The sequence below is a fragment of the Schistocerca americana genome, chromosome 2, assembly GCF_021461395.2.
Source record: "Schistocerca americana isolate TAMUIC-IGC-003095 chromosome 2, iqSchAmer2.1, whole genome shotgun sequence".
Lineage (NCBI taxonomy): Eukaryota > Metazoa > Arthropoda > Insecta > Orthoptera > Acrididae > Schistocerca > Schistocerca americana.
Window position 1 is genome coordinate 1074217467 of NC_060120.1, and position 72089 is coordinate 1074289555.

Below are 72089 nucleotides of genomic sequence, written 5' to 3' on the forward strand. Positions count from 1 at the left end.
TGTACTTAAGTCGGCATTGTGCCTTTTGAATTTAATTCCGATGCAATTTCTGTGCTTCATCGTCAATAAGAAGGTCCAAGGGATACACTAAACCTGAAGTGAAGCATCGGAATCTAATACTGGACTCACAGGAGAGTTCAAATCATAGAAAGTTAGAGTGTCAGTCCTCTTGTACTTACGTCGGCAATGTGCCTTTTGAATTTAATTCCGATGCAATTTCTGTGTTTCATCGTCAATAAGAAAGTCCAAGGCATACAGTAAACCTGAAGTGAAGCATCGGAATCTAAAACTGGACTCACTGGAGAGGTTCAAATCGTAGAAAGTTAGAGTGTCAGTCCTCTTGTACTTAAGTCGGCATTGTGCCTTTTGAATTTAATTCCGATGCAATTTCTGTGTTTCATCGTCACTAAGAAGTTCCAAGGGATACAGTAAACCTGAAGTGAAGCATCGGAATCTAAAACTGGACTCACAGGGGAGGTTCAAATCATAGAAAGTTAGAGTGTCAGTCCACTTGTACTTCAGTCGGCATTGTGCCTTTTGAATTTAATTCCGATCCAATTTCTGTGCTTCATCGTCAATAAGAAGGTCCATGGTAGACAGTAAACCTGAGGTGTAGCATCGGCATCTAAAACTGGACCCACAGGTGAGGTTCAAATCATAGAAAGTTAGAGTGCCAGTCCTCTTGTACTTAAGTCTGCATTGTGCCTTTTGAATATAAGTCCGATGCAATTTCTGTGTTTCATCGTCAATAAGAAGGACCAAGGTATACAGTAAACCTGAAGTGAATCATCGGAATCAAAACCTGGACTCACAGGAGAGGTTCAAATTATAGAAAGTTAGAGTGTCAGTCCTCTTGTACTTAAGACTGCATTGTGCCTTTTGAATATAAGTCCGATGCAATATCTGTGTTTCATTGTCAATAAGAAGGACCAAGGTATACAGTAAACCTGAAGTGAAGCATCGGAATCTAAAACTGGACTCACTGGAGAGGTTCAAATCATAGAAAGTTAGAGTGTCAGTCCTCTTGTACTTAAGTCGGCATTGTGGCATTTGAATTTAATTCCGATGCAATTACTGTGTTTTATCGTCAATAAGAAGGTACAAGGGATACAGTAAACCTGAAGTGAAGCATCGGAATCTAAAACTGGACCCACAGGAGGGTTTCAAATAATAGAAAGTTAGAGTGTCAGTCCTCTTGTACTTATGTGGGCATTGTGCCTTTTCTATTTAATTCCGATGCAATTTCTGTCTTTCATCGTCAATAAGAAGGTCCAAGGTATACAGTACACTTGAAATGAAGCATCGGAATCTAAAACTGGACTTACAGGAGAGATTCAAATCATAGAAAGTTGAAGTGTCAGTATTCTTGTACTTAAGTCGGCATTGTGCCTTTGGAATTTAATTCCGATGCAATTTGTGTGCTTCATCGTCAATAAAAAGGTAAAAGGGATACAGTAAACCTGAAGTGAAGAATCGGAATCTAAAAATGGACTCTCAGGAGAGGTTCATATCATATAAAGTTAGAGTGTCAGTTCTCTTGTACTTAAGTCGGCATTGTGCCTTTTGAATTTAATTCCGATGCAATTTCTGTGCTTCATCGTCAATAAGAAGGTCCAAGGGATACACTAAACCTGAAGTGAAGCATCGGAATCTAATACTGGACTCACAGGAGAGGTTCAAATCATAGAAAATTAGAGTGTCAGTCCTTTTGTACTTAAGTCGTCATTGTGCCTATTGTATTAAGTTCGGATGCAATTTCTGTGTTTCATCGTCACTAAGAAGGTTCGAGGGATACAGTAAACCTGAAGTGACGCATCGGAATCTAAAACTGGACTCACAGGAGAGGTTCAAATCAGAGAAAGTTAGAGTGTCAGTCCTCTTGTACTTAAGTCGGCATTGTGCCTTTTGAATTTAATTCCGATGCAAGTTCTGTGTTTCATCGTCAATAAGAAGGTCCAAGGTATACCGTGAACCTGAAGTGAAGCATCGGAATCTAAAACTGGAGTCACAGGAGAGGTCCAAATCGTAGAAAGTTAGAGTGTCAGTCCTCTTGTACTTAAGTCAGCATTGTGAATTTTGTATTAAATTCGGATGCAATTTCTGTGTGTCATCGTCAATAAGAAGGTCCAAGGCATACAGTAAACCTGAATTGAAGCATCGGAATCTAAAACTGGACTCACTGGAGAGGTTCAAATCATAGAAAGTTAGAGTGTCAGTCCTCTTTTACTTAAGCCGGCATTGTGCCTTTTGAATTTCATTCCGATGCAATTTCTGTGTTTCATCGCCAATAAGAAGGTCCAAGGGATACAGTAATCCTGAAGTGAAGCATCGGAATCTAAAACTGGACTCACAGGGGAGGTTCAACTCATAGAAAGTTAGAGTGTCAGTCCTCTTGTACTTAAGTCGGCATTGTGCCTTTTGAATTTAATTCCGATCCAATTTCTGTGCTTCATCGTCAATAAGAAGGTCAATGGTACACAGTAAACCTGAAGTGTAGCATCGGCATCTAAAACTGGACCCACAGGTGAGGTACAAATCATAGAAAATTAGAGTGTCAGTCCTCTTGTACTTAAGTCGGCATTGTGCCTTTCGAATTTAATTCCGATGCAATTTCTGTGCTTCATCGACAAAAAGAAGGTCCAAGGGTTACAGGAAACATGAAGTGAAGCATCGGAATCTAAAACTGGCCTCACAGGAGAGGTTCGACACATAGAAATTTAGAGTGTCAGTCCTCTTGTACTTAAGTCGGCATTGTGCCTTTTGAATATAAGTCCGATGCAATTTCTGTGTTTCATCGTCAATAAGTAGGTCCAAGGTATACAGTAAACCTGAAGTGAAGCATCGGAATCAAAACCTGGACTCACAGGAGAGGTTCAAGTTATAGAAAGTTAGAGTATCAGTCCTCTTGTACTTAAGTCGGCATTGTGCTTTTTGTATTAAATTCGGATGCAATTTTTGTGATTCATCCTCTATAAGAAGGTCCAAGGGATACAGTAAACCTGAAGTGATGCATCGGAATCTAAAACTGGACTCGCAGGAGAGGTTCAAATCATAGAAAGTTAGAGTGTCAGTCCACTGGCACTTAAATCGGCATTGTGTTTTTTGAATTTCATTCCGATGCAATTTCTGAGCTTCATTGTCAATACGAAGGTCCAAGGGATACAGTAAACCTGAAGTGAAGCATCGGAATCTAATATTCTACTCACAGGAGACGTTAACATCTTAGAAAGTTAGAGTATCAGTCCTCTTGTACTTACGTCGGCAATGTGCCTTTTGAATGTAATTCCGATGCAATTTCTGTGTTTCATCGTCAATAAGAACCTCCAAGGTATACAGTAAACCTGAAGTGAAGCATCGGAATCTAAAACTGGACTCACTGGAGAGGTTCAAATCATAGAAAGTTAGAGTGTCAGTCCTCTTGTACTTAAGTCGGCATTGTGGCATTTGAATTTAATTCCGATGCAATTACTGTGTTTTATCGTCAATAAGAAGGTACAAGGGATACAGTAAACCTGAAGTGAAGCATCGGAATCTAAAACTGGACCCACAGGAGGGTTTCAAATAATAGAAAGTTAGAGTGTCAGTCCTCTTGTACTTAAGTTGGCATTGTGCATTTTCTATTTATTCCGATGCAATTTCTGTCTTTCATCGTCAATAAGAAGGTTGAAGGTATACAGTACACTTGTAATGAAGCATCGGAATCTAAAACTGGACTTACAGGAGAGATTCAAATCATAGAAAGTTGAAGTTTCAGTCCTCTTGTACTTAAGTCGGCATTGTGCCTTTTGAATTTAATTCCGATCCAATTTCTGTGCTTCATCGTCAATAAGAAGGTCAATGGTACACAGTAAACCTGAAGTGTAGCATCGGCATCTAAAACTGGACCCACAGGTGAGGTACAAATCATAGAAAATTAGAGTGTCAGTCCTCTTGTACTTAAGTCGGCATTGTGCCTTTCGAATTTAATTCCGATGCAATTTCTGTGCTTCATCGACAAAAAGAAGGTCCAAGGGTTACAGGAAACATGAAGTGAAGCATCGGAATCTAAAACTGGCCTCACAGGAGAGGTTCGACACATAGAAATTTAGAGTGTCAGTCCTCTTGTACTTAAGTCGGCATTGTGCCTTTTGAATATAAGTCCGATGCAATTTCTGTGTTTCATCGTCAATAAGTAGGTCCAAGGTATACAGTAAACCTGAAGTGAAGCATCGGAATCAAAACCTGGACTCACAGGAGATGTTCAAGTTATAGAAAGTTAGAGTATCAGTCCTCTTGTACTTAAGTCGGCATTGTGCTTTTTGTATTAAATTCGGATGCAATTTTTGTGATTCATCCTCTATAAGAAGGTCCAAGGGATAGAGTAAACCTGAAGTGATGCATCGGAATCTAAAACTGGACTCGCAGGAGAGGTTCAAATCATAGAAAGTTAGAGTGTCTGTCCACTGGTACTTAAATCGGCATTGTGCATTTTGAATTTCATTCCGATGCAATTTCTGAGCTTCATTGTCAGTACGAAGGTCCAAGGGATGCAGTAAACCTGAAGTGAAGCATCGGAATCCAAAATTCTACTCACAGGAGACGTTAACATCTTAGAAAGTTAGAGTATCAGTCCTCTTGTACTTACGTCGGCAATGTGCCTTTTGAATGTAATTCCGATGCAATTTCTGTGTTTCATCGTCAATAAGAAGGTCCAAGGTATACAGTAAACCAGAAGTGAAGCATCGGAATCTAAAACTGGACTCACTGGAGAGGTTCAAATCATAGAAAGTTAGAGTGTCAGTCCTCTTGTACTTAAGTCGGCATTGTGGCATTTGAATTTAATTCCGATGCAATTACTGTGTTTTATCGTCAATAAGAAGGTACAAGGGATACAGTAAACCTGAAGTGAAGCATCGGAATCTAAAACTGGACCCACAGGAGGGTTTCAAATAATAGAAAGTTAGAGTGTCAGTCCTCTTGTACTTAAGTTGGCATTGTGCATTTTCTATTTAATTCCGATGCAATTTCTGTCTTTCATCGTCAATAAGAAGGTCGAAGGTATACAGTACACTTGAAATGAAGCATCGGAATCTAAAACTGGACTTACAGGAGAGATTCAAATCATAGAAAGTTGAAGTTTCAGTCCGCTTGTACTTAAGTCGGCATTGTGCCTTTGGAATTTAATTCCGATGCAATTTGTGTGCTACATCGTCAATAAGAAGGTAAAAGGGATACAGTAAACCTGAAGTGAAGCATCGGAATCTAAAAATGGACTCTCAGGAGAGGTTCATATCATATAAAGGTAGAGTGTCAGTTCTCTTGTACTTAAGTCGGCATTGTGCCTTTTGAATTTAATTCCGATGCAGTTTCTGTGCTTCATCGTCAATAAGAAGGTCCAAGGGATACACTAAACCTGAAGTGAAGCATCGGAATCTAATACTGGACTCACAGGATAGGTTCAAATCATAGAAAATTAGAGTGTCAGTCCTTTTGTACTTAAGTCGTCATTGTGCCTATTAAATTAAGTTCGGATGCAATTTCTGTGTTTCATCGTCAATAAGAAGGTTCGAGGGATACAGTAAACCTGAAGTGACGCATCGGAATCTAAAACTGGACTCACAGGAGAGGTTCAAATCAGAGAAAGTTAGAGTGTCAGTCCTCTTGTACTTAAGTCGGCATTGTGCCTTTTGAATTTAATTCCGATGCAATTTCTGTGTTTCATCGTGAATAAGAAGGTCCAAGGTATACCGTGAACCTGAAGTGAAGCATCGGAATCTAAAACTGGAGTCACAGGAGAGGTCCAAATCATAGTAAGTTAGAGTGTCAGTCCTCTTGTACTTAAGTCAGCATAGTGCCTTTTGTATTAAATTCGGATGCAATTTCTGTGCTTCATCGACAATAAGAAGGTCCAAGGGATACAGTAAACCTGAAGTGAAGCATAGGAATCTAAAACTGGACTCACTGGAGAGGTTCAAATCATAGAAAGTTTGAGTGTCAGTCCTCTTGTACTTACGTCGGCAATGTGCCTTTTGAATTTAATTCCGATGCAATTTCTGTGTTTAATCGTCAATAAGAAGGTCCAAGGCATACAGTAAACCTGAAGTGAAGCATCGGAATCTAAAACTGGACTCACAGGGGAGTTTCAAATCATAGAAAGTTAGAGTGTCAGTCCACTTGTACTTCAGTCGGCATTGTGCCTTTTGAATTTAATTCCGATGCAATTTCTGTGTTTCATCGTCAATAAGAAGGTCCAAGGGATACAGTAAACCTGAAGTGAAGCATCGGAATCTAAAACTGGACGCACAGGGGAGGTTCAAATCATAGAAAGTTAGAGTGTCAGTCCTCTTGTACTTAAGTCGGCATTGTGCCTTTTGAATATAATTCCAATGCAATTTCTGTGTTTCATCGTCAATAAGAAGCATCGGAATCAAAAACTGGACTCACAGGAGAGGTTCAAATCATAGAAAGTTAGAGTGTCAGTCCTCTTGTACTTAAGTCGGCATTGTGCCTTTTGTATTTAATTCGGATGCAATTTCTGTGTTTCATCGTCAATAAGAAGGTCCAAGGGGTACAGTAAACCTGAAGTGAAGCATCGGAATCTAAAACTGGACTCACAGGAGAGGTTCAAATCATAGAAAATTAGAGTGGTAGTCCTCTTGTACTTAAGTCGGCATTGTGCCTTTTGAATTAAATTCCGATGCAATTTCTGCGCTTCATCGACAAAAAGAAGGTCCAAGGGATACAGTAAGCATGAAGTGAGGCATCGGAATCTAAAACTGGCCTCACAGGAGAGGTTCGACTCATAGAAATTTAGAGTGTCAGTCCTCTTGTACTGAAGTGGGCATTGTGCCTTTTGTATTAAATTCGGATGCAATTTTTGTGTTTCATCCTCAATAAGAAGGTCCAAGGGATACAGTAAACCTGAAGTGAAGCATCGGAATCTAAAACTGGACTCGCAGGAGAGGTTCCAATCATAGAAAGTTAGAGTGTCAGTCCACTTGTACTTAATTCGGCATTGTGCCTTTTGAATTTCATTTCGATGCAATTTCTGAACTTCGTCGTCAGTTAGAAGGTCCAAGGGATTCAGTAAACCAGAAGTGAAGCATCGGAATCTAAAATTCTACTCACAGGAGACGTTAAAATCATAGAACGTTAGAGTATCAGTCCTCTTGTACTTACGTCGGCAATGTGCCTTTTGAATTTAATTCCGTTGCAATTTCTGTGTTTCATCGTCAATAACAAGGTCCAAGGTATACAGTAAACCTGAAGTGAAGCATCCGAATCTAAAACTGGACTCACTGGAGAGGTTCAAATTATAGAAAATTAGAGTGTCAGTCCTCTTGTACTTAAGTCGGCATTGTGCCATTTGAATTTAATTCCGATGCAATTTCTGTGTTTCATCGTCAATAAGAAGGTCCAAGGTATACAGTGAACCTGAAGTGAAGCATCGGAATCTAAAACTGGACTCACAGGAGAGGTTCAAATCATAGAAAGTTAGAGTGTCAGTCCTCTTGTACTTAAGTCAGCATTGTGCCTTTTGTATCAAATTCGGATGCAATTTCTGTGCTTCATCGACAATAAGAAGGTCCAAGGGATACAGTAAACCTGAAGTGAAGCATCGGAATCTAAAACTGGACTCACGGGAGAGGTTCAAATCATAGAAAGTTAGAGTGTCAGTCCTCTTGTACTTATGTCGGCAATGTGCCTTTTGAATTTAATTCCGATGCAATTTCTGTGTTTCATCGTCAATAAGAAGGTCCAGGGCATACAGTAAACCTGAAGTGAAGCATCGGAATCTAAAACTGGACTCACTGGAGAGGTTCAAATCATAGAAAGTTAGAGTGTCAGTCCTCTTGTACTTAAGCCGGCATTGTGCCTTTTGAATTTAATTCCGATGCAATTTCTGTGTTTCATCGCCAATAAGAAGGTCCAAGGGATACAGTAATCCTGAAGTGAAGCATCGGAATCTAAAACTGGACTCACAGGGGAGGTTCAACTCATAGAAAGTTAGAGTGTCAGTCCTCTTGTACTTAAGTCAGCATTGTGCCTTTTGAATTTAATTCCGATCCAATTTCTGTGCTTCATCGTCAATAAGAAGGTCCATGGTACACAGTAAACCTGAAGTGAAGCATCGGCATCTAAAACTGGACCCACAGGTGAGGTTCAAATCATAGAAAGTTAGAGTATCAGTCCCCTTGTACTTAAGTCGGCATTGTGCCTTGTTAATTATATTCGGATGCATTTTCTGTGTTTCATCGTCAATATGAAGGTCCAAGGGATACAGTAAACCTGAAGTGAAGCATCGGAATCTAAAACTGGACTCACAGGAGAGGTTCAAATCATAGACAGTTAGAGTGTCAGCCCTCTTGTACTTAAGTCGGCATTGTGCCTTTTGAATTTGAATCCGATCCAATTTGTGTGCTTCATCGTCAATAAGAAGCATCGGAATCAAAAACTGGACTCACAGGAGAGGTTCAAATCATAGAAAGTTAGAGTGTCCGTCCTCTTGTACTTGAGTCGGCATTGTGCCTTTTGAAGTTAATTCCGATGCAATTTCTGTGCTTCATCGTCAATTAGAAGGTCCCAGGGATACAGTAAACCTGAAGTGAAGCATCGGAATCTGAAACTGGACTCACAGGAGAGGTTCAAATCAGAGAAAGTTAGAGTGTCAGTCCTCTTGTACTTAAGTCGGCATTGTGCCTTTTGTATTAAATTCGGATGCAAATTCTGTGTTTCATCGTCAATAGGTAGTTCCAAGGGATACAGTAAACCTGAAGTGAAACATCGTATTCTAAAACTGGTCTCACAGGAGAGGTTCAAATCATTGAAAGTTAGAGTGCCAGTCATCTTGTACTCAAGTCGGCATTGTGCCTGTTGAATTTCTTTCCGATGCAATTTCTTAGCTTCATCGTCAATAAGAAGGTTCATGGTATACAGTGAACCTGAAGTGTAGCATCGAAATCTGAAACTGGACTCACAGAAGAGGTTCAAATCATAGAAAGTTAGAGTGTCCGTCCTCTTGTACTTGAGTCGGCATTGTGCCTTTTGAATTTAATTCCGACGCAATTTCTGTGCTTCATCGTCAATAAGAAGGTCCCAGGGATACACTAAACCTGAAGTGAAGCATCGGAATCTGAAACTGGACTCACAGGAGAGGTTCAAATCAGAGAAAGTTAGAGTGTCAGTCCTCTTGTACTTCAGTCTGCATTGTGCCTTTTGAATTTAATTCCGATGCAATTTCTGTGTTTCATCGTCAATAAGAAGGTCCAAGGTATACAGTGAACCTGAAGTGAAGCATCGGAATCTAAAACTGGACTCACAGGAGAGGATCATATCATAGAAAGTTAGAGTGTCAGTCCTCTTGTACTTAAGTCAGCATTGTGCTTTTTGTATCAAATTCTGATGCAATTTCTGTGTTTCATCGACAATAAGAAGGTCCAAGGGATACAGTAAACCTGAAGTGAAGCATCGGATTCTAAAACTGGACTCACGGGAGAGGTTCAAATCATAGAAAGTTAGAGTGTCAGTCCTCTTGTACTTATGTCGGCAATGTGCCTTTTGAATTTAATTCCGATGAATTTCTGTGTTTCATCGTCAATAAGAGGGTCCAAGGCATACAGTAAACCTGAAGTGAAGCATCGGAATCTAAAACTGGACTCACTGGAGAGGTTCAAATCATAGAAAGTTAGAGTGTCAGTCCTCTTGTACCTAAGCCGGCATTGTGCCTTTTGAATTTAATTCCGATGCAATGTCTGTGTTTCATCGTCAATAAGATGGTCCAAGGGATACAGTAATCCTGAAGTGAAGCATCGGAATCTAAAACTGGACTCACAGGGGAGGTTCAACTCATAGAAAGTTAGAGTGTCAGTCCTCTTGTACTTAAGTCGGCATTGTGCCTTTTGAATTTAATTCCGATCCAATTTCTGTGCTTCATCGTCAATAAGAAGGTCCATGGTACACAGTAAACCTGAAGTGTAGCATCGGCATCTAAAACTGGACCCACAGGTGAGGTTCAAATCATAGAAAGTTAGAGTGTCAGTCCCCTTGTACTTAAGTCGGCATTGTGCCTCTTGTATTTAATTCGGATGCATTTTCTGTGTTTCATCGCCAATAAGAAGGTCCAAGGGATACAGTAAACCTGAAATGAAGCATCGGAATCTAAAACTGGACCCACAGGAGAGGTTCAAATCATAGACAGTTAGAGTGTCAGCCCTCTTGTACTTAAGTCGGCATTGTGCCTTTTGAATTTAATTCCGATCCAATTTGTGTGCTTCATCGTCAATAAGAAGGTCCATGGTAGACAGTAAACCTGAAGTGTAGCATCGGCATCTAAAACTGGCCCCACAGGTGAGGTTCAATTCATAGAATGTTAGAGTGCCAGTCCTCTTGTACTTAAGTCGGCATTGTGCCTTTTGAATATAATTCCGATGCAATTTCTGTGTTTCATCGTCAATAAGAAGCATCGGAATCAAAAACTGGATTCACAGGAGAGGTTCAAATCATAGAAAGTTAGAGTGTCAGTCCTCTTGTACTTAAGTCGGCATTGTGCCTTTTGAATTTAATTCGGATGCCATTTCTGTGTTTCATCGTCAATAAGAAGGTCCAAGGGATACAGTAAACCTGAAGTGAAGCATCGGAATCTAAAACTGGACACACAGGAGAGGTTCAAATCATAGAAAAGTAGAGTGGTAGTCCTTTCGTACTTAAGTCGGCATTGTGCCCTTTGAATTAAATTCCGATGCAATTTCTGTGCTTCATCGACAAAAAGAAGGTCCAAGGGATACAGTAGAGCATGAAGTGAAGCATCGGAATCTAAAACTGGTCTCACAGGAGAGGTTCGACTCATAGAAATTTAGAGTGTCAGTCCTCTTGTACTCAAGTCGGCATTGTGCCTTTTGAATTTAATTCCGATCCAATTTCTGTGCTTCATCGTCAATAAGAAGGTCCATGGTAGACAGTAAACCTGAGGTGTAGCATCGGCATCTAAAACTGGACCCACAGGTGAGGTTCAAATCATAGAAAGTTAGAGTGCCAGTCCTCTTGTACTTAGGTCTGCATTGTGCCTTTTTAATATAAGTCCGATGCAATTTCTGTGTTTCATCGTCAATAAGAAGGACCAAGGTATACAGTAAACCTGAAGTAAAGCATCGGAATCAAAACCTGGACTCACAGGAGAGGTTCAAATTATAGAAAGTTAGAGTGTCAGTCCTCTTGTACTTAAGTCGGCATTGTGCCTTTTGAATTTAATTCCGATGCAATTTCTGTCTTTTAACGTCAATAAGAAGGTCCAAGGGATACAGTAAACCTGAAGTGAAGCATCGGAATCTAAAACTGGACTCACAGGGGAGGTTCAAATCATTGAAAGTTAGAGTGCCAGTCCTCTTGTACTTAAGTCGGCATTGTGCCTTTTGAATATAATTCCAATGCAATTTCTGTGTTTCATCGTCAATAAGAAGCATCGGAATCTAAAACTGGCCTCACAGGAGAGGTTCGACTCATAGAAATTTAGAGTGTCAGTCCTCTTGTACTGAAGTCGTCATTGTGCCTTTTGTATTAAATTCGGATGCAATTTTTGTGTTTCATCCTCAATAAGAAGGTCCAAGGGATACAGTAAACCTGAAGTGAAGCATCGGAATCTAAAACTGGACTCGCAGGAGAGGTTCCAATCATAGAAAGTTAGAGTGTCAGTCCACTTGTACTTAATTCGGCATTGTGCCTTTTGAATTTCATTCCGATGCAATTTCTGAGCTTCGTCGTCAGTTAGAAGGTCCAAGGGATACAGTAAACCTGAAGTGAAGCATCGGAATCTAAAACTGGACTCACGGGAGAGGTTCAAATCATAGAAAGTTAGAGTGTCAGTCCTCTTGTACTTATGTCGGCAATGTGCCTTTTGAATTTAATTCCGATGCAATTTCTGTGTTTCATCGTCAATAAGAAGGTCCAAGGCATACAGTAAACCTGAAGTGAAGCATCGGAATCTAAAACTGGACTCACTGGAGAGGTTCAAATCATAGAAAGTTAGAGTGTCAGTCCTCTTGTACTTAAGCCGGCATTGTGCCTTTTGAATTTAATTCCGATGCAATTTCTGTGTTTCATCGCCAATAAGAAGGTCCAAGGGATACAGTAATCCTGAAGTGAAGCATCGGAATCTAAAACTGGACTCACAGGGGAGGTTCAACTCATAGAAAGTTAGAGTGTCAGTCCTCTTGTACTTAAGTCAGCATTGTGCCTTTTGAATTTAATTCCGATCCAATTTCTGTGCTTCATCGTCAATAAGAAGGTCCATGGTACACAGTAAACCTGAAGTGAAGCATCGGCATCTAAAACTGGACCCACAGGTGAGGTTCAAATCATAGAAAGTTAGAGTATCAGTCCCCTTGTACTTAAGTCGGCATTGTGCCTTTTGTATTTAATTCGGATGCATTTTCTGTGTTTCATCGTCAATAAGAAGGTCCAAGGGATACAGTAAACCTGAAGTGAAGCATCGGAATCTAAAACTGGACTCACAGGAGAGGTTCAAATCATAGACAGTTAGAGTGTCAGCCCTCTTGTACTTAAGTCGGCATTGTGCCTTTTGAATTTGATTCCGATCCAATTTGTGTGCTTCATCGTCAATAAGAAGCATCGGAATCAAAAACTGGACTCACAGGAGAGGTTCAAATCATAGAAAGTTAGAGTGTCCGTCCTCTTGTACTTAAGTCTGCATTGTGCCTTTTGAATATAAGTCCGATGCAATTTCTGTGTTTCATCGTCAATAAGAAGGACCAAGGTATACAGTAAACCTGAAGTGAAGCATCGGAATCAAAACCTGGACTCACAGGAGAGGTTCAAATTATAGAATGTTAGAGTGTCAGTCCTCTTGTACTTAAGTCGGCATTGTGCCTTTTGAATTTAATTCCGATGCAATTTCTGTGTTTCATCGTCAATAAGAAGGTCCAAGGGATACAGTAAACCTGAAGTGAAGCATCGGAATCTAAAACTGGACTCACAGGGGAGGTTCAAATCATAGAAAGTTAGAGTGTCAGTCCTCTTGTACTTAAGTCGGCATTGTGCTTTTTGAATATAATTCCAATGCAATTTCTGTGTTTCATCGTCAATAAGAAGCATCGGAATCAAAAACTGGTCTCACAGGAGAGGTTCAAATCATAGAAAGTTAGAGTGTCAGTCCTCTTGTACTGAAATCGGCATTGTGCCTTTTGAATTAAATTCCGATGCAATTTCTGTGCTTCATCGACAAAAAGAAGGTCCATGGGATACAGTAAGCATGAAGTGAGGCATCGGAATCTAAAACTGGCCTCACAGGAGAGGTTCGACTCATAGTAATTTAGAGTGTCAGTCCTCTTGTACTGAAGTCGGCATTGTGCCTTTCGTATTAAATTCGGATGCAATTTTTGTGTTTCATCCTCAATAAGAAGGTCCAAGGGATACAGTAAACCTGAAGTGAAGCATCGGAATCTAAAACTGGACTCGCAGGAGAGGTTCCAATCATAGAAAGTTAGAGTGTCAGTCCACTTGTACTTAATTCGGCATTGTGCCTTTTGAATTTCATTCCGATGCAATTTCTGAGCTTCGTCGTCAGTTAGAAGGTCCAAGGGATACAGTAAACCTGAAGTGAAGCATCGGAATCTAAAACTGGACTCACGGGAGAGGTTCAAATCATAGAAAGTTAGAGTGTCAGTCCTCTTGTACTTATGTCGGCAATGTGCATTTTGAATTTAATTCCGATGCAATTTCTGTGTTTCATCGTCAATAAGAAGGTCCAAGGCATACAGTAAACCTGAAGTGAAGCATCGGAATCTAAAACTGGACTCACTGGAGAGGTTCAAATCATAGAAAGTTAGAGTGTCAGTCCTCTTGTACTTAAGCCGGCATTGTGCCTTTTGAATTTAATTCCGATGCAATTTCTGTGTTTCATCGCCAATAAGAAGGTCCAAGAGATACAGTAATCCTGAAGTGAAGCATCGGAAACTAAAACTGGACTCACAGGGGAGGTTCAACTCATAGAAAGTTAGAGTGTCAGTCCTCTTGTACTTAAGTCAGCATTGTGCCTTTTGAATTTAATTCCGATCCAATTTCTGTGCTTCATCGTCAATAAGAAGGTCCATGGTACACAGTAAACCTGAAGTGAAGCATCGGCATCTAAAACTGGACCCACAGGTGAGGTTCAAATCATAGAAAGTTAGAGTATCAGTCCCCTTGTACTTAAGTCGGCATTGTGCCTTTTGTATTTAATTCGGATGCATTTTCTGTGTTTCATCGTCAATAAGAAGGTCCAAGGGATACAGTAAACCTGAAGTGAAGCATCGGAATCTAAAACTGGACTCACAGGAGAGGTTCAAATCATAGACAGTTAGAGTGTCAGCCCTCTTGTACTTAAGTCGGCATTGTGCCTTTTGAATTTGATTCCGATCCAATTTGTGTGCTTCATCGTCAATAAGAAGCATCGGAATCAAAAACTGGACTCACAGGAGAGGTTCAAATCATAGAAAGTTAGAGTGTCCGTCCTCTTGTACTTCAGTCTGCATTGTGCCTTTTGAATTTAATTCCGATGCAATTTCTGTGTTTCATCGTCAATAAGAAGGTCCAAGGTATACAGTGAACCTGAAGTGTAACATCGTATTCTAAAACTGGTCTCACAGGAGAGGTTCAAATCATTGAAAGTTAGAGTGCCAGTCATCTTGTGCTCAAGTCGGCATTGTGCCTGTTGAATTTCTTTCCGATGCAATTTCTTAGCTTCATCGTCAATAAGAAGGTTCATGGTATACAGTGAACCTGAAGTGTAGCATCGGAATCTGAAACTGGACTCACAGAAGAGGTTCAAATCATAGAAAGTTAGAGTGTCCGTCCTCCTGTACTTGAGTCGGCATTGTGCCTTTTGAATTTAATTCCGATGCAATTTCTGTGCTTCATAGTCAATAAGAAGGTCCCAGGGATACACTAAACCTGAAGTGAAGCATCGGAATCTGAAACTGGACTCACAGGAGAGGTTCAAATCAGAGAAAGTTAGAGTGTCAGTCCTCTTGTACTTCAGTCTGCATTGTGCCTTTTGAATTTAATTCCGATGCAATTTCTGTGTTTCATCGTCAATAAGAAGGTCCAAGGTATACAGTGAACCTGAAGTGAAGCATCGGAATCTAAAACTGGACTCACAGGAGAGGTTCATATCATAGAATGTTAGAGTGTCAGTCCTCTTGTACTTAAGTCAGCATTGTGCCTTTTGTATCAAATTCGGATGCAATTTCTGTGTTTCATCGACAATAAGAAGGTCCAAGGGATACAGTAAACCTGAAGTGAAGCATCGGATTCTAAAACTGGACTCACGGGAGAGGTTCAAATCATAGAAAGTTAGAGTGTCAGTCCTCTTGTACTTATGTCGGCAATGTGCCTTTTGAATTTAATTCCGATGCAATTTCTGTGTTTCATCGTCAATAAGAAGGTCCAAGGCATACAGTAATCCTGAAGTGAAGCATCGGAATCTAAAACTGGACTCACTGGAGAGGTTCAAATCATAGAAAGTTAGAGTGTCAGTCCTCTTGTACCTAAGCCGGCATTGTGCCTTTTGAATTTAATTCCGATGCAATGTCTGTGTTTCATCGTCAATAAGATGGTCCAAGGGATACAGTAATCCTGAAGTGTAGCATCGGAATCTAAAACTGGACTCACAGGGGAGGTTCAACTCATAGAAAGTTAGAGTGTCAGTCCTCTTGTACTTAAGTCGGCATTGTGCCTTTTGAATTTAATTCCGATCCAATTTCTGTGCTTCATCGTCAATAAGAAGGTCCATGGTACACAGTAAACTTGAAGTGTAGCATCGGCATCTAAAACTGGACCCACAGGTGAGGTTCAAATCATAGAAAGTTAGAGTGTCAATCCCCTTGTACTTAAGTCGGCATTGTGCCTTTTGTATTTAATTCGGATGCATTTTCTGTGTTTCATCGCCAATAAGAAGGTCCAAGGGATACAGTAAACCTGAAATGAAGCATCGGAATCTAAAACTGGACCCACAGGAGAGGTTCAAATCATAGACAGTTAGAGTGTCAGCCCTCTTGTACTTAAGTCGGCATTGTGCCTTTTGAATTTAATTCCGATCCAATTTGTGTGCTTCATCGTCAATAAGAAGGTCCATGGTAGACAGTAAACCTGAAGTGTAGCATCGGCATCTAAAACTGGCCCCACAGGTGAGGTTCAATTCATAGAATGTTAGAGTGCTAGTCCTCTTGTACTTAAGTCGGCATTGTGCCTTTTGAATATAATTCCGATGCAATTTCTGTGTTTCATCGTCAATAAGAAGCATCGGAATCAAAAACTGGATTCACAGGAGAGGTTCAAATCATAGAAAGTTAGAGTGTCAGTCCTCTTGTACTTAAGTCGGCATTGTGCCTTTTCAATTTAATTCGGATGCCATTTCTGTGTTTCATCGTCAATAAGAAGGTCCAAGGGATACAGTAAGCATGAAGTGAAGCATCGGAATCTAAAACTGGTCTCACAGGAGAGCTTCGGCTCATAGAAATTTAGAGTGTCAGTCCTCTTGTACTCAAGTCGGCATTGTGCCTGTTGAATTTCTTTCCGATGCAATTTCTTAGCTTCATCGTCAATAAGAAGGTTCATGATATACTGTGAACCTGAAGTGTAGCATCGGAATCTGAAACTGGACTCACAGAAGAGGTTCAAATTACAGAAAGTTAGAGTGTCCGTCCTCTTGTACTTAAGTCGGCATTGTGCCTTTTGAATTAAATTCCGTTGCAATTTCTGTGCTTCATCGTCAATAAGAAGGTCCCAGGGATACAGTAAACCTGAAGTGAAGCATCGGAATCTGAAACTGGACTCACAGGAGTGGATATAATCAGAGAAAGTTAGAGTGTCAGTCCTCTTGTACTTAAGTCTGCATTGTGCCTTTTGAATTTAATTCCGATGCAATGTCTGTGCTTCATCGTCAATAAGAAGGTCCAAGGGATACACAAAACCTGAAGTGAAGCATCGGAATCTAATACTGGACTCACAGGAGAGGTTCAAATCACAGAAAATTAGAGTGTCAGTCCTTTTGTACTTAAGTCGTCATTGTGCCTTTAGTATTAAATTCGGATGCAATTTCTGTGTTTCTTCGTCAATAAGAAGGTTCGAGGGATACAGTAAACCTGAAGTGTCGCATCGGAATCTAAAACTGGACTCACAGGAGAGGTTCAAATCAGAGAAAGTTAGAGTGTCAGTCCTCTTGTACTTAAGTCGGCATTGTGCCTTTTGAATTTAATTCCGATGCAATTTCTGTGTTTCATCGTCAATAAGAAGGTCCAAGGTATACAGTAGACCTGAAGTGAGGAATCGGAATCTAAAACTGGACTCATAGAAGAGGTTCAAATCATAGAAAGTTAGAGTGTCAGTCCTCTTGTACTTAAGTCAGCATTGTGCCTTTTGTATCAAATTCGGATGCAATTTCTGTGCTTCATCGACAATAAGAAGGTCCAAGGGATACAGTAAACCTGAAGTGAAGCATCGGAATCTAAAACTGGACTCACGAGAGAGGTTCAAATCGTAGAAAGTTAGAGTGTCAGTCCTCTTGTACTTATGTCGGCAATGTGCCTTTTGAATTTAATTCCGATGCAATTTCTGTGTTTCATCGTCAATAAGAAGGTCCAAGGCATCCAGTAAACCTGAGGTGAAGCGTCGGAATCTAAAACTGGACTCACTGGAGAGGTTCAAATCATAGAAAGTTAGAGTGTCAGTCCTCTTGTACTTAAGCCGGCATTGTGCCTTTTGAATTTAATTCCGATGCAATTTCTGTGTTTCATCGTCAATAAGAAGGTCCAAGGGATACAGTAATCCTGAAGTGAAGCATCGGAATCTAAAACTGGACTCACAGGGGAGGTTCAACTCATAGAAAGTTAGAGTGTCAGTCCTCTTGTACTTAAGTCGGCATTGTGCCTTTTGAATTTAATTCCGATCCAATTTCTGTGCTTCATCGTCAATAAGAAGGTCCATGGTACACAGTAAACCTGAAGTGTAGCATGGGCATCTAAAACTGGACCCACAGGTGAGGTTCAAATCATAGAAAGTTGGAGTGTCAGTCCCCTTGTACTTAAGTCGACATTGTGCCTTTTGTATTTAATTCGGATGCATTTTCTGTGTTTCATCGTAAATAAGAAGGTCCAAGGGATTCAGTAAACCTGAAGTGAAGCATCGGAATCTAAAACTGGACTCACAGGAGAGGTTCAAATCAGAGAAAGTTAGAGTGTCAGTCCTCTTGTACTTAAGTCGGCATTGTGCCTTTTGAATTTAATTCGGATGCCATTTCTGTGTTTCATCGTCAATAAGAAGGTCCAAGGGCTACAGTAAACCTGAAGTGAAGCATCGGAAACTAAAACTGGACTCACAGGAGAGGTTCAAATCATAGAAAATTAGAGTGGTAGTCCTCTCGTACTTAAGTCGGCATTGTGCCTTTTGAATTAAATTCCGATGCAATTTCTGTGCTTCATCGACAAAAAGAAGGTCCAAGGGATACAGTAAGCATGAAGTGAAGCATCGGAATCTAAAACTGGTCTCACAGGAGAGGTTCGACTCATAGAAATTTAGAGTGTCAGTCCTCTTGTACTCAAGTCGGCATTGTGCCTGTTGAATTTCTTTCCGATGCAATTTCTTAGCTTCATCGTCAATAAGAAGGTTCATGGTATACTGTGAACCTGAAGTGTAGCATCGGAATCTGAAACTGGACTCACAGAAGAGGTTCAAATCATAGAAAGTTAGAGTGTCCGTCCTCTTGTACTTAAGTCGGCATTGTGCCTTTTGAATTTAATTCCGTTGCAATTTCTGTGCTTCATCGTCAATAAGAAGGTCCCAGGGATACAGTAAACCTGAAGTGAAGCATCGGAATCTGAAACTGGACTCACAGGAGAGGATCAAATCAGAGAAAGTTAGAGTGTCAGTCCTCTTGTACTTAAGTCTGCATTGTGCCTTTTGAATTTAATTCCGATGCAATTTCTGTGCTTCATCGTCAATAAGAAGGTCCAAGGGATACACTAAACCTGAAGTGAAGCATCGGAATCTAATACTGGACTCACAGGAGAGGTTCAAATCACAGAAAATTAGAGTGTCAGTCCTTTTGTACTTAAGTCGGCATTGTGCCTCTTGAATTTAATTCCGATGCAATTTCTGTGTTTCATCGTCAATAAGAAGGTCCAAGGTATACAGTGGACCTGAAGTGAAGCATCGGAATCTAAAACTGGACTCACAGGAGAGGTTCAAATCATAGAAAGTTAGAGTGTCAGTCCTCTTGTACTTAAGTCAGCATTGTGCCTTTTGTATCAAATTCGGATGCAATTTCTGTGCTTCATCGACAATAAGAAGGTCCAAGGGATACAGTAAACCTGAAGTGAAGCATCGGAATCCAAAACTGGACTCACGGGAGAGGTTCAAATCATAGAAAGTTAGAGTGTCAGTCCTCTTGTACTTATGTCGGCAATGTGCCTTTTGAATTTAATTCCGATGCAATTTCTGTGTTTCATCGTCAATAAGAAGGTCCAAGGCATCCAGTAAACCTGAGGTGAAGCATCGGAATCTAAAACTGGACTCACTGGAGAGGTTCAAATCATAGAAAGTTAGAGTGTCAGTCCTCTTGTACTTAAGCCGGCATTGTGCCTTTTGAATTTAATTCCGATGCAATTTCTGTGTTTCATCGTCAATAAGAAGGTCCAAGGGATACAGTAAACCTGAAGTGTAGCATCGGCATCTAAAACTGGACCCACAGATGAGGTTCAAATCATAGAAAGTTAGAGTGTCAGTCCCCTTGTACTTAAGTCGGCATTGTGCCTTTTGTATTTAATTCGGATGCATTTTCTGTGTTTCATCGCCAATAAGAAGGTCCAAGGGATACAGTAAACCTGAAATGAAGCATCGGAATCTAAAACTGGACTCACAGGAGAGGTTCAAATCATAGACAGTTAGAGTGTCAGCCCTCTTGTACTTAAGTCGGCATTGTGCCTTTTGAATTTAATTCCGATCCAATTTGTGTGCTTCATCGTCAATAAGAAGGTCCATGGTAGACAGTAAACCTGAAGTGTAGCATCGGCATCTAAAACTGGCCCCACAGGTGAGGTTCAATTCATAGAATGTTAGAGTGCCAGTCCTCTTGTACTTAAGTCGGCATTGTGCCTTTTGAATATAATTCCGATGCAATTTCTGTGTTTCATCGTCAATAAGAAGCATCGGAATCAAAAACTGGATTCACAGGAGAGGTTCAAATCATAGAAAGTTAGAGTGTCAGTCCTCTTGTACTTAAGTCGGCATTGTGCCTTTTGAATTTAATTCGGATGCCATTTCTGTGTTTCATCGTCAATAAGAAGGTCCAAGGGATACAGTAAACCTGAAGTGAAGCATCGGAAACTAAAACTGGACTCACAGGAGAGGTTCAAATCATAGAGAATTAGAGTGGTAGTCCTCTCGTACTTAAGTCGGCATTGTGCCTTTTGAATTAAATTCCGATGCAATTTCTGTGCTTCATCGACAAAAAGAAGGTCCAAGGGATACAGTAAGCATGAAGTGAAGCATCGGAATCTAAAACTGGTCTCACAGGAGAGGTTCGACTCATAGAAATTTAGAGTGTCAGTCCTCTTGTACTCAAGTCGGCATTGTGCCTGTTGAATTTTTTTCCGATGCAATTTCTTAGCTTCATCGTCAATAAGAAGGTTCATGGTATACTGTGAACCAGAAGTGTAGCATCGGAATCTGAAACTGGACTCACAGAAGAGGTTCAAATCATAGAAAGTTAGAGTGTCCGTCCTCTTGTACTTAAGTCGGCATTGTGCCTTTTGAATTTAATTCCGTTGCAATTTCTGTGCTTCATCGTCAATAAGAAGGTCCCAGGGATACAGTAAACCTGAAGTGAAGCATCGGAATCTGAAACTGGACTCACAGGAGAGGATCAAATCAGAGAAAGTTAGAGTGTCAGTCCTCTTGTACTTAAGTCTGCATTGTGCCTTTTGAATTTAATTCCGATGCAATTTCTGTGCTTCATCGTCAATAAGAAGGTCCAAGGGATACACTAAACCTGAAGTGAAGCATCGGAATCTAATACTGGACTCACAGGAGAGGTTCAAATCACAGAAAATTAGAGTGTCAGTCCTTTTGTACTTAAGTCGGCATTGTGCCTCTTGAATTTAATTCCGATGCAATTTCTGTGTTTCATCGTCAATAAGAAGGTCCAAGGTATACAGTGGACCTGAAGTGAAGCATCGGAATCTAAAACTGGACTCACAGGAGAGGTTCAAATCATAGAAAGTTAGAGTGTCAGTCCTCTTGTACTTAAGTCAGCATTGTGCCTTTTGTATCAAATTCGGATGCAATTTCTGTGCTTCATCGACAATAAGAAGGTCCAAGGGATACAGTAAACCTGAAGTGAAGCATTGGAATCCAAAACTGGACTCACGGGAGAGGTTCAAATCATAGAAAGTTAGAGTGTCAGTCCTCTTGTACTTATGTCGGCAATGTGCCTTTTGAATTTAATTCCGATGCAATCTCTGTGTTTCATCGTCAATAAGAAGGTCCAAGGCATCCAGTAAACCTGAGGTGAAGCATCGGAATCTAAAAGTGGACTCACTGGAGAGGTTCAAATCATAGAAAGTTAGAGTGTCAGTCCTCTTGTACTTAAGCCGGCATTGTGCCTTTTGAATTTAATTCCGATGCAATTTCTGTGTTTCATCGTCAATAAGAAGGTCCAAGGGATACAGTAATCCTGAAGTGAAGCATCGGAATCTAAAACTGGACTCACAGGGGAGGTTCAACTCATAGAAAGTTAGAGTGTCAGTCCTCTTGTACTTAAGTCGGCATTGTGCCTTTTGAATTTAATTCCGATCCAATTTCTGTGCTTCATCGTCAATATGAAGGTCCATGGTACACAGTAAACCTGAAGTGTAGCATGGGCATCTAAAACTGGACCCACAGGTGAGGTTCAAATCATAGAAAGTTGGAGTGTCAGTCCCCTTGTACTTAAGTCGGCATTGTGACTTTTGTATTTAATTCGGATGCATTTTCTGTGTTTCATCGTAAATAAGATGGTCCAAGGGATTCAGTAAACCTGAAGTGAAGCATCGGAATCTAAAACTGGACTCACAGGAGAGGTTCAAATCATAGAAAGTTTGAGTGTCAGTCCTCTTGTACTTAAGACGGCATTGTGCCTTTTGAATTTAATTCCGATGCAATTTCTGTGCCTCATCGTCAATAAGAAGGTCCAAGGTATACACTAAAACAGAAGTGAAGCATCGGAATGTAATACTGGACTCACAGGAGTGGTTCAAATTATAGAAAATTAGAGTGTCAGTCCTTTTGTATTTAAGTCGTCATTGTGCCTTTTGTATTAAATTTGGATGCAATTTCTGTGTTTCATCGTCAATAAGAAGGTTCGAGGGATACAGTAAACCTGAAGTGACGAACCGGAATCTAAAACTGGACTCACAGGAGAGGTTCAAATCAAAGAAAGTTAGAGTGTCAGTCCTCTTGTACTTAAGTCGGCATTGTGCCTTTTGAATTTAATTCCGATGCAATTTCTGTGTTTCATCGTCAATAAGAAGGTGAAAGGTATACAGTGAACCTGAAGTGAAGCATCAGAATCTAAAACTGGACTCACAGGAGTGGTTCAAATCATAGAAAGTTAGAGTGTCAGTCCTCTTGTACTTATGACAGCATTGTGCCTTTTGTATTAAATTCGGATGCAATTTCTGTCCTTCATCGACAATAAGAAGGTCCAAGGGATACAGTAAACCTGAAGTGAAGCATCGGAATCTAAAACTGGACTCACAGGAGAGGTTCAAATCATAGAAAGTTAGAGTGGCTGTCCTCTTGTACTTACGTCGGCAATGTGCCTTTTGAATTTAATTCCGATGCAATTTCCGTGTTTCATCGTCAATAACAAGGTCCAAGGCATACATAAACCTGAAGTGAAGCATCGGAATCTAAAACTGGACTCACTGGAGAGGTTCGGATCATAGAAAGTTAGAGTGTCAGTCCCCTTGTACTTAAATCGGCATTGTGCTTTTTGAATTTCATTCCGATGCAATTACTGAGCTTCATTGTCAATAAGAAGGTCCATGGTATACAGTAAACCTGAAGTGTAGCATCTGAATCTAAAACTGGACTCACAGGAGAGGTTCAAATCATAGAAAGTTAGAGTGTCCGTCCTCTTGCACATAAGTCGGCATTGTGCCTTTTGGATTTACTTCCGATGCAATTTCTGTGTTTCATCGTCAATAAGAAGGTCCAAGGTATACAGTAAACCTGAAGTGAAAAATCGGAATCTGAAACTTTACTCACAGGACAGGTTCAAATCATAGAAAGTTAGAGTGTCAGTCCGATTGTAATTAAGTCGGCATTGTGCCACTTGTATTAAATTTGGATGCAATTTCTGTGTTTCATCGTCAATAAGAAGGTCCAAGAGCTACAGTATACCTGAAGTGTAGCATCGGAATCTAAAACTGGACTCAAGGGAGAGATGCAAATCATAGAAAGTTAGAGTGTCAGTTCTCTTGTACTTAAGTCGGCATTGTGCCTTTTGAATTTTTATTCCGATGCTATTACTGTGTTTCATCGCTAATAAGAAGTTCCAAGGTATGCTGTAAACCTGTAGTGAAACATCTGAATCTAGAACTGGACTCACAGGAGAAGTTAAAATCATAGAAAAGTTAGAGTGTCAGTCCTCTTGTACTTAGGTCGGCATTGTGCTTTTTGTATTAAATTCGGATGCAATTTCTGGGTTTCGTCGTCAATAAGAAGGTCCAAGGAATACAGTAAACCTGAAATGAATCATCGGAATCTAAAACTGGACTCACAGGAGAGGTTCAAATCATAAAAAGTGAGAGTGTCATTCCTCTTGTACTTAAGTCGGTATTGTGCCTTTTGTATTAAAATCGGATGCAATTTCAGTGTTTCATCGTCAATAAGATGATCCAAGGGATACAGTAAACCTGAAGTGAAGCATCCGAATCTAAAACTGGACTCACAGGAGAGGTTCAAATCATAGAAAGTTAGTGTGTCAGTCCTCTTGTACCTAAGTCGGCATTGTGCCTCTTGTATCAAATTCGGATCCAATTTCTGTGTTCCATCGTCAATAACAAGGTCCAAGGTATACAGTAAACCTGAAGTGAAGCATCGGAATCTAAAACTGGACTCACAGGAGTGGTTCAAATCATAGAGTGTCAGTCCTCTTGTACTTAAGTCGGTATTGTGCCTCTTGTATTAAATTCGGATGCAATTTCTGTGTTTCATCGTCAGTTAGAAGGTCCAAGGTATACAGTAAACCTGAAGTGAGGCATCGGAATCTAAAACTGGACTCACAGGAGAGGTTCAAATCACAGAAAGTTAGAGTGTCAGTCCTCTTGTACTTATGTCGGCATTGTGCCTTTTGTATTAAATTCGGATGCAATTTCTGTGTTTCATCGTCAATAAGAGGGTCCTAATTATACAGTAAACCTGAAGTAAAGCATCGGAATCTCAAACTGGACTCACAGGAGAGGTTCAAATTATAGAAAAGTAAAGTGTCAGTCCTCTTGTACTTAAGTCGGTATTGTGCCTTTTGAATTTAATTCGGATGCAATTTCTGTGTTTCATCGTCAATAAGAAGGTCCAGGGTATACAGAAAACCTGAAGTGAAGCGTCGGAATCTAAAACTGGACTCACAGGAGAGGTTCAAATCATAGAAAGTGAGAGTGTCAGTTTTCTTGCACTTAAGTCGGCACTGCGCCTTTTTTATTAAATTCGGATGCGATTTCTGTGTTTCATCGTCAAGAAGAAGGTCCAAGGTATACAGTAAACCTGAAGTGAAAAATCGGAATCTAAAATTGGACTCACAGGAGAGGTTCATATCATTGAAAGTAAGAGTGTCAGTCCTCTAGTACTTAAGTCGGCATTGTGCTTTTTGTATTAAATTCGGATGCAATTTCTGTGTTTCATCGTCAATAAGAAGGTCCAAGTTATACAGTAAACCTGAAGTGAAGCATCGGAATCTATAACTGGACTCACAGGAGTGGTTCAAATCATAGAAAGTTAGAGTGTCAGTCCTCTTGTACTTATGTCGGCATTGTGCCTTTTGAATTTAATTCCGATGCAATTTCTGTGTTTCATCGTCAATAAGAAGGTGCAAGTTATACAGTAAACCTGAAGTGAGGCATCGGAATCTAAAAATGGACTCACAGGAGAGGTTCAAATCATAGAAAGTGAGAGTGTCAGTCCTCTTGCACTTAAGTCGGCATTGCGCCTTTTTTATTAAATTCGGATGCGATTTCTGTGTTTCATCGTCAATAAGAAGGTCCAAGGTATACAGTAAACCTGAAGTGAAAAATCGGAATCTGAAACTTTACTCACAGGACAGGTTCAAATCATAGAAAGTTAGAGTGTCAGTCCGACTGTAATTAAGTCGGCATTGTGCCACTTGTATTAAATTTGGATGCAATTTCTGTGTTTCATCGTCAATAAGAAGGTCCAAGAGCTACAGTATACCTGAAGTTTAGCATCGGAATCTAAAACTGGACTCAAGGGAGAGATGCAAATCATAGAAAGTTAGAGTGTCAGTTCTCTTGTACTTAAGTCGGCATTGTGCCTTTTGAATTTTTATTCCGATGCTATTACTGTGTTTCATCGCTAATAAGAAGTTCCAAGGTATGCTGTAAACCTGTAGTGAAACATCTGAATCTAGAACTGGACTCACAGGAGAAGTTAAAATCATAGAAAGTTAGAGTGTCAGTCCTCTTGTACTTAGGTCGGCATTGTGCTTTTTGTATTAAATTCGGATGCAATTTCTGGGTTTCGTCGTCAATAAGAAGGTCCAAGGAATACAGTAAACCTGAAATGAATCATCGGAATCTAAAACTGGACTCACAGGAGAGGTTCAAATCATAAAAAGTGAGAGTGTCAGTCCTCTTGTACTTAAGTCGGTATTGTGCCTTTTGTATTAAAATCGGATGCAATTTCAGTGTTTCATCGTCAATAAGATGATCCAAGGGATACAGTAAACCTGAAGTGAAGCATCCGAATCTAAAACTGGACTCACAGGAGAGGTTCAAATCATAGAAAGTTAGTGTGTCAGTCCTCTTGTACCTAAGTCGGCATTGTGCCTCTTGTATTAAATTCGGATCCAATTTCTGTGTTCCATCGTCAATAACAAGGTCCAAGGTATACAGTAAACCTGAAGTGAAGCATTGGAATCTAAAACTGGACTCACAGGAGTGGTTTAAATCATAGAGTGTCAGTCCTCTTGTACTTAAGTCGGTATTGTGCCTCTTGTATTAAATTCGGATGCAATTTCTGTGTTTCATCGTCAGTTAGAAGGTCCAAGGTATACAGTAAACCTGAAGTGAGGCATCGGAATCTAAAACTGGACTCACAGGAGAGGTTCAAATCACAGAAAGTTAGAGTGTCAGTCCTCTTGTACTTATGTCGGCATTGTGCCTTTTGTATTAAATTCGGATGCAATTTCTGTGTTTCATCGTCAATAAGAAGGTCCAAGTTATACAGTAAACCTGAAGTGAAGCATCGGAATCTCAAACTGGACTCACAGGAGAGGTTCAAATTATAGAAAAGTAGAGTGTCAGTCCTCTTGTACTTAAGTCGGTATTGTGCCTTTTGAATTTAATTCGGATGCAATTTCTGTGTTTCATCGTCAATAAGAAGGTCCAGGGTATACAGAAAACCTGAAGTGAAGCGTCGGAATCTAAAACTGGACTCACAGGAGAGGTTCAAATCATAGAAAGTGAGAGTGTCAGTCCTCTTGCACTTAAGTCGGCATTGCGCCTTTTTTATTAAATTCGGATGCGATTTCTGTGTTTCATCGTCAAGAAGAAGGTCCAAGGTATACAGTAAACCTGAAGTGAAAAATCGGAATCTAAAATTGGACTCACAGGAGAGGTTCATTTCATTGAAAGTAAGAGTGTCAGTCCTCTAGTACTTAAGTCGGCATTGTGCTTTTTGTATTAAATTCGGATGCAATTTCTGTGTTTCATCGTCAATAAGAAGGTCCAAGTTATACAGTAAACCTGAAGTGAAGCATCGGAATCTAAAACTGGACTCACAGGAGAGGTTCAAATCATAGAAAGTTAGAGTGTCAGTCCTCTTGTACTTATGTCGGCATTGTGCCTTTTGAATTTAATTCCGATGCAATTTCTGTGTTTCATTGTCAATATGAAGGTGCAAGTTAACCAGTAAACCTGAAGTGAGGCATCGGAATCTAAAAATGGACTCACAGGAGAGGTTCAAATCATAGAAAGTTAGAGTGTCAGCAATCTTGTACTTAAGTCGGCATTGTGCCTTTTGTATTAAATTCAGATGCAGTTTCTGTTTTATCGTCAGTAAGAAGGTCCAAGGTATACAGTAAACCTGAAGGGAAGCATCGGAATATAAAACTGGTCTCACAGGAGAGGTTCAAATCATAGAAAGTGAGAGTGTCAGTCCTCTTGTACTTAAGTCTGCATTGTGCCTTTTTTATTAAATTCGGATGCAATTTCTGTGTTTCATCGTCAAGAAGAATGTCCAAGGTATACAGGAAACCTCAAGTGAAGCATCGGAAACTAAAACTGGACTCACAGGAGAGGCTCAAATCATAGAAAGTGAGAGTGTCAGTCCTCTTGTACTTAAGTCGGCATTGTGCCTTTTGTACTAAATTCGGATGCAATTTCTGTGTTTCGTCGTCAATAAGAGAGTCCAAGGTATACACGAAACCTGTAGTGAAGCATCGGAATCTAAAACTGGACTCACAGGCGAGGTTCAAATAATAGAAAGTTACAGTGTCAGTCCTGTTGTACTTAAGTCGGCATTGTGCCTTTTGTATTACATTCGGATGCAATATCTGTGTTTCATCGTCAATAAGAAGGTCCAAGGGATACAGCAAACCTGAAGTGAAGCATTGGATTCTAAAACTGGACTCACAGGAGTGGTTCAAATCATAGAAAGTTAGTGTGTCAGTCATCTTGTACTTTAGTCGGCATTGTGCCTTTTGAATTTCATTCCGATGCAATTGCTGTGCTTCATCGTCTATACGAAGGTCGATGGTATACAGTAAACCTGAAGTGAAGCATCAAAATCTAAAACTGGACTCACAGGAGAGGTTCAAATCACAGAAAGTTAGAGTGTCAGTCCTCTTGTACTTAAGTTGGCATTGTGCCTTTTGAATTTAATTCCGCTGCAATTTCCGTGCTTCATCGACAAAAAGAAAGTCCAAGGGGTACAGTAAACCTGAAGTGAAAAATCGGAATCTAAAATTGGACTCACAGGAGAGCTTCATATCATTGAAAGTTAGAGTGTCAGTCCTCTAGTACTTAAGTCGACATTGTGCTTTTTGTATTAAATTCGGATGCAATTTCTGTGTTTCATCGTCAATAAGAAGGTCCAAGGGATACAGTAAACCTGAAGTGAAGCATCGGAATCTAAAACTCGACTCACAGGAGGGGTTCAAATCATAGAAACTTAGAGTGTCAGTCCTCTTGTACTTATGTCGGCATTGTGCCTTTTGAATTTAATTCCGATGCAATTTCTGTGTTTTATCGTCAATAAGAAGGTCCAAGGTATACAGTAAACCTGAAGTGAAGCATCGGAATCTAAAACTGGACTCACAGGAGAGGTTCAAATCACAGAAAGTTAGAGTGTCAGTCCTCTTGTACTTATGTCGGCATTGTGCCTTTTGTATTAAATTCGGATGCAATTTCTGTGTTTCATCGTCAATAAGAGGGTCCAAAGGATACAGTAAACCTGAAATGAAGCATCGGAATCTAAAACTGGTCTCACATCAGAGGTTCAAATCACAGTAAGTTAGAGAGTCAGTTCTCTTGTACTTATGTCGGCATTGTGCCTTTTGTATTAAATTCGGATGCAATTTCTGTGTTTCACCGTCAATAAGTTGGTCCAAAGGATGCAGTAAACCTGAAGTGAAGCATCGGAATCTAAAACTGGACTCACAGGAGAGGTTCAAATTATAGAAAAGTAGAGTGTCAGTCCCCTTGTACTTAAGTCGGTATTATGTCTTTTGAATTTACTTCCGATGCAATTTCTGTGCTTCACCGTCAAAAAGAAGGTCCAAGGGATACAGTAAACCTGAAGTGAAAAATCGGAATCTAAAACTGGACTCAAAGGAGAAGTACAAATCGTAGAAAGTTGGAGTGTCAGTCCTCTTGTACTTAAGTCGGCATTGTGCCTTTTTTATAAAATTCGGATGCAATTTCTGTGTTTCATCGTCTAGAAGAATATCCAAGGTATACAGGAAACCTCAAGTGAAGCATCGGAATCTAAAACTGGACTCACAGGAGAGGCTCAAATCATAGAAAGTTAGAGTGTCAGTCCTCTTGTACTTAAGTCGGCATTGTGCCTTTTGTATTAAATTCGGATGCAATTTCTGTGTTTCGTCGTCAATAAGAGAGTCCATGGTATACAGTAAACCTGAAGTGAAGCAGCGGAATCTAAAACTGGACTCACAGGAGAGGTTCAAATTATAGAAAAGTAGAGTGTCAGTCCTCATGTACTTAATTCGGTATTGTGCCTTTAGAATTTAATTCCGATGCAATTTCTGTGCTTCACCGTCCAAAAGAAGGTCCAAGGGATACAGGAATCCTGAAGTGAAAAATCGAAATCTAAAACTGGACTCACAGGACAGGTTCAAATCATAGAAAGTTAGAGTGTCAGTCCTGTTGTACTTAAGTCGGCATTGTGCCACTTGTATTAAATTCGGATGCAATTTCTGTGTTTCATCGTCAATAAGATGGTCCTAGGGATACAGTAAACCTGAAGTGAAGCATCGGAATCTAACACTGGACTCACAGGAGCGGTTCAAATCATAGAAAGTGAGAGTGTCAGTCCTCTTGTACTTAAGTCGGCATTGTGCCTTTTGTATTAAATTCGGATCCAATTTCTGTGTTCCATCGTCAATGAGAAGGTCCAAGGTATACAGTAAACCTGAAGTGAAGCATCGGAATCTAGAACTGGACTCACAGGAGTGGTTCAAATCATAGAGTGTCAGTCCTCTTGTACTTAAGTCGGTATTGTGCCTCTTGTATTAAGTTCGGATGCAATTTCTGTGTTTCATCGTCAATAAGAAGGTCCAAGAGATACAGTAAACCTGAAGTGAGGCATCGGAATCTAAAAATGGACTCACAGGAGAGGTTCAAATCATAGAAAGTTAGAGTGTCAGCAATCTTGTACTGAAGTCGGCATTGTGCCTTTTGTATTAAATTCAGATGCAGTTTCTGTTTTATCGTCAGTAAGAAGGTCCAAGGTATACAGTAAACCTGAAGGGAAGCATCGGAATATAAAACTGAACTCACAGGAGAGGTTCAAATCATAGAAAGTGAGAGTTTCAGTCCTCTTGTACTTAAGTCTGCATTGTGCCTTTTGAATTTAATTCGGATGCAATTTCTGTGTTTCATCGTCAATAAGAAGGACGAGGGTATACAGAAAACCTGAAGTGAATCGCCGGAATCTAAAACTGGACTCACAGGAGAGGTTCAAATCATAGAAAGTGAGAGTGTCAGTCCTCTTGTACTTAAGTCGGCATTGTGCCTTTTTTATTAAATTCGGATGCAATTTCAGAGTTTCATCGTCAAGAAGAATGTCTAAGGTATACAGGTAACCTCAAGTGAAGCATCGGAATGTAAAACTGGACTCACAGGAGAGGCTCAAATCATAGAAAGTGAGAGTGTCAGTCCTCTTGTACTTAAGTCGGCATTGTGCCACTTGTATTAAATTCGGATGCAATTTCTGTGTTTCATCGTCAATAAGATGGTCCAAGGGATACAGTAAACCTGAAGTGGAGCATCGGAATCTAAAACTGAACTCACAGGAGAGGATCAAATCATAGAAAGTTAGGGTGCCAGTCCTCTTGTACTTAAGTCGGCATTGAGCCTTTTAATTTAATTTCGATGCAATTTCTGTGTTTCATCGTCGATAATAAGTTCCAAGGGATACAGTAAACCTTTAGTGAAGCATCGGAATCTAAAACTGGACTCACAGGAGAGGTTCAAATCACAGAAAGTTAGAGTGTCAGTCCTCTTGTACTTAAGTCGGCATTGTGCCTTTTGAATTTAATTCCGATGCAATTTCCGTGCTTCATCGACAAAAAGAAGGTCCAAGGGGTACAGTAAACGTGAAGTGAAGCATCGGAATCTAAAACTGGACTAACAGGAGAGGTTCAAATCATAGAAACTTAGAGTGCCAGTCCTCTTGTACTTAAGTCGGCATTGTGACTTTTGGATTTACTTCCGATGCAATTTCTGTGTTTCATCGTCAAGAAGAAGGTCCAAGGTATACAGTAAACCTGAAGTGAAATATCGCAATCTAAAATTGCACTCACAGGAGAGGTTCATATCATTGAAAGTTAGAGTGTCAGTCATCTTGTACTAAAGTCGGCATTGTGCCTTTTGAATCTCACTCCGCTGCAATTTCTGTGCTTCATCGTCAATAAGAAAGTCCATGGTAAACAGTAAACCTGAAGTGTAGCATGGGAATCTAAAACTGGACTCACAGGAGAGGTTCAAATCATAGAAAGTGAGAGTGTCAGTCCTCTTGTACTTAAGTCGGCATTGTGCCTATTGTATTAAATTCGGATGCAATTTCTGTGTTGCATCGTCCATAAGAAGGTCCGAGGGATACAGTAAACCTGAAGTGAAGCATCGGAAACTCAAACTGGACTCACAGGAGAGGTTCAAATCATAGAAAGTTAGAGTGTCTGTCCTCTTGTACTTAACTCGGCATTGTGCCTTATGTATAAAATTCGGATGTAATTTCTGTGTTGCATCGTCAATAGGAAGGTCCAAGGGATACAGTAAACGTGAAGTGAAGCATCGGAACTTAAAACTGGACTCACAGGAGTGGTTCAAATCATAGGAAGTTATACGGTCAGTCCTCTTGTACTTCAGTCGGCATTGTGCCTTTTGTGTTAAATTCGGATGCAATTTCTGTGTTTCATCGTCAATAAGAAGGTCCGTGGGATACAGTAAACCTGAAGTGAAGCATCGGAAACTCAAACTGGACTCACAGGAGAGGTTCAAATCATAGAAAGTTAGAGTGTCTGTCCTCTTGTACTTAACTCGGCATTGTGCCTTATGTATAAAATTCGGATGTAATTTCTATGTTGTATCGTCAATAGGAAGGTCCAAGGGATACAGTAAACGTGAAGTGAAGCATCGGAATCTACAACCGTACACACAGTAGAGATTCAAATCATAAAGAGTTGGAGTGTCATTAATCTTGCACTTTAGTCGACATTGTGCCTTTTGTATTTAATTCGGATGCAATTTCTGTGTTTCATCGTCAATAAGAAGGTCCAAGGGATATAGTAAACCTTAAGTGAAGCATCGAATCTAAAACTGGACTTACTGGGGAGGTTCAAATCATAGAAAGTTAGAGTGTCAGTCCTTTGTACTTAAGTCGTCATTGTGCTTTTTGTATTAAATTCGGATGCAATTTCTGTGTTTCATCGTCAATAAGAAGGTCCAAGGGATACAGCAAACCTGAAGTGAAGCATCGGAATCTATAACTGGACTCACAGGAGAGGTTCAAATCATAGAATGTTAGAGTGTCAGTCCTCTTGTACTTAAGTCGGCATTGTGACTTTTGTATTAAATTCAGATGGAATTTCTGTGTCTCATCGTCAATATGAAGGTCCAAGAAATACAGTAAACCTGAAGTGAAGCATCCGAATCTAAAACTGGACTCACAGAAGAGGTTCAAATCATAGAAAATTAGAGCGTCAGTCCTCTTGTACTTAAGTCGGCATTGTGCCTTTTGTATTGAATTCGAATGCAATTTCTGTGTTTCATCGTCAATAAGAAGGTCCAAGGGATACAGTAAACCTGAAGTGAAGCATCGGAATCTAAAACTTGACTCACAGGAGAGGTTCAAATCATAGAAAGTTAGAGTGTCAGTCCTCTAATACTTAAGTCGGCATTGTGCTTTTGTATTAAATTCGGATGCAATTTCTGTGTTTCATCGTCAATAAGAAGGTCCAAGGTATACAGTAATCCTGAAGTGAAGCATCGGATTCTAAAACTGGACTCACAGGAGAGGTTCAAATCATAGAAAGTTAGAGTGTCTGTCCTCTTGTACTTATGTCGGCATTGTGCCTTTTGTATTAAATTCGTATGAAATTTCTGTGTTTCATCGTCAATAAGATGGTCCAAGGTATACAGTAAACCTGAAGTGAAGCATCGGAATCTAAAACTGGTCTCACAGGAGAGGTTCAAATCATAGAGTGTTAGAGTGTCAGTCCTCTTGTTCTTAAGTCGGCATTGTGCCTTTTGTTTTAAATTCGGATGTAATTTCTGTGTTTCATCGTCAATATGAAGGTCCAAGGGATACAGTAAAACTGAAGTGAAGCATCGGAATCTGCAACTGTACACACAGGAGAGATTCAAATCATAGAGAGTTGTAGTGTCATTACTCTTGTACTTAAGTCGGCATTGTGCCTTTTTTATTAAATTCGGATTCAATTTCTGTGTTTCATCGTCAATAAGAAGGTCCAAGGGATACAGTAAACCTGAAGTGAAACATCGAATCTAAAACTGGACTCACAGGAGAGGTTCAAATCACGGAAAGTTAGAGTGTCAGTCCTTTTTACTTAAGTCGACATTGTGCCTTTTGTGTTAAATTCGGATGCAATTTCTGCGTTTCATCGTCAATAAAAAGGTCCAAGGGATACTGCAAACCTGAAGTGAAGCATCGGAATCTATAACTGGACTCACAGGAGAGGTTCAAATCATAGAAAGTTAGAGTGTCAGTCCTCTTGTACTTAAGTCGGCATTGTGCCTTTTGTATTAAATTCGGATGTAATATCTGTGTTTCATCGTCAATACGCAGGTCCAAGGAATACGGTAAACCTGACGTGAAGCATCGGAATCTAAAACTGGACTCACGGAAGAGGTTCAAATCATAGAAAATTAGAGCGGCAGTCCTATTGTACTTAAGTCAGCTTTGTGCCTTTTGTATTAAATTCAAATGCTATTTCAGTGTTTCATCGTCAATAAGAAGGTCCAAGGATTACAGTAAACCTAAAGTGAAGCATCGGAATCTAAAACTGGACTCACAGGAGAGGTTCAAATCATAGTAAGTTAGAGTTTCAGTCCTCTTGTACGTAAGTCGGCATTGTGTCTTTTGTATTAAATTCGGATGCAATTTCTGTGTTTCATCGTCAATAAAAAGGTCAAAGGGATACAGTAAACCTGAAGTGAAGCATCGGAATCTAAAACTGGACTCAGGGGAGGGGTTCAAATCATAGAAAGTTAGAGTGTCAGTCCTCTTGTATTTAAGTCGGCCATGTGCCTTTTGTATTAAATTCGGATGTAATTTCTGTGTTTCATCGTCAATACGCAGGTCCAAGGAATACGGTAAACCTGACGTGAAGCATCGGAATCTAAAACTGGACTCACAGAAGAGGTTCAAATCATAGAAAATTAGAGCGTCAGTCCTATTGTACTTAAGTCGGCTTTGTGCCTTTTGTATTAAATTCAAATGCTATTTCAGTGTTTCATCGTCAATAAGAAGGTCCAAGGATTACAGTAAACCTAAAGTGAAGCATCGGAATCTAAAACTGGACTCACAGGAGAGGTTCAAATCATAGAAAGTTAGAGTGTCAGTCCTCTTGTACTTAAGTCGGCATTGTGCCTTTTGTATTAAATTCGGAAGCAATTTCTGTGTTTCATCGTCAATAAGATGGTCCAAGGGATACAGTAAGCCTGAGGTGAAGCATCGGAATCAAAAACTGGACTCACAGGAGAGGTTCGAATCATAGAAAGTTAGAGTGTCAGTCCTCTTTTACTTAAGTCGGCATTGTGCCTTCTGTATTAAATTCGGATGCAATTTCTGTGTTTCATCGGCAAAAAGAAGGTCCAAGGTATACAGTAGACCTGAAGTGGAGCATCGGAATCCAAAACTGGACTCACAGGAGAGGTTCAAATCATAAAAATTTAGAGTTTCAGTCCTCTTGTACGTAAGTCGGCATTGTGACTTGTATTAAATTCGGATGCAATTTCAGTGTTTCATCGTCAATAAGAACGTCCAAGGTATAGAGTAATCCTGAAGGGAAGCAAAACTGGACTCACAGGAGAGGTTCAAATCATAGTAAGTTAGAGTTTCAGTCCTCTTGTACGTAAGTCGGCACTGTGCCTTTTGTATTAAATTCGGATGCAATTTCTGTGTTTCATCGTCAATAAAAAGGTCAAAGGGATACAGTAAACCTGAAGTGAAGCATCGGAATCTAAAACTGGCCTCACAGGAGGGGTTCAAATCATAGAAAGTTAGAGTGTCAGTCCTCTTGTACTTAAGTCGGCATTGTGCCTTTTGTATTAAATTCGGATGCTATTTCTGTGTTTAATCGTCAATAAGATGGTCCAAGAAATACAGTATACCTGAAGTGAAGCATCGGAATCTAAAACTGGACTCACAGGAGAGGTTCAAATCGTAGAAAGTTAGAGTGTCAATGATCTTGTACTTAAGTTGGCATTGTGCCATTTGTATTTAATTCGGATGCAATTTCTGTGTTTTATCGTCAATAAGAAGGTCCATGGGATACGGTAAGCCTGAAGTGAAGCATCGGAATCTAGAACTGGACTCACAGGAGAGATTCAAATCATAGAAAGTTAGAGTGTCAGTCCTCTTGTACTTAAGTCGGCATTGTACCTTTTGTGTTAAATTCGCATGCATTTCCTGCGTTTCATCGTCAATAAGAAGGTCCAAGGGATACAGTAAGACTGAAGTGAAGCATCGGAATCTAAAACTGCGCTCACAGGAGAGGTTCAAATCATAGAAAGCTAGAGTGTCAGTCCTCTTGTACTTAAGCCGGCATTGTGCCTTTTTAACTTAATTCCGATACAATTTCTGTATTTCATCGTCAATAAGAAGTTCCAAGGTATACAGTAAACCTGAAGTGAAGCATCGGTATCTCAAACTGGACTCACAGGAGAGGTTCAAATCATAGAAAGTAAGAGTGTCAGTCCTCTTGTATTGAAGTCGGCATTGTGCCTTTAGTATTAAATTCGGATGTAATTTCTGTGTTTCATCGTCAATAAGATGGTCCAAGGGATACAGTAAACCTGAAGTCTAGCATCGGAATCTAAAACTGGACTCACAGGTGAGGTTCAGATCACAGAATTTCACAAGGTCAGTCGTTTTGTACTTAAGTCGGCATTGTGCCTTTTGTATTAAATTCGGATGCAATTTCTGTGTTTCATCGTCAATAAGAAAGTCCCAGGGATACAGTAAACCTTAAGTGAAGCATCGGAAACTAAAACTGGACTCACAGGATTGGTTCAAATCTTAGAAACTAAGAGTGTTAGTCCTCTTGTACTTAAGTCATCATTGTGCTATTTTGTATTAAATTCGGATGCAATTTCTATGTTTCATCGTCAATAGAAGGTCCAAGGTATACAGTAATCCTGAAGTGAAGCATCGGAATCCAAAACTGGACTCACAGGAGAGGTTCAAATCATAGAAAGTTAGAGTGTCTGTCCTCTTGTACTTAAGTCGGCATTGTGCCTTTTGTATTAAATTCGGATGCAATTTCTCTGTTTCATCGTCAATAAGATGGTCCAAGGTAAACAGTAAACCTGAAGTGAAGCATCGGAATCTAAAACTGGTCTCACAGGAGAGGTTCAAATCATAGAACGTTAGAGTGTCAGTCCTCTTGTACTTAAGTCGGCATTGTGCCTTTTGTATTAAATTTGGATGTAATTTCTGTGTTTCATCGTCAATATGAAGGTCCAAGGGATACAGTAAACTTGACGTCAAGCATCGGAATCTACAACTGTACTCACAGGAGAGATTCAAATCATAGAGAGTTGGAGTGTCATTCCTCTTGTACTTAAGTCGGCATTGTGCCTTTTGTATTAAATTCGGATGCAATTTCTGTGTTTCATCGTCAATAAGAAGGTCCAAGGGATACAGTAAACCTGAAGTGAAGCATCGAATCTAAAACTGGACTCACAGGAGAGGTTCAAATCATAGTAAGTTAGAGTGTCAGTCCTTTGTACTTAAGTCGGCATTGTGCCTTTTGTATTAAATTCGGATGCAATTTCTGTGTTTCATCGTCAATAAGAAGGTCCAAGGGATACAGCAAACCTGAAGTGAAGCATCGGAATCTATAACTGGACTCACAGGAGAGGTTCAAATCATAGAAAGTTAGAGTCTCAGTTCTCTTGTACTGAAGTCTTCATTGTGGCTTTTGTATTAAATTCAGATGGAATTTCTGTGTCTCATTGTCAATATGAAGGTCCAAGGAATACAGTAATCCTGAAGTGAAGCATCGGAATCCAAAACTGGACTCACAGGAGAGGTTCAAATCATAGAAAGTTAGAGTGTCTGTCCTCTTGTACTTTAGTCGGCATTGTGCCTTTTGTATTAAATTCGGATGCAATTTCTGTGTTTCATCGTCAATAAGATGGTCCAAGGTAAAGAGTAAACCTGAAGTGAAGCATCGGAATCTAAAACTGGTCTCACAGGAGAGGTTCAAATCATAGAACGTTAGAGTGTCAGTCCTCTTGTACTTAAGTCGGCATTGTGCCTTTTGTATTAAATTTAGATGTAATTTCTGTGCTTCATCGTCAATATGAAGGTCCAAGGGATACAGTAAACTTGAAGTCAAGCATCGGAATCTACAACTGTACTCACAGGAGAGATTCAAATCATAGAGAGTTGGAGTGTCATTCCTCTTGTACTTAAGTCGGCATTGTGCCTTTTGTATTAAATTCGGATGCAATTTCTGTGTTTCATCGTCAATAAGAAGGTCCAAGGGATACAGTAAACCTGAAGTGAAGCATCGAATCTAAAACTGGACTCACAGGAGAGGTTCAAATCATAGTAAGTTAGAGTGTCAGTCCTTTGTACTTAAGTCGGCATTGTGCCTTTTGTATTAAATTCGGATGCAATTTCTGTGTTTCATCGTCAATAAGAAGGTCCAAGGGATACAGCAAACCTGAAGTGAAGCATCGGAATCTATAACTGGACTCACAGGAGAGGTTCAAATCATAGAAAGTTAGAGTCTCAGTCCTCTTGTACTTAAGTCGGCTTTGTGCCTTTTGTATTAAATTCAGATGGAATTTCTGTGTCTCATTGTCAATATGAAGGTCCAAGGAATACAGTAAACCTGAAGTGAAGCATCGGAATCTAAAACTGGACTCACAGAAGAGGTTCAAATCATAGAAAATTAGAGCGTCAGTCCTCTTGTACTTAAGTCGGCATTGTGCCTTTTGTATTAAATTCGAATGCAATTTCTGTGTTTCATCGTCAATAAGAAGGTCCAAGGGATACAGTAAACCTGAAGTGAAGCATCGGAATCTAAAACTGGACTCAAAGGAGAGGTTCAAATCATAGAAAGTCAGAGTGTCAGTCCTCTTGTACTTAAGTCGGCATTGTGCCTTTTGTATTAAATTCGGATGCCATTTCTGTGTTTCATCGTCATTATGAAGGTGCAAGGTATACACAAAACCTGAACTGAAGCATCGGAATTTAAAACAGGACTCACAGGAGAGATTCAATTTATTGAGAGTTGGAATGTCATTCCTCTTGTACTTAAGTCGGCATTGTGCCTTTTGTATTAAATTCGGATGCAATTTCTGTGTTTCATCGTCAATAAGAATGTCCAAGGTATACAGTAAACCTGAAGTGAAGCATCGAATCCAAAACTGGACTCACAGGAGAGGTTCAAATCATAGAAAGTTAGAGTGTCAGTCCTTTGTACTTAAGTTGGCATTGTGCCTTTTGTATTAAATTTGGATGCAATTTCTGTGTTTCATCGTCAATAAGAAGGTCCAAGGGATACAGAAAACCTGAAGTGAAGCATCGGAATCTATAACTGGACTCACAGGAGAGGTTCAAATCATAGAAAGTTAGAGTGTCAGTCCTCTTGTACTTAAGTCGGCATTGTGCCTTTTGTATTAAATTCAGATGGAATTTCTGTGTCTCATCGTCAATATGAAGCTCCAAGGAATACAGTAAACTTGAAGTGAAGCATCGGAATCTAAAACTGGACTCACAGAAGAGGTTAAAATCATAGAAAGTTAGAGCATCAGACCTCTTGTACTTAAGTCGACATTGTGCTTTTTGTATTAAATTCGGATGCAATTTCTGTGTTTCATCGTCAATAAGAATGTCCAAGGGATACAGTAAACCTGATGCGAAACAACGGTATCTAAAACTGGAGTCACAGGAGAGGTTCAAATCATAGAAAGTTAGAGTGTCAGTCCTCTTGTACTTAAGTCGGCATTGTGCCTTTTGTATTAAATTCGGTTGCAATTTCTGTGTTTCATCGTCATTAAGAAGGTCCATGGTATGTAATAATAATGAGGTGAAGCAAAACTGGACTCACAGGAGAGGTTCAAAGCATAGTAAGTTAGAGTGTCTGTCCTCTTGTACTTAAGTCGGCATTGTGCCTTTTGTATTAAATTCGGATGCAATTTCTGTGTTTCATTGTCAATAAGATGGTCCAAGGTATACAGTAAACCTGAACTGAAGCATCGGAATCTAATACTGGTCTCACAGGAGAGGTTCAAATCATAGAATATTTGAGTGTCAGTCCTCTTGTACTTAAGTCGGCATTGTGCCTTTTGTATAAAAGTCGGATGCAATTTCTGTGTTTCATCGTCAATAAGAAGGTCCAAGATATACAGTAAACCTTAAGTGAAGCATCGAATCTAAAACTGGACTTACAGGAGATGTTCAAATCATAGAAAGATAGAGTGTCAGTCCTTTGTACTTAAGTCGGCATTGTGCCTTTTGTATTAAATTCGGATGCAATTTCTGTGTTTCATCGTCAATAAGAAGGTCCAAGGGATACAGCAAACCTGAAGTGAAGCATCGGATTCTATAACTGGAGTCACAGGTGAGGTTCAAAGCATAGAATGTTAGAGTGTCAGTCCTCTTGTACTTAAGTCGGCATTGTGACTTTTGTAGTAAATTCAGATGGAATTTCTGTGTCTCATCGTCAATATGAAGGTCCGAGAAATACAGTAAACCTGAAGTGAAGCATCCGATTCTAAAACTGGACTCACAGAAGAGGTTCAAATCATAGAAAATTAGAGCGTCAGTCCTCTTGTACCTAAGTCGGCATTGTGCCTTTTGTATTGAATTCGAATGCAATTTCTGGGTTTCATCGTCAATAAGAAGGTCCAAGGGTTACAGTAAACCTGAAGTGAAGCATCGGAATCTAAAACTGGACTCACAGGAGAGGTTCAAATCATAGACAGTTAGAGTGTCAGTCCTCTTGTACTTAAGTCGGCATTGTGCCTTTTGTATTAAATTCGAATGCTATTTCTGTGTTTCATCGTCAATAAGAAGGTCCAAGGTATACACAAAACCTGAAGAGAAGCATCGGAATCTAAAACAGGACTCACAGGAGAGATTCAATTCATAGAGAGTTGGAGTGTCATTCCTCTTGTGCTTAGTTCGGCATTGTGCCTTTTGCATTAATTTTGGATGCAATTTCTGTGTTTCATCGTCAATAAGAATGTCCAAGGTATACAGTAAACCTGAAGTGAAGCATCGAATCTAAAACTGGACTCACAGGAGAGGTTCAAATCATAGAAAGTTAGAGTGTCAGTCCTTTGTACTTAAGTCGGCATTGTGCCTTTTGTATTAAATTCGGATGCAATTTCTGTGTTTCATCGTCAATAAGAAGGTCCAAGGGATACAGCAAACCTGAAGTGAAGCATCGGAATCTATAAGTGGACTCACAGGAGAGGTTCAAATCATAGAAATTTAGAGTGTCAGTCCTCTTGTACTTAAGTCGGCACTGTGCCTTTTGTATTAAATTCAGATGGAATTTCTGTGTCTCATCGTCAATATGAAGCTCCAAGGACTACAGTTAACTTGAAGTGAAGCGTCGGAATCTAAAACTGGACTCACAGAAGAGGTTCAAATCATAGAAAATTAGAGCGTCAGTCCTCTTGTACTTACATCTGCATTGTGCCTTTTGTATTAAATTCGGATGCAATTTCTGTGTTTCATCGTCAATAAGAAGGTCCAAGGTATTCAGTAAACCCGAAGTGAAGCATCGGAATCTAAAACTGGACTCACAGGAGAGGTTCAAATCATAGAAAGTTTGAGTGTCAGTCCTCTTGTACTTAAGTCGGCATTGTGCCTTTTGTATTAAATTCGGATGCTATTTCTGTGTTTCATCGTCAATAAGAAGGTCCAAGGTATACACAAAACCTGAAGAGAAGCATCGGAATCTAAAACTGGACTCACAGGAGAGGTTCAAATCATAGACAGTTAGAGTGTCAGTCCTCTTGTACTTAAGTCGGCATTGTGCCTTTTGTATTAAATTCGGATGCAAATTCTGTGTTACATCGTCAATAAGAATGCCCATGGTATGGAGTAAAAATGTGGTGAAGCAAAACTGGACTCACAGGAGAGGTTCAAATCACAGAAAGTTAGAGTGTCAGTCCTCTTGTACTTAAGTCGGCATTGTACCTTTTGTATTAAATTCGGATGCAATTTCTGTGTTTCATCGTCAATAAGAAGGTCCAAGGTATTCAGTAAACCCGAAGTGAAGCATCGGAATCTAAAACTGGACTCACAGGAGAGGTTCAAATCATAGAAAGTTTGAGTGTTAGTCCTCTTGTACTTAAGTCGGCATTGTGCCTTTTGCATTAAATTCGGATGCAATTTCTGTGTTTCATCGTCAATAAGAAGATCCAAGGTATACAGTAAACCTGAAGTGAAGCATCGGAACCTAAAACTGGACTCACAGGAGTGGTTCAAATCATAGGAAGTTATACGGTCAGTCCTCTTGTACTTCAGTCGGCATTGTGCCTTTTGTGTTAAATTCGGATGCAATTTCTGTGTTTCATAGTCAATAAGATGGTCCGAGGTATACAGCAAACCTGAAGTGAAGCATCGGAATCTATAACTAGACTCACAGGAGAGGTTCAAATCATAGAAAGTTAGAGTCTCAGTCCTCTTGTACTTAAGTCGGCTTTGTGCCTTTTGTATTAAATTCAGATGGAATATCTGTGTCTCATTGTCAATATGAAGGTCCAAGGAATACAGTAAACCTGAAGTGAAGCATCGGAATCTAAAACTGGACTCACAGAAGAGGTTCAAATCATAGAAAATTAGAGCGTCAGTCCTCTTGTACTTAAGTCGGCATTGTGCCTTTTGCTTTAAATTCGAATGCAATTTCTGTGTTTCATCGTCAATAAGAAGGTCCAAGGGATACAGTAAACCTGAAGTGAAGCATCGGAATCTAAAACTGGACTCAAAGGAGAGGTTCAAATCATAGAAAGTCAGAGTGTCAGTCCTCTTGTACTTAAGTCGGCATTGTGCCTTTTGTATTAAATTCGGATGCCATTTCTGTGTTTCATCGTCAATATGAAGGTGCAAGGTATACACAAAACCTGAACTGAAGCATCGGAATTTAAAACAGGACTCACAGGAGAGATTCAATTTATTGAGAGTTGGAGTGTCATTCCTCTTGTACTTAAGTCGGCATTGTGCCTTTTGTATTAAATTCGGATGCAATTTCTGTGTTTCATCGTCAATAAGAATGTCCAAGGTATACAGTAAACCTGAAGTGAAGCATCGAATTAATAACTGGACTCACAGGAGAGGTTCAAATCATAGAAAGTCAGAGTGTCAGTCCTTTGTACTTAAGTTGGCATTGTGCCTTTTGTATTAAATTTGGATGCAATTTCTGTGTTTCATCGTCAATAAGAAGGTCCAAGGGATACAGAAAACCTGAAGTGAAGCATCGGAATCTATAACTGGACTCACAGGAGAGGTTCAAATCATAGAATGTTAGAGTGTCAGTCCTCTTGTACTTAAGTCGGCATTGTGCCTCTTGTATTAAATTCAGATGGAATTTCTGTGTCTCATCGTCAATATGAAGCTCCAAGGAATACAGTAAACTTGAAGTGAAGCATCGGAATCTAAAACTGGACTCACAGAAGAGGTTCAAATCATAGAAAGTTAGAGTGTCAGACCTCTTGTACTTAAGTCGACATTGTGCTTTTTGTATTAAATTCGGATGCAATTTCTGTGTTTCATCGTCAATAAGAATGTCCAAGGGATACAGTAAACCTGATGCGAAACAACGGTATCTAAAACTGGAGTCACAGGAGAGGTTCAAATCATAGAAAGTTAGAGTGTCAGTCCTCTTGTACTTAAGTCGGCATTGTGCCTTTTGTATTAAATTCGGTTGCAATTTCTGTGTTTCATCGTCATTAAGAAGGTCCATGGTATGAAATAATAATGAGGTGAAGCAAAACTGGACTCACAGGAGAGGTTCAAAGCATAGTAAGTTAGAGTGTCTGTCCTCTTGTACTTAAGTCGGCATTGTGCCTTTTGTATTAAATTCGGATGCAATTTCTGTGTTTCATTGTCAATAAGATGGTCCAAGGTATACAGTAAACCTGAACTGAAGCATCGGAATCTAAAACTGGTCTCACAGGAGAGGTTCAAATCATAGAATGTTTGAGTGTCAGTCCTCTTGTACTTAAGTCGGCATTGTGCCTTTTGTATAAAAGTCGGATGCAATTTCTGTGTTTCATCGTCAATAAAAAGGTCCAAGATATACAGTAAACCTTAAGTGAAGCATCGAATCTAAAACTGGACTTACAGGAGATGTTCAAATCATAGAAAGATAGAGTGTCAGTCCTTTGTACTTAAGTCGGCATTGTGCCTTTTGTATTAAATTCGGATGCAATTTCTGTGTTTCATCGTCAATAAGAAGGTCCAAGGGATACAGCAAACCTGAAGTGAAGCATCGGAATCTATAACTGGAGTCACAGGAGAGGTTCAAAGCATAGAATGTTAGAGTGTCAGTCCTCTTGTACTTAAGTCGGCATTGTGACTTTTGTAGTAAATTCAGATGGAATTTCTGTGTCTCATCGTCAATATGAAGGTCCGAGAAATACAGTAAACCTGAAGTGAAGCATCCGATTCTAAAACTGGACTCACAGAAGAGGTTCAAATCATAGAAAATTAGAGCGTCAGTCCTCTTGTACATAAGTCGGCATTGTGCCTTTTGTATTGAATTCGAATGCAATTTCTGGGTTTCATCGTCAATAAGAAGGTCCAAGGGTTACAGTAAACCTGAAGTGAAGCATCGGAATCTAAAACTGGACTCACAGGAGAGGTTCAAATCATAGACAGTTAGAGTGTCAGTCCTCTTGTACTTAAGTCGGCATTGTGCCTTTTGTATTAAATTCGGATGCTATTTCTGTGTTTCATCGTCAATAAGAAGGTCCAAGGTATACACAAAACCTGAAGAGAAGCATCGGAATCTAAAACAGGACTCACAGGAGAGATTCAATTCATAGAGAGTTGGAGTGTCATTCCTCTTGTGCTTAGTTCGGCATTGTGCCTTTTGCATTAATGTCGGATGCAATTTCTGTGTTTCATCGTCAATAAGAATGTCCAAGGTATACAGTAAACCTGAAAAGAAGCATCGAATCTAAAACTGGACTCACAGGAGAGGTTCAAATCATAGAAAGTTAGAGTGTCAGTCCTTTGTACTTAAGTCGGCATTGTGCCTTTTGTATTAAATTCGGATACAATTTCTGTGTTTCATCGTCAATAAGAAGGTCCAAGGGATACAGCAAACCTGAAGTGAAGCATCGGAATCTATAAGTGGACTCACAGGAGAGGTTCAAATCATAGAAATTTAGAGTGTCAGTCCTCTTGTACTTAAGTCGGCATTGTGCCTTTTGTATTAAATTCGGATGCAAATTCTGTGTTTCATCGTCAATAAGAATGTCCATGGTATGGAGTAAAAATGTGGTGAAGCAAAACTGGACTCACAGGAGAGGTTCAAATCACAGAAAGTTAGAGTGTTAGTCCTCTTGTACTTAAGTCGGCATTGTACCTTTTGTATTAAATTCGGATGCAATTTCTGTGTTTCATCGTCAATAAGAAGGTCCAAGGGATTCAGTAAACCCGAAGTGATGCATCGGAATCTAAAACTGGACTCACAGGAGAGGTTCAAATCATAGAAAGTTTGAGTGTTAGTCCTCTTGTACTTAAGTCGGCATTGTGCCTTTTGCATTAAATTCGGATGCAATTTCTGTGTTTCATCGTCAATAAGAAGATCCAAGGTATACAGTAAACCTGAAGTGAAGCATCGGAACCTAAAACTGGACTCACAGGAGTGGTTCAAATCATAGGAAGTTATACGGTCAGTCCTCTTGTACTTCAGTCGGCATTGTGCCTTTTGTGTTAAATTCGGATGCATTTTCTGTGTTTCATCGTCAATAAGATGGTCCGAGGGATACAGTAAACCTGAAGTGAAGCATCGGAATCTAAAACTGGACTCACAGGAGAGGTTCAAATCATAGAAAGTTAGAGTGTCTGTCCTCCTGTACTTAACTCGGCATTGTGCCTTATGTATTAAATTCGGATGCAATAACTGTGTTGCATCGTCAATAGGAAGGTCCAAGGGATACAGTAAACCTGAAGTGAAGCATCGGAATCAAAAACTGGACCCACTTAAGAGGTTCAAATCATAGAATGTTAGAGTGTCTGTCCTTTGTACTTAAGTCGGCATTGTGCCTTTTGTATTAGATTCGGATGCAATTTCTGTGTTTCATCGTCAATAAGAAGGTCCAAGGGATACAGCAAACCTGAAGTGAAGCATCGGAATCTATAACTGGACTCTCAGGAGAGGTTCACATCATAGAAAATTTGAGCGTCAGTCCTATTGTACATAAGTCGGCATTGAGCCTTTTGTATTAAATTCAAATGCTATTTCAGTGTTTCGTCGTCAATAAGAAGGTCCAAGGGATGCAGTAAGCCTGAAGTGAAGCATCGGAATCAAAAACTGGACTCACAGGAGAGGTTCAAATCATAGTAAGTTAGAGTGTCAGTCCTCTTGTACTTAAGTCGGCATTGTGCCTTTTGTATTAAATTCGGATGCAATTTCTGTGTTTCGTCGTCAATAAGAAGGTCCATGGTATGGAGTAATAATGAGGTGAAGCAAAACTGGACTCACAGCAGAGGTTCAAATCACAGAAAGTTAGAGTGTCAGTCCTCTTGTACTTAAGTCGGCATTGTGCCTTTTGTACTAAATTCGGATGCAATTACTGTGTTTCATCGTCAATAAGAAGGTCCAAGGGATACAGTAAACCTGAAGTGAAGCATAGGAATCTAAAACTGGACTCACAGGAGAGGTTCAAATCATAGAAATTTAGAGTGTTAGTCCTCTTTTACTTAAGTCCGCATCGTGCCTTTTGTATTAAATTCGGATGCAATTTCTGTGTTTCTTCGGCAATAAGAAGGTCCAAGGTATACAGTAGACCTTAAGTGGAGCATCGGAGTCTAAATCTGGACTCACAGGAGCGGTTCAAATCATAAAAAGTTAGAGTTTCAGTCCTCTTGTACCTAAGTCGGCATTGTCACTTGTATTAAATTCGGATGTAATTTCTGTGTTTCATCATCAATTAGAAGGTCCAAGGTATACACAAAACCTGAAGTGAAGCATCGGAATCTAAAACAGGACTCACAGGAGAGGTTCAAATCATAGAAAGTTAGAGTGTCAGTCCTCTTGTACTTAAGTCAGGATTGTGCTTTTGTATTAAATTCGGATGCAACTTCTGTGTTTCATCGTCAATAAGATAGTCCATGGTATAGAGTAATCCTGAAGTGAAGCAAAACTGGACTCACAGGAGAGGTTCAAATCATAGTAAGTTAGAGTGTCAGTCCTCTTGTACTTAGTCGTCATTGAGCCTTTTGTATTAAATTCGGATACAATTTCTGTGCCTCATCGTCAATAAGAATGTCCAAGGTACACAGTAAACCTGTTGTGAAGTATCGAATCTAAAACTGGACTCACTGGAGAGGTTCAAATTATAAAAAGTTAGAGTGTCAGACCTTTGTACTTAAGTCGGCATTGTGCTTTTGTATTAAATTCGGATGCAATTTCTGTGTTTCATCGTCAATAAGAAGGTCCAAGAGATACAGCAAACCTGAAGTGAAGCATCGGAATCTATAACTGGACTCACAGGAGAGGTTCAAATCATAGAAAGTTAGAGTGTCAGTCCTCTTGTACTTAAGTCGGCATTGTGCCTTTTGTATTAAATTCGGAAGCAATTTCTGTGTTTCATCGTCAATAAGAAGGTCCAAGGGATACAGTAAACCTGAAGTGAAGCATCGAATCTGAAACTGGACTTACAGGAGAGGTTCAAATCATAGAAAGTTAGAGTGTCAGTCCTTTGTACTTAAGTCGGCATTGTGCCTTTTGTATTAAATTCGAATGCAATTTCTGTGTTTCATCGTCAATAAGAAGGTCCAAGGGATACAGCAAACCTGAAGTGAAGCATCGGAATCTATAACTGGACTCACAGGAGAGGTTCAAATCATAGAATGTTAGAGTGTCAGTCCTCTTGTACTTAAGTCGGCATTGTGACTTTTGTATTAAATTCAGATGGAATTTCTGTGTCTCATCGTCAATATGAAGGTCCAAGGAATACAGTAAACCTGAAGTGAAGCATCGGAATCTAAAACTGGGCTCACAGAAGAGGTTCAAATCATAGAAAATTAGAGCGTCAGTCCTCTTGTACTTAAGTCGGCATTGTGCCTTTTGTATTGAATTCGAATGCAATTTCTGTGTTTCATCGTCAATAAGAAGGTCCAAGGGTTACAGGAAAACGGAAGTGAAGCATCGGAATCTAAAACTGGACTCACAGGAGAGTTTCAAATCATAGAAAGTTAGAGTGTCAGTCCTCTTGTACTTAAGTCGGCATTGTGCCTTTTGTATTAAATTCGGATGCTATTTCTGTGTTTCATCGTCAATAAGAAGGTCCAAGGTATACACAAAACCTGAAGAGAAGCATCGGAATCGAAAACAGGACTCACAGGAGAGATTCAATTAAAAGAGAGTTGGAGTGTCATTCCTTTTGTGCTTAGTTAGGCATTGTGCCTTTTGTATTAAATTCGGATGCAATATCTGTGTTTCATCGTCAATAAGAATGTCCAAGGTATACAGTAAACCTGAAGTGAAGCATCGGAATCAAAAACTGGACTCACTTAAGAGGTTCAAATCATAGAAAGTTAGAGTGTCAGTCCTCTTGTACTTAAGTCGGCATTGTGCCTTTTGTATTAAATTCGGATGCAATTTCTGTGTTTCATCGTCAATAAGAAGGTCCAAGGGATACAGCAAACCTCAAGTGAAGCATCGGAATCTATAACTGGACTCACAGGAGAGGTTCAAATCATAGAAATTTAGAGTGTCAGTCCTCTTGTACTTAAGTCGGCATTGTGCCTTTTGTATTAAATTCAGATGGAATTTCTGTGTCTCATCGTCAATATGAAGCTCCAAGGAATACAGTTAACTTGAAGTGAAGCATCGGAATCTAAAACTGGACTCACAGGAGAGGTTCAAATCATAGAAAGTTAGAGTGTCTGTCCTCTTGTACTTAACTCGGCATTGTGACTTATGTATTAAATTCGGATGTAATTTCTGTTTTGCATCGTCAATAAGATGGTCCAAGGAATACAGTAAACCTGAAGTGAAGCATCTTAATCTACAACCGTACTCACAGTAGAGATTCAAATCATAGAGAGTTGGAGTGTCATTCCTCTTGCACTTTAGTCGGCATTGTGCCTTTTGTTTTAAATTCGGATGCAATTTCTGTGTTTCATCGTCAATAAGAAGGTCCAAGGGATACTGTAAATCTGAAGTGAAGCATCGGAATCAAAAACTTGACTCACAGGAGAGGCTCAAATCCTTGAAAGTTAGAGTGTCAGCCCTCTTGTACTTAAGTCGGCATTGTGCCTTTTGTATTAAATTCGGATGCAAATTCTGTGTTTCATCGTCAATAAGAATGTCCATGGTATGGAGTAAAAATGTGGTGAAGCAAAACTGGACTCACAGGAGAGGTTCAAATCACAGAAAGTTAGAGTGTCAGTCCTCTTGTACTTAAGTCGGCATTGTACCTTTTGTATTAAATTCGGATGCAATTTCTGTGTTTCATCGTCAATAAGAAGGTCCAAGGTATTCAGTAAACCTGAAGTGATGCATCGGAATCTAAAACTGGACTCACAGGAGATGTTCAAATCATAGAAAGTTTGAGTGTTAGTCCTCTGGTACTTAAGTCGGCATTGTGCCTTTTGTATTAAATTCGGATGCAATATCTGTGTTTCATCGTCAATAAGAAGATCCAAGGTATACAGTAAACCTGAAGTGAAGCATCGGAACCTAAAACTGGACTCACAGGAGTGGTTCAAATCATAGGAAGTTATACGGTCAGTCCTCTTGTACTTCAGTCGGCATTGTGCCTTTTGTGTTAAATTCGGATGCAATTTCTGTGTTTCATCGTCAATAAGATGGTCCGAGGGATACAGTAAACCTGAAGTGAAGCATCGGAATCTAAAACTGGACTCACAGGAGAGGTTCAAATCATAGAAAGTTAGAGTGTCTGTCCTCTTGTACTTAACTCGGCGTTGTGCCTTATGTATTAAATTCGGATGTGATTTCTGTGTTGCATCGTCAATAGGAAGGTCCAAGGGATACTGTAAACCTGAAGTGAAGCATCGGAATCTACAACCGTACTCACAGTAGAGATTCAAATCATAGAGAGTTGGAGTGTCATTCCTCTTGCACTTTAGTCGACATTGTGCCTTTTGTTTTAAATTCGGATTCAATAACTGTGTTTCATCGTCAATAACAATGTACAAGGTATACAGTAAACCTGAAGTGAAGCATCGGAATCAAAAACTGGACTCACTTAAGAGGTTCAAATCATAGAATGTTAGAGTGTCTGTCCTTTGTACTTAAGTCGGCACTGTGCCTTTTGTATTAGATTCGGATGCAATTTCTGTGTTTCATCGTCAATAAGAAGGTCCAAGGGATACAGCAAACCTGAAGTGAAGCATCGGAATCTATAACTGGACTCTCAGGAGAGGTTCAAATCATAGGAAGTTAGAGTGTCAGTCCTCTTGTACTTAAGTCGGCATTGTGCCTTTTGTATTAAATTCGGATGCAACTTCTGTGTCTCATCGTCAATACGAAGGTCCAACGAATACGGTAAATCTGAAGTGAAGCATCGAAATCTAAAACTGGACTCGCAGAAGAGGTTCACATCATACAAAATTAGAGCGTCAGTCCTATTGTACTTAAGTCGGCATTGTGCCTTTTGTATTAAATTCAAATGCTATTGCAGTGTTTCATCGTCAATAAGAAGGTCCAAGGGATACAGTAAGCCTGAAGCGAAGCATCGGAATCAAAAACTGGACTCACAGGAGAGGTTCAAATCATAGTAAGTTAGAGTGTCAGTCCTCTTGTACTTAAGTCGGCATTGTCACTTGTATTAAATTCAGATGTAATATCTGTGTTTCATCATCAATAAGAAGGTCCAAGGTATACACAAAACCTGTAGTGAAGCATCGGAATCTAAAACAGGACTCACAGGAGAGGTTCAAATCATAGAAAGTTAGAGTGTCAGTCCTCTTGTACTTAAGTCTGCATTGTGCTTTTGTATTAAATTCGGATGCAATTTCTGTGTTTCATCGTCAATAAGATAGTCCATGGTATAGAGTAATCCTGAAGTGAAGCAAAACTGGACTCACAGGAGGGGTTCAAATCATAGTAAGTTAGAGTGTCAGTCCTCTTGTACTTAAGTCGTCATTGAGCCTTTTGTATTAAATTCGGATACAATTTCTGTGCCTCATCATCTATAAGAATGTCCAAGGTATACAGTAAACCTGAAGTGAAGTATCGAATCTAAAACTGGACTCACTGGAGAGGTTCAAATTATAGAAAGTTAGAGTGTCAGACCTTTGTACTTAAGTCGGCATTGTGCCTTTTGTATTAAATTCGGATGAAATTTCTGTGTTTCATCGTCAATAAGCAGGTCCAAGGGATACAGCAAACCTGAAGTGAAGCATCGGAATCTATAACTGGACTCACAGGAGAGGTTCAAATCATAGAAAGTTAGAGTGTCAGTCCTCTTGTACTTAAGTCGGCATTGTGCCTTTTGTATTAAATTCGGAAGCAATTTCTGTGTTTCATCGTCAGCAAGTAGGTCCAAGGGATACAGTAAACCTGAAGTGAAGCATCGAATCTAAAACTGGACTTACAGGAGAGGTTCAAATAATAGAAAGTTAGAGTGTCAGTCCTTTGTACTTAAGTCGGCATTGTGCCTTTTGTATTAAATTCGGATGCAATTTCTGTGTTTCATCGTCAATAAGGTGGTCCAAGGGATACAGCAAACCTGAAGTGAAGCATCGGAATCTATAACTGGTCTCACAGGAGAGGTTCAAATCATAGAATGTTAGAGTGTCAGTCCTCTTGTACTTAAGTCGGCATTGTGACTTTTGTATTAAATTCAGATGGAATTTCTGTGTCTCATCGTCAATATGAAGGTCCAAGGAATACAGTAAACCTGAAGTGAAGCATCGGAATCTAAAACTGGACTCACATAAGAGGTTCAAATCATAGAAAATTAGAGCGTCAGTCCTCTTGTACTTAAGTCGGCAATGTGACTTTTGTATTGAATTCGAATGCAATTTCTGTGTTTCATCGTCAATACGAAGGTCCGAGGGTTACAGTAAACCTGAAGTGAAGCATCGGAATCTAAAACTAGACTCACAGGAGAGGTTCAAATCATAGAAAGTTAGAGTGTCAGTCCTCTTGTACTTAAGTCGGCATTGTGCCTTTTGTATTAAATTCGGATGCTATTTCTGTGTTTCATCGTCAATAAGAAGGTCCAAGGTATACACAAAACCTGAAGAGAAGCATCGGAATCTAAATCAGGACTCACAGGAGTGATTCAATTCATAGAGAGTTGGAGTGTCATTCCTCGTGTGCTTAGTTCGGCATTGTGCCTTTTGTATTAAATTCGGATGCAATTTCTGTGTTTCATCGACAATAAGAAGGTCCAAGGGATACAGTAAACCTGAAGTGAAGCATCGGAACCTAAAACTGGACTCACAGGAGTGGTTCAAATCATAGGAAGTTACACGGTCAGACCTCTTGTACTTCAGTCGGCATTGTGCCTTTTGTGTTAAATTCGGATGCAATTTCTGTGTTTCATCGTCAATAAGAAGGTCCGAGGGATACAGTAAACCTGAAGTGAAGCATCGGAATCTAAAACTGGACTCACAGGAGAGGTTCAAATCATAGAAAGTTAGAGTGTCTGTCCTCTTGTACATAACTCGTCATTGTGCCTTATGTATTAAATTCGGATGTAATTTCTGTGTTGCATCGTCAATAAGAAGGTCCAAGGGATACAGTAAACCTGAAGTGAAGCATCGGAATCTACAACCGTACTCACAGTAGAGATTCAAATCATAGAGAGTTGGAGTGTCATTCCTCTTGCACTTTAGTCGGCATTGTGCCTTTTGTTTTTAATTCGGATGCAATAACTGTGTTTCATCGTCAATAACAATGTCCAAGGTATACAGTAAACCTGAAGTGAAGCATCGGAATCAAAAACTGGACTCACTTAAGAGGTTCAAATCATAGAATGTTAGAGTGTCTGTCCTTTGTACTTAAGTCGGCATTGTGCCTTTTGTATTAAATTCGGATGCAATTTCTGTGTTTCATCGTCAATAAGAAGGTCCAAGGGATACAGCAAACCTGAAGTGAAGCATCGGAATCTATAACTGGACTCTCAGGAGAGGTTCAAATCATAGAAAGTTAGAGCGTAAGTCCACTTGTACTTAAGTCGGCATTGTGCCTTTTGTATTAAATTCGGATACAACTTCTGTGTCTCATCGACAATACGAAGGTCCAAGGAATACGGTAAACCTGAAGTGCAGCATCGGAATCTAAAACTGGACTCGCAGAAGAGGTTCACATCGTAGAAAATTAGAGCGTCAGTCCTATTGTACTTAAGTCGGCATTGTGCCTTTTGTATTAATTTCAAATGCTATTTCAGTGTTTCATCGTCAATAAGAAGGTCCAAGGGATACAGTAAGCCTGAAGTGAAGTGTCGGAATCAAAAACTGGACTCACAGGAGAGGTTCAAATCATAGTAAGTTAGAGTGTCAGTCCTCTTGTACTTAAGTCGGCATTGTGCCTTTTGTATTAAATTCGGATGCAATTTCTGTGTTTCATCGTTAATAAGAAGGTCCATGGTGTGGAGTAATAATGAGGTGAAGCAAAACTGGACTCACAGGAGAGGTTCAAATCACAGAAAGTTAGAGTGTCAGTCCTCTTGTACTTAAGTCGGCATTGTGCCTTTTGTATTAAAATCGGATGCAATTACTGTGTTTCATCGTCAATAAGAAGGTCCAAGGGATACAGTAAACCTGAAATGAAGCATAGGAATCTAAAACTGGACTCACAGGAGAGGTTCAAATTATAGAAATTTAGAGTGTTAGTCCTCTTTTACTTAAGTCCGCATCGTGCCTTTTGTATTAAATTCGGATACAATATCTGTGCCTCATCGTCAATAAGAATGTCCAAGGTATACAGTAAACCTGAAGTGAAGCATCGAATTTAAAACTGGACTCACAGGAGAGGTTCAAATTATAGAAAGTTAGAGTGTCAGTCCTTTGTACTTAAGTCGGCATTGTGCCTTTTGTATTAAATTCGGATGCAATTTCTGTGTTTCATCGTCAATAAGAAGGTCCAAGGTACACAGTAAGCCTGAAGTGAAGCATCGGAATCTAAAACTGGACTCACAGGAGAGGTTCAAATCATAGAAAGTTTGAGTGTTAGTCCTCTTGTACTTAAGTCGGCATTGTGCCTTTTGTATTAAATTCGGATGCAATTTCTGTGTTTCATCGTCAATAAGAAGGCCCAAGGTATACAGTAAACCTGAAGTGAAGCATCGGAACCTAAAACTGGACTCACAGGAGTAGTTCAAATCATAGGAAGTTATACGATCAGTCCTCTTGTACTTAACTCGGCATTGTGCCTTATGTATTAAATTGGGATGTAATTTTTGTGTTGCATCGTCAATATGAAGGTCCAAGGGATACAGTAAACCTGAAGTGAAGCATCGGAATCTACAACCGGACTCACAGTAGAGATTCAAATCATAGAGGGTTGGAGTGTCATTCCTCTTGCACTTTAGTCGGCATTGTGCCTTTTGTTTTAAATTCGGCTGAAATATCAGCGTTTCATTGTCAATAACAATGTCCAAGGTATACAGTAAACCTGAAGTGAAGCATCGGAATCAAAAGCTGGACTCACTTAAGAGGTTCAAATCATAGAATATTAGAGTGTCTGTCCTTTGTACTTAAGTCGGCATTGTGCCTTTTGTATTAAATTCAAATGCTATTTCAGTGTTTCATCGTCAATATGAAGGTCCAAGGATTACAGTAAGCCTGAAGTGAAGCATCGGAATCAAAAACTGGACTCACAGGAGAGGTTCAAATCATAGAAAATTAGAGTGTCAGTCCTTTGTACTTAAGTCGACATTGTGCCTTTTGTATTAAATTCGGATGCTATTTCTGTGTCTCATCGTCAATAAGTGGGTCCAAGGATTACAGTAAGCCTGAAGTGAAGCATCGGAATCAAAAACTGGACTCACAGGAGAGGTTCAAATCATAGAAAATTAGAGTGTCAGTCCTTTGTACTTAAGTCGACATTGTGCCTTTTGTATTAAATTCGGATGCTATTTCTGTGTCTCATCGTCAATAAGTGGGTCCAAGGATTACAGTAAACCTGAAGTGAAGCATCGGAATCTAAAACTGGACTCACAGGAGAGGTCCAAATCATAGAAAGTTAGAGTGTCAGTCCTCTTGTACTTAAGTCGGCATTGTGCTTTTTGTAATAAATTCGGATGCATTTTCTGTGTTTCATCGTCAATAAGAAGGTCCAAGGGATACAGTAAGCCTGAAGTGAAGCATTGGAATCAAAAACTGGACTCACAGGAGAGGTTCAAATCATAGAAAGTTAGAGTGTCAGTCCTCTTGTACTTAAGTCGGCATTGTCACTTGTATTAAATTCGGATGTAATTTCTGTGTTTAATCGTCAATAAGAAGGTCCAAGGTATACACAAAACCTGAAGTGAAGCATCGGAATCTAAAACAGGACACACAGGAGAGGTTCAAATCATAGAAAGTTATAGTGTCAGTCCTCTTGTACTTAAGTCGGCATTGTGCTTTTGTATTAAATTCGGATGCAATTTCTGTGTTTCATCGTCAATAAGAAGGTCCATGGTATAGAGTAATACTGAAGTGAAGCAAAACCGGACTCACAGGAGAGGTTCAAATCATAGTAAGTTAGAGTGTCAGTCCTCTTGTACTTAAGTCGTCATTCTGCCTTTTGTATTAAATTCGGATGCAATTTCTGTGCCTCATCGTCAATCAGAAGGTCCATGGGATACAGTAAACCTGAAGTGAAGCATCGGAATCTAAAACTGGACTCACAGGAGAGGTTCAAATCATAGAAAGATAGAGTGTCAGTCCTCTTGTACTTAAGTCGGCTTTGTGCCTTTTTTATTAAATTCGGATGCAATTTCTGTGTTCCATCGTCAATAAGAAGGTCCAAGGTATACAGTAAACCTGAAGTGAAGCATCGGAATCTAGAACTGGACTCACAGGAGAGGTTTAAATCATAGAAAATTAGAGTGTCAGTCCTCTTGTACTTAAGTCGGCTTTGTGCCATTTGTATTAAATTCGGATGTAATATCTGTGTTTCATCGTCAACAAGAAGGTCCAAGGGATATGGTAAACCTGAAGTGAAGCATCGGAATCTAAAACTGGACTCACAGGAGAGATTAAAGTCATAGAGGGTTAGAGTGTCATTCCTCTTGTACTTAAGTCGGCATTGTGCCTTTTGTATCAAATTCGGATGCAAATTCTGTGTTTCATCGTCAATAAGATGGTCCATGGTATAGAGTAATAATGAGGTGAAGCAAAACTGGACTCACAGGAGAGGTTCAAATCAAAGAAAGTTAGAGTGTCAGTCCTCTTGTACTTAAGTCGGCATTGTGCCTTTTGTATTAAATTCGGATGCAATTTCTGTGTTTCATCGTCAATAAGAAGGTCCAAGGTATACAGTAAACCTGAAGTGAAGCATCGGAATCTAAAACTGGACTCACAGGAGAGGTTCAATTCATATAAAGTTAGAGTGTTAGTCCACTTGTACTTAAGTCGGCATTGTGCCTTTTGTATTAAATTCGGATGCAATTTCTGTGTTTCATCGTCAATAAGAAGGTCCAAGGTATACAGTAAAACTTAAGTGAAGCATCGGAACCTAAAACTGGACTCACAGGAAAGGTTCAAATCATAGAAAGTTATAGGGTCAGTCCTCTTGTACTTAAGTCGGCATTGTGCCTTTTGTATTAAATTCGGATGCATTTTCTGTGTATCATCGTCAGTAAGAAGGTCCGAGGGATACAGTAAACCTGAAGTGAAGCATCGGAATCTAAAACTAGACTTACAGGAGAGGTTCAAATCATAGGAAGTTAGAGTGTTAGTCCTCTTGTACTTAAGTCGCCATTGTGCTATTTTGAATTAAATTTGGATGCAATTTCTGTGTTTCATCGTCAGTAAGAAGGTCCGAGGGATACAGTAAACCTGAAGTGAAGCATCGGAATCTATAACTGGACTCACAGGAGAGGTTCAAATCATAGAAAGTTAGAGTGTCAGTCCTCTTGTACTTAAGTCGGCATTGTCACTTGTATTAAATTCGGATGTAATTTCTGTGTTTCATCGTCAATAAGAAGGTCCAAGGTACACACAAAACTTGAAGTGAAGCATCGGAATCTAAAACAGGACTCACAGGAGAGGTTCAAATCATAGAAAGTTATAGTGTCAGTCCTCTTGTACTTAAGTCGGCATTGTGCTTTTGTATTAAATTCGGATGCAATATCTGTGTTTCATCGTCAATAAGAAGGTCCATATTATAGAGTAATACTGAAGTGAAGCAAAACCTTACGCACAGGAGAGGTTCAAATCATAGTAAGTTAGAGTGTCAGTCCTCTTGTACTTAAGTCGTCATTGTGCCTTTTGTATTAAATTCGGATGCAATTTCTGTGATTCATCGTCAATAAGTAGGTCCAAGGGATACAGTAAGCCTGAAGTGAAGCATCGGAATCAAACACTGGACTCACAGGAGAGGTTCAAATCATAGAAAGTTAGAGTGTCAGTATTCTTGTACTTAAGTCGGCATTGTGCCTTTTGTTTTAAATTCGGATGCATTTCTCTGTTTCATCGTCAATAAGAAGGTACATGGTATAGAGTAACCATGAAGTGAAGCAAAACTGGACTCACAGGAGAGGTTCAAATCATAGAAAGTTAGAGTGTCTGTCCTCTTGTACTTAAGTCGGCATTGTGCCTTTTCTATTACATTCTTGAGCAATTTCTGTGTTTCATCGTCAATATGAAGGTCCAAGGGATACAGTAAACCTCAAGTAAATCATCGGAATCTACAACTGGCCTCACAGGAGAGATTCAAATCATAGAGAGTTGGAGTGTCATTCCTCTTGTACTTAAGTCGGCATTGTGCCTTTTGTATTAAATTCGGATGCAATTTCTGTGTTTCATCGTCAATAAGAAGGTCCATGGTATAGAGTGATAATGAGGTGAAGCAAAACTGGACTCACAGGAGAGGTTCAAATCAAAGAAAGTTAGAGTGTCAGTCCTCCTGTACTTAAGTCGGCATTGTGCCTTTGGTATTAATTTCGGATGCAATTTCTGTGTTTCATCGTCAATAAGAAGGTCCAAGGTATACAGTAAACCTGAAGTGAAGCATCGGAATCTAAAACTGGACTCACAGGAGAGGTTCAATTCATATAAAGTTAGAGTGTTAGTCCTCTTGTACTTAAGTCGGCATTGTGCCTTTTGTATTAAATTCGGATGCAATTTCTGTGTTTCATCGTCAATAAGAAGGTCCAAGGTATACAGTAAAACTGAAGTGAAGCATCGGAACCTAAAACTGGACTCACAGGAAAGGTTCAAATCATAGAAAGTTATAGGGTCAGTCCTCTTGTACTTAAGTCGGCATTGTGCCTTTTGTATTAAATTCGGATGCAATTTCTGTGTATCATCGTCAGTAAGAAGGTCCGAGGGATACAGTAAACCTGAATTGAAGCATCGGAATCTATAACTGGACTCACAGGAGAGGTTCAAATCATATAAAGTTAGAGTGTCAGTCCTCTTGTACTTAAGTCGGCATTGTGCCTTTTGTAATAAATTCGGAAGCAATTTCTGTGTTTCATCGTCAATACGAAGGTCCAAGGGATACAGTAAGCCTGAAGAGAAGCATCGTAATCAAAAACTGGAGTCACAGGAGAGGTTCAAATCATAGAAAGTTAGAGTGTCAGTCCGCTTTTACTTATGTCGGCATTGTGCCACTTGTATTAAATTCGGATGCAATTACTGTGTTTCATCGTCAATAAGAAGGTCCAAGGGATACAGTAAACCTGACGTGAAGCATAGGAATCTAAAACTGGACTCACAGGAGAGGTTAAAAACATAGAAAAATAGAGTATTAGTCCTCTTTTACTTATGTCCGCATTGTGACTTTTGTATTAAATTCGGATGCATTTTCTGTGTTTCATCGGCAATAAGAAGGTCCAAGGTATACAGTACACCTGAAGTGGAGCATCGGAATCTAATACTGGACTCACAGGAGAGGTTCAAATCATAGAAAGTTAGAGTTTCAGTCCTCTTGTACTTAAGTCGGCATTGTGACTTGTATTAAATTCGAATGCAATTTCTGTGTTTCATCGTCAATCAGAAGGTCCAAGGTATACAGTAAACCTGAAGTGAAGCATCGGAATCTAAAACAGGACTCACAGGAGAGGTTCAAATCATAGAAAGTTAGAGTGTCAATCCTCTTGTACTTAAGTCGGCATTGTGCTTTTGTATTAAATTCGGATGCAATTTCTGTGTTTCATCGTCAATAAGAAGGTCCATGGTATGGAGTAATCTTGAAGTGATGCAAAACTGGACTCACAGGAGAGGTTCAAATCATAGTAAGTTAGAGTGTCAGTCCTCTTGTACTTAAGTCTGCATTGTGCCTTTTGTATTAAATTCGGATGCAATTTCTGTGCCGCATAGTCAATAAGAAGGTCCATGGGATACAGTAACCCTGAAGTGAAGCATCGGAATCTAAAACTGGACTCACAGGAGAGGTACAAATCATAGAAAGTTAGAGTGTCAGTCCTTTGTACTTAAGCCGGCATTGTGCCTTTTGTATTAAATTCGGATGCAATTTCTGTGTTTCATCGTCAATAAGAAGGTCCAACGTATATGGTAAACCTGAAGTGAAGCATCGGAATCTAAAGCTGTACTCACAGGAGAGATTCAAATCATAGAGGGTTAGAGTGTCATTCCTCTTGTACTTAAGTCGTCATTGTGCCTTTTGCATAAAAGTCGGATGCAATTTCTGCGTTTCATCGTCAATAAGAAGGTCCAAGGTATACAGTAAACCTGAAGTGAAGCATCGGACTCTAAAACTGGACTCACAGGAGAGGTACAAATCATAGAAAGTTAGAGTGTCAGTCCTTTGTACTTAAGTCGGCATTGTGCCTTTTGTATTAAATTCGGATGCAATTATTGGGTTTCATCGTCAATAAGAAGGTCCAAGGGATGCAGCAAACCTGAAGTGATGCATCGGAATTATAACTGGACTCACAGGAGAGATTCAAATCATAGAGAGTTGGAGTGTCATTCCTCTTGTACTTCAGTCGGCATTGTGCCATTTGTATTAAATTCGGATGCAATTTCTGTGTTTCATCGTCAATAAGAATGTCCAAGGTGTACAGTAAACCTGAAGTGAAGCATCGGAATCTAAAACTGGACTCACAGGAGAGGTTCAAATCATAGAAAGTTAGAGTGTCTGTACATTGTACTTAAGTCGTCATTGTGCCTTTTATATTAAATTCGGATGCAATTTCTGTGTTTCATCGTCAATAAGAAGGTCCAAGGGATACAGCAAACCTGAAGTGAAGCATCGGAATCTATAACTGCACTCACAGGAGAGGTTCAAATCATAGAAAGTTAGAGTGTCACTCCTCTTGTACTTAAGTCGGCATTGTGCCTTTTGTATTAAATTCGGATGCAATTTCAGTGTCTCATCGTCAAAACGAGGGTCCAAGGAATACGGTAAACCTGAAGTGAAGCATCTGAATCTAACACTGGACTCACAGAAGAGGATCAAACCATAGAAAATTAGAGCGTCAGTCCTATTGTACTTAAGTCGGCATTGTGCCTTTTGCATTAAATTCAAATGCTATTTTAGTGTTTCATCGTCAATAAGAAGGTCCAAGGATTACAGTAAACCTGAAGTGAAGCATCGGAATCTAAAACTGGACTCACAGAAGAGGTTCAAATAATAGAAAGTTAGAGTGTCAGTCCTCTTGTACTTAAGTCTGCATTGTGCCTTTTGTATTAAATTCGGATGCAATTTCTGTGTTTCATCGACAATAAGAAGGTCCAAGGGATACAGTAAGCCTGAAGTGAAGCATCGGAATCAAAAACTGGACTCACAGGAGAGGTTCAAATCATAGAAAGTTAGAGTGCCAGTCCTCTTTTACTTAAGTCGGCATTGTGCCTTTTATATTAAATTCGGATGCAATTACTGTGTTTCATCGTCAAAAGAAGATCCAAGGGATACAGTAAACCTGAAGTGAAGCATAGGAATCTAAAACTGGACCCATAGGAGAGGTTCAAATCATAGAAAGTTAGAGTGTTAGTCCTCTTTTACTTATGTCCGCATTGTGCCTTTTGTATAAAAGCCGGATGCAATTTCTGTGTTTCATCGTCAATAAGAAGGTCAATGGTATAGAGTAATCCTGAAGTGAAGTAAAAGTGGACTCACAGGAGAAGTTCAAATCATAGTAAGTTAGTGTGTCAGTCCTCTTGTACTTAAGTCGGCATTGTGCCCCTTGTACTAAATTCGGATGCAAATTCTGTGCCTCATCGTCAATAAGAAGGTCCATACTATACAGTAAACCTGAAGTGAAGCATCGGAATCTAAAACTGGACTCACAGGAGCAGTTCAAATCATAGAAAGTTAGAGTGTCAGTCCTCTTGTACTTAAGTCGGCATTGTGCCTCTTGTATTAAATTCGGATGCAATTTCTGTGTTTCATCGTCAATAAGAAGGTCCAAGGTATACACTAAACCTGAAGTGAAGCATCGGAATCTAAAACTGGACTCACAGAAGAGGTTTAAATCATAGAAAGTTAGAGTGTCAGTCCTCTTGTACATAAGTCATCAATGTGCCATTTGTATTAAATTCGGATGTAATTGCTGTGTTTCATCGTCAATAAGAAGGTCCAAGGGATACGGTAAACCTGAAGTGAAGCATCGGAATCTAAAACTGGACTCACAGGAGAGATTCAAATCATAGAGGGTTAGAGTGTCATTCCTCTTGTACTTAAGTCGGCATTGTGCCTTTTGTATAAAATTCGGATGCAATTTCTGTGTTTCATCGTCAATACGAAGGTCCAAGGGATACAGTAAATCTGAAGTTAAGCATCGGAATCTAAAACTGGACTCACAGGAGAGGTTTAAATCATAGAGAGTTAGAATGTCAGTCCTATGTACTTAAGTCGGCATTGTGCCTTTTGTATTAAATTCGGATGCAATTACTGTGTTTCATCGTCAATAAGAAGGTCCAAGGGATACAGCAAACCTGAAGTGAAGCATCGGAATTATCTCACAGGAGAGGTTCAAATCAGAGAAAGTTAGAGTGTCAGTCCTCTTGTACGTAAATCGGCATTGTGCCTTTTGTATTAAATTCGGATGCAATTTCTGTGTCTCATCGTCAATAAGAAGGTCCAAGGAATACAGGAAACCTGAAGTGAATCATCGGAATCTAAAACTGGACTCACAGAAGAGGTTCAAATCATAGAAAATTAGAGTGTCAGTCCTCTTGTACTTAAGTCGGCATTGTTCCTTTTGTATTAATTTCGGATGCAATTTCTGTGTTTCATCGTCAATAAGAAGGTCAAAGGGATACAGTAAACCTGAAGTGAAGCATCGGAATCTAAAACTGGACTCACAGGAGAGATTCAAATCATAGAGAGTCAGAGTATGAGTCCTCTTGTACTTAAGTCGGCATTGTGCCTTTTGTATTAAATGCGGATGCAATTTCTGTGTCTCATCGTCAATTAGAAGGACCAAGGAATACAGTAAATCTGAAGTGAAGCATCGGAATCTGAAACTGGACTCACAGAAGCGGTTCAAATCATAGAGAGTTAGAGTGTCAGTCCTCTTGTACTTAAGTCGGCATTGTGCCTTTTGTATTAGATTCGGATGCAATTTCTGTGCCTCATCGTCAATAAGAAGGTCCAAGGCATACAGTAAATCTGAACTGAAGCATCGGAATCTAAAACTGGACTCACAGGAGAGGTTCAAATCATAGATAGTTAGAGTGTCAGTCCTCATGTACTTAAGTCGTCATTGTGCCTCTTATATTGAATTCGGATGCAATTTCTGTGTTTCATCGTCAATAACAAGGTCCAAATGATACAGCAAACCTGAAGTGAAGCATCGGAATCTATAACTGGACTCACAGGAGAGGTTCAAATCATAGAAAGTTAGAGTATGAGTCCTCTTGTACTTAAGTCGGCATTGTGCCCTTTGTATTAAATTCGGATGCAATTTCTGTTTCTCATCGTCAATAAGAAGGACCAAGGAATACAGTAAATCTGAAGTGAAGCATCGGAATCTAAAACTGGACTCACAGAAGCGGTTCAAATCATAGAAAATTAGAGCGTCAGTCCTATTGTACTTAAGTCGGCATTGTACCTTTTGCATTAAATTCAAATGCTATTTTAGTGTTTCATCGTCAATAAGAAGGTCCAAGGATTACAGTAAACCTGAAGTGAAGCATCGGAATCTAAAACTGGACTCACAGGAGAGGTTCAAATCATAGAAAGTTAGAGTGTCAGTCCTCTTGTACTTAAGTCGGCATTGTGCCTTTTGTATTAAATTCGGATGCAAATTCTGTGTTTCATCGACAATAAGAAGGTCCAAGGGATACAGTAAGCCTGAAGTGAAGCATCGGAATCAAAAACTGGACTTACAGGAGAGGTTCAAATCGTAGAAAGTTAGAGTGCCAGTCCTCTTTTACTTAAGTCGGCATTGTGCCTTTTATATTAAATTCGGATGCAATTACTGTGTTTCATCGTCAATAAGAAGATCCAAGGGATACAGTAAACCTGAAGTGAAGCATAGGAATCTAAAACTGGACTCATAGGAGAGGTTCAAATCATAGAAAGTTAGAGTGTTAGTCCTCTTTTACTTATGTCCGCATTGTGCCTTTTGTATTAAATTCGGATGCAATTTCTGTGTTTCATCGGCAATAAGAAGGTCCAAGGTATACAGTAGACCTGAAGTGGAGCATCGGAATCTAAACCTGGACTCACAGGAGAGGTTCAAATCATAGAAAGGCAGAGTTTCAGTCCTCTTGTACTTAAGTCGGCATTGTGACTTGTATTAAATTCGGATGCAATTTCTGTGTTTCATCGTCAATAAGAAGGTCCAAGGTATACACTAAACCTGAAGTGAAGCATCGGAATCTAAAACTGGACTCACAGGAGAGGTTCAAATCATAGAAAGTTAGAGTGTCAGTCCTCTTGTACTTAAGTCGGCATTGTGCCTTTTGTATTAAATTCGGATGCAAGTTCTGTGTTTCATCGACAATAAGAAGGTCCAAGGGATACAGTAAGCCTGAAGTGAAGCATCGGAATCAAAAACTGGACTTACAGGAGAGGTTCAAATCGTAGAAAGTTAGGGTGCCAGTCCTCTTTTACTTAAGTCGGCATTGTGCCTTTTATATTAAATTTGGATGCTATTTCTGTGTTTCATCGTTAATAAGAAGGTCCAAGGGATACAGTAACCCAGAGGTGAAGCATCGTAATCTATAACTGGACTCACAGGAGAGGTTCAAATCATAGAAAGTTAGAGTGTCAGTCCTCTTGTACTTAAGTCGACATTGTGCCTTTTGTATTAAATTCGGATGCAATTTCTGTGTTTCGTCGTCAATAAGAAGGTCCAAGGGATACAGTAAAGCTGAAGTGAAGCATTGGAATCTAAATCTGGACTAACAGGAGAGGTTCAAATCATTGAAAGTTAGAGTGTCTGTCCACTTGTACTTAAGTCGGCATTGTGCCTTTTGTATTAATTTCGGATGCAATTTCTGTGTCTCATCGTCAATACTACGGTCCAAGGTATACAGTAAACCTGAAGTGAAACATCGGAATCTAAAACTGGACTCTCAGGAGAGGTTCAAATCATTGAAAGTTTAAGTGTCAGTCCTCATGTAATTAAGTCGGCATTGTGCCTTTTGTATTAAATTCGGATGCAATTTCTGTGTTTCATGGTCAATCAGAAGGTCCAAGGGATACAGTAAACCTGAAGTGAAACATCGGAAACAAAACTGGACTCGCAGGACAGGTTTAAATCATTGAAAGTTAGAGTGTCAGTCCTCTTGTACTTAAGCCGGCATTGTGCCTTTTGTATTAAATTCGGATGCAATATCTGTGCTTCGACGTCTATAAGAAGGTCCAAGGGATACAGTAAACCTGAAGTGGAGCATCGGAATCTAAAACTGGACTCACAGGAGAGGTTCAAATCATAGAAAAGTTAGAGTGTCAGTCCTCTTCTACTTAAGTCGGCATTGTGCCTTTTGTATTAAATACGGATGCTATTTCTGCGTTTCATCGTCAATAACAAGGTCCAAGGGATACAGTAACCCTGAGGTGAAGCATCGTAATCTATGACTGGTCTCACAGGAGAGGTTCATATCATTGAAAATTAGAGTGTCAGTCCTCTTGTACTTAAGTCGGCATTGTGCCTTTTGTATTTGATTCAGATGCAATTTCTGTGTCTCATCATCAATATGAAGGTTCAAGGTATACAGTAAACCTGAAGTGAAGCATCGGAATCTAAAACTGGACTCACAGGAGAGGTTCAAATCATTGAAAGTTAGAGTGTCAGTCCTCTTGTACTTAATTCGGCATTGTGCCTTTTGTATTAAATTCGGATGCAATTTCTGTGTTTCGTCGTCAATAAGAGGGTCCAAGGGATACTGTAAAATTGAAGTCAAGCATCGGAATCTAAAAGTGGACTCACAGGAGAGGTTCAAAACATAGAAAGTTAGAGTGTCAGTATTCTTGTACTTAAGTCGGCATTGTCCTTTTAGTATTAAATTCGGATGCAATAACTGTGTTTCATCGTCAATAAGAAGGTCCAAGTGATACAGTAAACCTGAAGTCATGCATCGGAATCCAAAACCGGACTCACAGGAGAGGTTCAAATCATAGGAAGTTAGAGTGTCAGTCCTCTTGTACTTAAGTCGGCATTGTGCCTTTTGTATTAAATTCGGATGCAATTTCTGTGTTTCATCGTCAATAAGAAGGTCCAAGGTATACAGTAAACCTGAAGTGAAGCATCGAAATCTAAAAGTGGACTCACAGGAGAGGTTCAAATCATAGAAAGTTAGAGTGTCAGTAATCTTGTACTTAAGACGGCATTGTGCCTTTTGTATTAAATTCGGATGCAATTTCTGTGTTTCATTGTCAATAAGAAGGTCCAAGGTATACAGTAAACCTGAAGTGAGGCATCCGAATCTAAAACTGGACTCACAGGAGAGGTTGAAATCATAGAAAGTTAGACTGTCAGTCCTCTTGTACTTAAGTCGGCCTTGTGCCTTTTGTATTAAATTCGGATGCAATTTCTGTGTTTCATCGTCAATATGAAGGTCCAAGGGATACAGTAAACCTGAAGTGAAGCATTGCAATCTAAAACTGGACTCACAGGAGAGGTTCAGACTTTAAATAGTTAGAGTGTCACTCCTCTTGTACTTAAGTGGCATTGTGGCTTTTGTGTTGAATTCGGATGCAATTTCTGTGTTTCATCGTCAATAAGATGGTCCAAGGTATACAGTAAATCTGAAGTGAAGCATCGGAATCTAAAACTGGACTCACAGGAGAAATTTAAATCATCGAAAGTTAGAGTGTCAGTATTCTTGTACTTATGTCGGCATTGTGCCTTTTGTATTACATTGGGATGCAATTTCTGTGCTTTATCGTCAATAAGAAGGTCCAAGGTATACAGTAAACCTGAAGTGATGCATCCGAATCAAATACTGGACTCACAGGAGAGGTTCAAATCATAGAAAGTTAGAGTGTCACTTCTCTTGTACTTAAGTCGGCATTGTGGCTTTTGTATTAAATTCGGATGCAATTTCTGTGTTTCATCGTCAGTAAGAAGTTTCAAGGGATACAGTAAACCTGAAGTGAAGCATCGGAATCTGAAACTGGACTCACAGGAGAAGTTAAAACCATAGAAAGTTAGAGTGTCACTCCTCTTTTACTTAAGTCAGCATTGTGCCTTTTGTATTAAATTCGGATGCAATTTCTGTGTGTTCCATCGTCAATTAGAAGGTCCAAGGGATACAGTAAACCTGAAGTGAAGCACCAGAATCTAAAAGTGGACTCACAGGAGAGGTTCAAATCATCGAAAGTTAGAGTGTCAGTCCTCTTGTACTTAGGTCGGCATTGTGCCTTTTGTATTATTTCGGATGCAATTTCTGTGTTTCATCGTCAATAAGAAGGTCCAAGGGATACACTAAACCTGAAGTCAAGCATCGGAATACAAAACTGGACTCACAGGAGAGGTTCAAAACATAGGAAGTTAGAGTGTCAGCCCTCTTGTACTTAAGTCGGCATTGTGCCTTTTGTATTAAATTCGGATGCAATTTCTGTGTTTCATCGTCAATACGAAGGTCCAAGGTATACAGTAAACCTGAAATGAAGCATCGGAATCTAAAAGTGGACTCACAGGAGAGGTTCAAAACATAGAAAGTTAGAGTGTCAGTATTCTTGTACTTAAGTCGGCATTGTCCTTTTAGTATTAAATTCGGATGCAATTTCTGTGTTTCATCGTCAATAAGAAGGTCCAAGTGATACAGTAAACCTGAAGTCATGCATCGGAATCCAAAACCGGACTCACAGGAGAGGTTCAAATCATAGGAAATTAGAGTGTCAGTCCTCTTGTACTTAAGTCGGCATTGTGCCTTTTGTATTAAATTCGGATGCAATTTCTGTGTTTCATCGTCAATAAGAAGGTCCAAGGTATACAGTAAACCTGAAGTGAAGCATCGGAATCTAAAAGTGGACTCACAGGGGAGGTTCAAATCATAGAAAGTTAGAGTGTCAGTAATATTGTACTTAAGTCAGCATTGTGCCTTTTGTATTAAATTCGGATGCAATTTCTGTGTTTCATTGTCAATAAGAAGGTCCAAGGTAGACAGTAGACCTGAAGTGAGGCATCCGAATCTAAAACTGGACTCACAGGAGAGGTTGAAATCATAGAAAGTTAGACTGTCAGTCCTCTTGTACTTAAGTCGGCCTTGTGCCTTTTGTGTTATTTTCGGATGCAATTTCTGTGTTTCATCGTCAATATGAAGGTCCAAGGGATACAGTAAACCTGAAGTGAAGCATTGCAATCTAAAACTGGACTCACAGGAGAGGTTCAAACTTTAAATAGTTAGAGTGTTACTCCTCTTGTACTTAAGTCGGCATTGTGCCTTTTGTATTAAATTCGGATGCAATTTCTGTGTCTCATCGTCAATAAGAAGGTCCAAGGGATACAGTAAACATGAAGTGAAGCATCGGAATCTAAAGCTGGACTCACAGGAGAGGTTCAAATCATAGGGAGTTAGAGTGTCAGTGCTCTTGTACTTAAGTCGGCATTGTGCCTCTTGTATTAAATTCGCATGCAATTTCTGTGTTTCATCGGCAATAAGAAGGTCCAAGGGATACAGTAAATCTGAAGTGAAGCATCGGAATCTAAAACTGGACTCACAGGAGAGATTTATATCATCGAAAGTTAGAGTGTCACTCCTCTTCTACTTAAGTCGGCATTGTGCCTTTTGTATTAAATTCGAATGCAATTTCTGTGTTTCATCGTTAATAAGAAGGTCCAAGGGATACAGTAAACCAGAAGACAAGCATCGGAATCTAAAACTGGACTCACAGGAAAGATTCAGATCATTGGAAGTTAAAGCGTCAGTCCTCTTGTACTTAAGTCGGCATTGTGCCTTTTGTATTACATTCGGATGCAATTTCTATGTTTCATCGTCAATAAGAAGGTCCAAGGTATACAGTAAACCTGAAGTGAAGCATCGGAATCTAAAAGTGGACTCACAGGAGAGGTTCAATTCATAGAAAGTTAGAGTGTCAGTGCTCTTCTACTTATGTCGGCATTGTGCCTTTTGAATTACATTCGGATGCAATTTCTGTGCTTCATCGTCAATAAGAAGGTCCAAGGTATACAGCAAACCTGAAGTGAAGCATCCGAATCTAAAACTGGACTCACAGGAGAGGTTCAAATCATAGAAAGTTAGAGTGTCACTCCTCTTGTACTTAAGTCGGCATTGTGCCCTTTGTATTAAATTCGGACGCAATTACTGTGTTTCATCGTCAGTAAGATGGTCCAAAGGATACAGTAAACCCGAAGTGAAGCATCGGAATCTAAAACTGGACTCACAGGAGAGGTTCAAACCATGGGAAGTTAAAGTGTCACACCTCTTGTACTTAAGTCGGCATTGTGCCTTTTGTATTAAATTCGGATGCAATTTCTGTGTTTCATCGTCAATAAGAAGGTCCCAGGGATACAGTAAACCTGAAGTGTAGCATCGGAATCTAAAACTGGACTCACAGGAGAGGTTCAAATCATAGAAAGTTAGAGTGTCAGTCCTCTTGTACTTAAGTCGGCATTGTGCCTTTTGTATTAAATTCGGATGCAATTTCTGTGTTTCATCGTCAAAAAGAAGGTCCAAGGTATACAGTAAACCAAAAGTGAAAAATCGGAATCTAAAACTGGACTCTCATTAGAGGTTCAAAACATAGAAAGTTAGAGTGTCAGTCCTCTTGTACTTAAGTCGTCATTGTGCCTTTTGTATGAAATTCGGATGCTATTTCTGTGTTTCATCCATAACAAGAAGGTCCAAGGGATACAGTGAATCTGAAGTCAAGCATCGGAATCCAAAACTGGACTCAAAGGAGAGGTTCAAATCATAGGAAGTTAGAGTGTCAGTCCTCTTGTATTTAAGTCGGCATTGTGCAATTTGTATTAAATTTGGATGCGCTTCCTGTGTTTCATCATTCAATAAGAAGGTCCAAGGTATACAGTAAACCTGAAGTGAAGCATCGAAATCTAAAACTCACCTCACAGGAGAGGTTCCAATTATAGATGGTTAGAGTGTCAGTGCTCTTGTACTTAAGTTGGCATTATGCCTTTTGTATTAAGTCCGGATGCAATTTCTGTGTTTCAGCGTCAATAAGAATGTCCAAGGTATACAGTAAACGTTAGGTGAAGCATCGGAATCTAAAAGTGGACTCACAGGAGAGGTTCAAATCACAGAAAGTTAGAGTGTCAGTCCTACTGTACTTAAGTCGGCATTGTGCCTTTTGTATTAAATTCGGATGCAATTTCTGTGTTTCATCGTCAATAAGAAGGTCCAAGGGATACTGTATACCTGAAGTGAAGCATCGTAATCTAAAACTGGACTCACAGGAGAGGTTCAAATCATAGAAAGTTAGAGTGTTAGTCCTCTTGTAATTAAGTTGGCATTGTGCCTTTTGTATTAAATTTGGATGCAATTTCTGTGTTTCATCGTCAATAAGAAGGTCCAAGGTATCCAGTAAACCTGAAGTAAAAGATCGGAATATAAAACTGGACTCACATTAGAGGTTCAAATCATAGAAAGTTAGTGTGTCAGTCCTCTTGTACTTAGGTCGGCATTGTGCCTTTTGTATTAAATTCGGAAGCAATATCTTTGTTTCATCGTCAACAAGAAGGTCCAATTGATACAGTAAACCTGAAGTGAAGCATCGGAATCTAAAACTGGACTCACAGGAGAGGTTCAAATCATAGAAATTTAGAGTGTCATTCCTCTTGTACTTAAGTCGGCATTGTGCCTATTGTAATAAATTCGGATGCAATTTCTGTGATTCATCGTCAATAAGAAGGTCCAAGGTATACAGTAAACCTGAAGTGAAGCATCAGAAACTAAAACTGGACTCACAGGAAAGGTTCAAATCACAGAAAGTTTGAGTGTCAGTCCTCTTGTACTTAAGTCGGCATTGTGCCTTTTGTATTAAATTCGGATGCAATTTCTGTGTTTCATCGTCAATACGAAGGTCCCAGGGATACAGTAAACCTGAAGTGAACCATCGGAATCTAAAACTGGACTCACAGGAGAGGTTCAAATCATAGAAAGTTAGAGTGTCAGTCCTCTTGTACTTCAGTCGGCATTGTGCCTTTTGTATTAAATTCGGATGCAATTTCTGTGTTTCATCGTCAACAAGATGGTCCAAGGGATACAGTAAACCTGAAGTCAAGCATCGGAATCCAAAACTGGACTCACAGGAGAGGTTCAAATCATAGGAAGTTAGAGTGTCAGTCCTCTTGTACTTAAGTCGGCATTGTGCCTTTTGTATTAAATTCGGATGCTATTTCTGTGTTTCATCATCGATAAGAAGGTCCAAGGTATACAGTAAACCTGAAGTGAAGCATCGGAATCTAAAATTGGACGCACATTAGAGGTACAAATCATAGAAAGTTAGAGTGCCAGTCCACTTGTACTTAAGTCGGCATTGTGCCTTTTGCATTAAATTCGGATGCGATTTCTGTGTTTCATCGTCAATAACAAGGTCCGAGGTATACAGTAAACCTGAAGTGAAGCATCGAAATCTAAAACTCTCCTCACAGGAGAGGTTCCAATTATAGAAGGTTAGAGTGTCAGTGCTCTTGTACTTAATTCGGCATTGTGCCTTTTGTATTAAATTCGGATGCAATTTCTGTGTTTCAGCGACAATAAGAATGTCCAAGGTATACAGTAAACGTTAGGTGAAGCATCGGAATCCAAAACTGGACTCATAGGAGAGGTTCAAATCACAGAAAGTTAGAGTGTCAGTCCTACTGTACTTAAGTCGGCATTGTGCTTTTTCTATTAAATTCGGATGCAATTTCTGTGTATCATCGTCGATAAGGAGGTCCAAGGGATACAGTATACCTGAAGTGAAGCATCGTAATCTAAAACTGGACTCACAGGAGAGGTTCAAATCATAGAAAGTTAGAGTGTTAGTCCTCTTGTACTTACGTCAGCATTGTGCCTTTTGTATTAAATTGGGATGCAATTTCTGTGTTTCATCGTCAATACGAAGGTCCAAGGTATCCAGTAAACCTGAAGTAAAAGATCGGAATCTAAAACTGGACTCACAGGAGAGGTTTAAATCATAGAAAGTTAGTGTGTTAGTCCTCTTGTGCTTAAGTCGGCATTGTGCCTTTTGTATTAAATTCGGATGCAATATCTGTGTCTCATCGTCAATAAGAAGGTCCAAGAGATGCAGTAAACCTGAAGTGAAGCATCGGAATCTAAAACTGGACTCACAGGAGAGGTTAAAATCATAGAAATTTAGAGTGTCATTCCTCTTGTACTTAAGTCGGCAATGTGCCTATTGTAATAAATTCGGATGCAATTTCTGTGTTTCATCGTCAATAAGAAGGTCCAAGGTATACAGTAAACCGGAAGTGAAGCATCAGAAACTAAAACTGGACTCACAGGTGAGGTTCAAATCATAGAAAGTTAGAGTGTCAGTCCTCTTGTACTTAAGTCGGCATTGCGCCTATTGGATTAAATTCGGATGCAATGTCTGTGTTTCATCGTCAATAAGAAGGTCCAAGGTATACCGTAAACCTGAAGTGAAGCATCGGAATCTAAAACTCACCTCACAGGAGAGGTCCAACTTATAGAAGGTTAGTGTGTCAGTCCTTTTGTACTTAAGTCGGCATTGTGCCTTTTGTATTAAATTCGGATGCAATTTCTGTGTTTCATCGTCAATAAGAAGCTCCAAGGGATACAATAAACCTGAAGTCAAGCATCGGAATCTAAAACTGGACTCACAGGAGAGGTTCAAATCATAGAAACTTAGAGTGTCAGTCCTCTCGTACTTAAGTCGGCATTGTGCATTAAGTATTAAATTCAGATGCAATTTCTGTGTTTCATCGTCAATAAGAAGGTCCAAGGTATACAGTAAACCAAAAGTGAAAAATCGGAATCTAAAACTGGACTCTCATTAGAATTTCAAAACATAGACAGTTAGAGTGTCAGTCCTCTTGTACTTAAGTCGGCATTGTGCCTTTTGTATTAAATTCGGATGCAATTTCTGTGTTTCATCGTCAATAAGATGGTCCAAGGGATACAGTAAACCTGAAGTGAAGCATCGGAATCTAAAACTGGACTCACAGGAG